Here is a 72,089-nt window from a genome sequence, read left to right as displayed (position 1 = left end):
TATAAATAAACATATATACATGTGTATATATATATGACACTGGCCTTTGCTAATGAGGAGTTGGGAGGGAGTTAACTTGAACTCAAAATGTAACAACAACAAAAATTTTTTTAAAAAAATCCTCAAAGGTTAGCCTTATACCCTGGAAATGGGAGAATGGGCAATATGATAGTGTGGCTTAATCTAGGTCCAATGGTTCAAGGGAATTACTTACATTTTGGAGAACTATTCTTACAATGGATACAAAATAATTAAGGCATAAAAGGAAATATGAAGAATAAAATAATTATGAATGACTGGCATAACAAACAAAAAAAAATACAGGCAATATTCCTTACTCACAATCTTTCATTAAATCTCTGCTTTCTAGAAGGAAAAAAAGATGCTCATCTGTAGGCTTTAATTCTCGCCTCTATCTTCCAGGGAAGGTAAATACCTATGTAGGCAGACCAGGAGAGAGCTTACAAATTCATTTGGTAAGATAGGGCTACGGCTTCAGGATAAAGCCACAGGAAAGAGGGTCCTGTTTGCAGCAGGATCAGTTATATATTAGCACAGCGTTTAATTATAAACTAGAGAGTACTGTGTCACCTTTGGGAAACAACAAGAGTTAAGGGTTAGTCACCAGACTACATGTGATCCTTGTGATTCAAAAGGAATCTGTGTGACATGGCAGAAAGAATATTATGTCAAAGTGGGGATTTCCATTCCCCTCCCAAGTAATGTCATCAAAAGAAAACTGGGTGTGACTTAAGTTTTTAATAACTATGTAAGGATAATAGGGATTTTGGATCTTGGATGAAAGCCATGAAGGAAATTTTTTGTAATTAACTGAAATACATCTCTGAGCCTATAATACAGCAAGCTGGGTTAGAATCACACATTCCATCAGTAAGTCAGTCAAGTGGTCAAATCCTGTGGTAAAGGACTCGTGGAAGAGAATTGCCCTTATTGTGGGGCGGGGAGAAATAATTTTCTCTCTCTTCCCTACAACTCCCTCCAATATTAAGTGAAGATCAGGTGACTTTCAAAAAGCCAGAGACAGTAAGACTAGGATTCAAATTCTGCCTTTGTCATCTGTTGGATGAGTGATTCTGAACATGTTGCTGCTTAACTTTTAAGTGTCCCAATTAGCTAAGACCATAGTCAAGTCAAATAAAAAATATTTATTAAGAACCTATTATGTGCCAAGGACTGTGGTCAATGATGGAAATATGAAGAAAAGCAAAAAGTCTCTGTTCTCTAGGCCTCTCAGTCTAATGGGGAAGATGGTATGGAAAAAACTATATACAAACAAGATATATATGGGATAAACTGCAGGCGTTCTCAGAGGAAAGGTGTTAGCAATGTGTATGTGTAAGGAGAACTGAAAAGGCTCCTTGTAAAAGGTGAGATTTCAGATGAAACTTGCAGGAAGCCAGATAAATCAACAGGTAGAGATCACCAGGGAGAAAATTCCAGGCTTGGAGAACAGTCAATGAAAACACAGAATTGGGAGGAGTGTCTATTTTGAGATGCAAGGAGGTAAATGTCAATAAACCATAGAATATATGAAAGGAATAAAGCATAAGAAGATTGGAAAGGTAGAAAGGGAGCAAATTATGAAAGGCTTTAGAAGTCAAATAGATAATTTTATTTTTAGTACTGAAAGTCCCTGGAGTTGATTCAAAGGGAATAGGTGAGCATGATGGGATAGGATCTGTACTTTAGGAAGATCACTTTGATAACTGAATAGAGACAGACTTCTGTGGGAGGTGGGGAGCAGGGAACTTAAGGCAGAAGACCAACCAGAAGGCTATTAAGGGCTTGAACAAAAGTAAAATCATTGTCAAGAGGGAGAAGAGGTCATAAATGAAAAAAATCAACAAGACTTGCAAGGTTAAATAAATATGGCGGAGAGGGAGAGATGAAAGAGGAAACAGGTGACTGGGAAGATGGTGGTAACCTTGATTGTAATAAGGAAATTGGGAAAAGGAGAGAGTTTGAGTGAAAAGATAATGAGCTCAGTTTTGGACTTGTGAAGTTTAAAATGTCCAGAATGTTCAGTTAGTGACTTCCAAGAGACTCTTGGAGATGCCAGAGTAGAAGCCAGCAGAGAAGTTAGGAATGGAAAAGTAATTTTCAGAATCATCAGCACAAAAGTGATAATCGAACTCATGGGAACTGATAAGATCATCAAGTGAGAGAGCGTAGAGGGAGAAGAGGAAAGGATCCAAAACAGAGCTTTGGGGGTCACCCATGATGAACAGGCATGAGTATGAAGAAGATTCAGCAAAGGAAGTGGGGAAACCAGGAAACATGGAAAATTCAGAGAGAAGAGAGAATTGAGGAGAGAAGGGTGATCCATAGGGTTAAAGGCTGAAGAGAGCTCAACAAGAATGAGGATTGGAAAAAGATCATTAGATTAGGCTATTAAAAGATCATTAGTAACTTTGAAGAGAATACTTTTCAGTTGAATGATGAGCTAGATTGCAGAGAAGAAGAAAGGAAGTTATTACACTTATTGGGTATGGAGTTGCCAAAGAATCCTGCTATTCTGTATTGGTGGAGAAAGTTTGCCAAAGAGAACTCCCTGTTATACATATATTTTTGTACTCAGATCGCCGATTTCATCAATGTGGGGAGCCACTGGTGTGGAAGACACTCCTAAACCTTCAAAGATTGTTTTGAGCTGAAAGGTTTGGTGACTTGTCCACAATCTTCCAGCTACTTGTGTCAGAAACAGGATTTCAACACAGGTTTTTCTGTGTCAGGGGCAGCTACGTGGTACAGTAGATGGAGCATTGATCCTGGAGTCAGGAGATCCAAGTTCAAATCCAGCTTCATATACTTATTAGCTGGGTGACTATGGAAAAATCGCTTAACCTCATTTGCCTCAGTGGCCTCATCTGTCAAATGAGCTGGAGAAGGAAACGGAGAACCATTCCAGTATCTTTACCAAGAAAACCCCAAATGGGATTACCCAGAGTTGGACATGACTATTACTGTCTCAAAGTCCCCTGTCTGATATCTACTCTGTCTTCCCATACTGTTTCTCTCTATAAAGAAATGTCTTTAGTCAGACTTTAAAACTAGGCTGGAAAGCTTTGAAAGGAGAAGGACAAGGGAATGGAAGAAGCTGTTGCTATGGAATCGGAACACAAGAATTTGATTATTGGCATAGGTTTAACTGCCTGGACCCTGGTTCCCGGAATACATGAGAGGATGTAGAGACAGCAAGGCCTTTTATTGCTGGTGTTGAGCGTTTGTTTGCACTGAGATTGGGCTTTTCTGCCTCAGGTTCTGGAGTTGCCCCAGCTGGGAGCATCTGCTCTTTTCCCAGGCCTTGGTAAAGTCTAAAATCCTGGGCAGATTATGGCCAGATAGTAGCCTCACCAACTGTCGCCTCGAATGCCTTTTTTACTGGACTGTATCAAAGATCTTTTTATAAACATATAATGTGCATGCGTATAAAAACCACAAAACAAAGTCATAACTTTATATGGCTCTAATATTTATAGTTAAAGATAGGTAGATAAACAGATAAATATATCTAATTCTAAGCATTGTAACCTAATAAAGCTATCACTGATAAGACATCTCAGTGACATACAATGCAACAAATCACCTTCAAAAGATCCCTTTTTCCTGTTTTTATGCTTTTATGGACTAAATAAAGTAGGGCGATGGATGATATATATGCATGTTCTGTTCTCTTTGTGTGTGTGTGTGTGTGTGTGTGTGTGTGTGTGTGTGTGTATGTGTGTGTTGAGGAGAAGAGGAAGAAAGTTTGAATTTCTGAGCCAAGATGGAAGTTACAAAGCCTGTCTTAAAACTTGGCTTCTGCCCAGACCTTTGCCCAAGCTCTGAAAGGAAATGCAGAGCGAGTGCATGAGATAACCTTCCAGTCTTTTACTCATGTGCTTAATACCTATCTGGTCCTAAATCTGTTTTCTCCAATGAAACTGTCCCACCCTGACTGTTGTCGATACTTTATCAGTGGTGGGTGATGAGAGAAAACTTGGAGTCAGTTATTTGCTGGGTTCAATTGATGTTTGCCAAATCTCCTGGACTTGCCAAGTGTTATTCGGATTCTGTCTTCCCAACACCCGTGTCTATTTAGTTCAAGAGCAGGATCGTTGAGTAGGAGATGCCAGGATATTAGGGAACTGAGAAACACCTTTCTGTTGCTTTCTTGTACACAAACCTACACCCAGGATTGAAACAGGAGCCACACACCTTCCTTACGGGAATTAAAATAGACAAGTATTGGCAAGAACTCTAGGGTGCCCCAGTAGGTATCTTTTTTTTAAAAAATGAAATTAAATAAGCATTTCTATAACACAGCTTTTTGGTACTTTGCCTTGGGTCAGCACTCCCCCCCCCCAAAAAAAAAAAAATTAGTGATCCACTATAGAAAGAGATAAGGGAGATCAACTGGGTTACAGAACCCAGTTGGAAGCTGAAGGGATGGGGAGGGGGAGTAGAGTAATAATTCTTCAATCTTTCCTGACATCCTAGAGAACCCTTCAGTCTGGCAGTCATGTTTGGATTGAAGATGCCCCTAGGACCCTCAGGTCTGGCAGCCATGTTTGAATCCAAGATGTCCCTGAGTGGTAGAGGCAGCTAAGGGGGAGAGTCTAGCCTTCCTTGCCCTTGCTTGTGCAGGGCGGGCCTGCATTGCATCACCCGCTGGAGCCTCTGCTCACAGCTCTGCAGCCAGCTGGGCCCCTGGAGGAGGGAGTCTCCCTGTTTTTCAGCAAGCCATTAACCATTTCATCCTCCTTTTATCCTCTGTCTATCCCGATTCAGCAGTCTGGAGGAGAGAGAGAGGCTGCCTGCATGCTCCCCGGATCTCTGCCTACCAGAGCCGACAGAATCTCCCCCCTTTGCCCCACTCTATGCCTGCTCCTCAGATCCCTGAGATTCTTTGACTTCCGTCTCTAGCAGGCCCCATCCGGATGCCAGCCCCAGTCATCCCCGGGGAAAGAGTTAAGTTTTTCATTCCCAGCATCTGTCCCATTCTGCAGCAGTGAGAGAAGAGTTCCTTAGTATCCAGTATGAGCTAATGCCTCTTTCAGACTACAAATAGAATCTGCTACAAGGGGTCAACACAGCCTTTCTGGTTCGAGAGAAAAGCAATCTAAGCAGGGTCTCCTGCAGATATCAACTGCCAGATACCTCCCTTCCCCTTCCAAATTCTTGGCAAAGTAATTTCCCTTTCTGGACCTTAGTTTCCCCTATATCTAAAAAGGGGGCTGGGAATCTTGAAGGCTTGTAAAGGGCCCGAGAGTCCTAAATGAAATGAGCTCTAAGTACATAGTGTTACTATTATCCAGAGACTCTTGAGGGTAAAAAACAGGGAGGAGTTACATGTGTGTAGGAGAAGGGGGAGCTAGAGGGGAAGGAACATTAGACAGAAAAATCATTGAAACCTGTAAAATCCTGACCGCCCATTTTAACTGCTTTCATCTCTTCAGATTTCTATACCTTTCATTCTAGTCTTGGCTCAGGGTCTTGAGATGCCTTCAGATGCCATTAAAGAAACTGAGGAGAGGTCTGCTCCTGTAATTGTATCAGACAGTATTTATGTTTGTGATTTCTCTGAATTTTTACATGCATCTGTTTAGTCTCCCTAAGTAGCCCGGGAGACTCCCTGAGGACAGTGAGCTAGCTCCTCCTTCCTTATTATTTCCAGGCTCTGCACCTGGAAGACTCTCAGTCTTTGGTGTTGGTTAGCTAGATGACCTAAAAGAGCCTGCTACTCTTAGGAGAGAACATTTAGAGCTAGGAGAGTCATTAAAGATCATCTCAGCAGCCCCATCTCAACCCCCATTTGCCTTACTTTATATACAAGGATCTGAGTCCCAAAGAGGTTAAATTATTTTTATACAGCCATACTTCCATTAAATCTCAAAGCCAGGATTTAAACTATGGTCTTCTGACTCCCAATCCATTATCCTTTGATTTTCTCCTGTACTGGAAAACAAGGTACTGGAAATATACAGCCAGACCCTAGCTTTCTTCCCAAGCCCTTCTAACTACCAGCCATTATCTCCTTTCATAGTGAGGCATTAGTGCTGTGTAAATATTTCCCCCTTTAAAGAAATATACCTCTACCAAAATAGTAAATACTCCAGAAAAAGACTCTCTAAATTAAGGGCTCTGTCTTACATAACTTGCAAGGTTCCCTTTAGCTATTATTGTTATAAATTCTGTCTACCTGACATTTGGTTGTCTTGGTGGGGAAAGGGGAAAATCTTCACAGAAAAAGACCTTAGTGATCACCTAATCTAATCCCCATTATTTAACAGATAGATGAGAAAACTGAGACCCAGTGAGAAGTAACTTCCCCAAAGTTATTTAAGAAGTTGCTAACAGAGTTGGGATAAGAACAGGGGTCTGCAGAAATTTGACTCATCATTTTCTATCTTCAAGCAAGGAACCTTTCATTTTATTAGCTGAAGAAGCTAGAAATAGGACTGAGCCCCTGGAAATGCTACACACAAGCCTGTCCTCAGGAGGCTTTTCCTAAGCCACACTTAGAACATGATCCAACTCTGGATGTTGCTGCAAATGAGGTAGGGAAATGGAGCAGGTTTGCTGGCAAAATTGTCAGAAAAATATCAGTGTGTGTTGCGTAATCGATCGCTGAAGCTCTTCCAGGAGCACAAGACCATTTTTCATCGGCTGGCACTAAAACAACCAGATCATTAAAGTTGATATGGCTGTAGCCAAAATGCATATCAACAACTATTGGTCTACCCTGGGAACAAAACATTAACAGGAAACAGTTGAAAGTGAAGACAGAGGCTCCAAATGACAGAGAATCCAAGTGAGGGGATTTTTTTCAGGGACCTAAAGTTTTCCTGTGGCTAATATCTTACTGACCCTTTTAAGTTGGCCTTCAGCGGGGAAGCCACCGGCAAAGAATGCAATGTCCTTGGCTTAATTATTTTTCAGACAAACAGGTTCTTTCATATCCTGCCCCAAAGTTGTAGAGAGCAGTTATTTATTTCAGGCAAAATATGCTGAGATATATCTACAGGTAGAGTGGATGAAGGACTAGACTCAGAATCAGGAAGATATGTGTTCAAGTTCTGTCTGTAATACATTGCTTACGTGATCATAAGCCAGTCACTTACCTTCAAAGTATCCCAAGCAACTCCCAGTGATTGTTTCAGAGCAAGTGCTAAATGAATGGTCAATCTGCACCAGCAAGGTAGTTTCTCCACTGAGAGAGTTTTACAACAAAGAAATAAGCCATCTCCAAAAAAAGAAAAATCAAGAACTTTATAACCCTCCCCAAATTGAAACATACAGTCCTTTGAGTTCTTCAAGCAGAGGCTACATATAATTATCAGGGACTTTGGGTTTTTTCTTTGTTTTCTTTTTTCTTTTATTAATTTGAAAATTTTGATATGTAAAAATACAAAAAGGGAAAATATATGTAAAATGATCTTATGCAGTCTATATATTTTTTTTCTATGATGAATACTCTTCTTATGGGTATGCTTAAAATTTAACACAGTAGTTCTAGCACTGCTCTGCTTGTCTGTGTCTCCATGGGAGCATCCTTTTGCACTTTTCTGTTTATTTCTTTTGGTTTTGTTTGTTTGTTTAAGCAATTGGGATTAAGTGACTTGCCCAGGGTCACCCAGCAAGGAAGTATTAAGTGTCTGAGACTAGATTTGAACTCAGATCCTCCTGACTTCAGGGCTGGCGCTCTATCCACCTAGCTGACTCTTTTTCCTTCTTCTCTTTCTCCTCCTCTTCCTCCTCCTCCTCCTTCTTCTGCTCCTCCTTCTCTTCTTCTTCTTCTTCTTTTTTGTAATAACAAAAGCACTTACTAGCTCTCTTCCCCAACAGAAAGAAAACCAAAAGTCCTTTCCTTATAAGTAAGCACAAGCATAAGCATACAAAAGAAACCCACATGTTGGTTATGAAAACATATGCTTCCTTCTGTATCTTTATCCACCCGCCTCTGTGTCAATATGGATGCATGAATGATCATAAGTCTTCTATTGTCATGGCATTCATTGTGTCAATCAGCTTTCTTAAGTTTTTCACAATTGCTGTAGTTGTCTAAATGGTTCTAATTCTGCTCATTTGACTAGTTAGTCCATCCCAGTCTTCTCCAATTCACCTAAATCTGTCCCTTTTATACCTACCTTAAATTGCAATCCTATTCCATTACACTCATCTACCATAATTTGTTAAGTCATTTCCCAGTCGATGGCACTAGAAACCTTTATAATTTTTCCTTTCAAGCTTTCCAGTCTTCTTACACTTTATTCTCCAAGAACTCTACACTATTTAGACTGACTTTTTGGTTGTTCCTCAAATATGACACTTCATCTCTCAATTTTACACTTTTTCATTGGCTGGAACGCTTTTCCTCCCTGCCATTGCCTTCTGGCTTCCTTCAAGTCTAAGCTAAAAGTCCACTTTCTGCCTGAAGCCTCTTCAAGAGCCCCTGTCCTTTCCTTTTGAGATTACTTTTCATCTATGTTCCATTGAGCTTGAATATAAATTAGAATGTGAAATTCTTGAGGGTAGGAACTATCTTACTGGTTTTCTTTAATCTTTTAATTAATCACACTAATTTTTAATATGTCTTAGCACATTCTCTAGTACATAGAAAATGCTTCGTATATACTTGTTCACTGACCCTCTTTTGGATCTTTGTTTCTGGCTCTTTGCTGCAACAAGAAGTAGCGCTATCTCTTTAAGATAAACATTGTGTTGATATTGTAGGATCAAAGGATTATCAATAAATCAATCCATAAACATTTATTAAGCACCTACTATGCCAGGCACTGTTCTAAGCACTAAGGGAAAAAGGCAAAAGACAATCAATCCCCACCCTCAAGGAAGTTACAATCTAATGGGAAAGACAACATGCAAATAAATATATTATGCAGAGCAAGTTATATACAGGATAAGTAGGAAATAATTAACAGAGGGAAGGCCCAGGAATTAAGAGGAGTTGGGAAAGGGAAGGCATCCAGTAAAGATAGAATTTTAATTGGGATTTAAAGGAAGCTGGGAAGGTCAGCAAGCAGAGTGGAAGAAATAGTTCCAAACTATTTTCCAGATTGGTTAGACCATTTCATAGCTTCAGCAGTAGTGTATTTATGTACTGTCATTTATGCCCTCCTACAAGAGCTCCGACAATTGTCATTTCCCCTTTTTACTGGATGGGAATGTTGTAGAGGGGATTAATGTTATCAGGAAAGACCTTAGAATAGATTTCCTTGGGTATTTACAGGATCATTTCCAACCTTCTGTTTGTGCTCCTAAATAGAATCATATGGACTCAAAGAACATTTATTCCAATCACGAATCCTATCTAGCACTCATTTAATCTTTGATTGAAAACTTCCAGTAATGAAAAACTTATTACTCCTCTAAGACAGTTTATTAAATTTTAAAATAAATTAAGTGTTAGGAAACTTTCAATTAGATTGAGATTAAAAAAAAAAAATCTTTTTAGTCACAGCTTCTTATCGTTGGTCCTAATTTTATTTGTGAAGTCAACTGAACAAGAAAGTCTTTCAAACCTTTGAAGCCTATCTCCTTTCCCTTATTCCTCCAAGTTTTCTCTTCTCCTTATCCTCATTTTGTTCAATTTGTTGTTGATTCATTTGAGTCATGTCTGACTCTCTGTAACCTCATTTGGGATTTTCTTGGCTAAGATCCCAGAGTGGTTTTTCACTTCCTTCTACAGCGCCTTTGATGGATGAAGAAGCTAAGGCAAATGGGGTTAATTGACTTACCCAGGATCACACAATTAATAAGAGTTTGAGGCCAGATTTCAGCTCCAGAAGATAAGGCTTTTTGACTTCAGACCTGACACTATCCACTAGTAGTGGCCAGGGGTCCTCAAACTTTTTAAATAGGGGGCCAGTTCACTGTCCCTCAGACTATTGGAGGGCCAGACTATAGTAAAAACAAAAACTTTTTTTTGTGGGCCTTTAAATAAAGAAACTTCATAGCCTTGGGTGAGGGGGATAATTGTCCTCAGCTGCCACATCTGGCTCACGGGCTGTAGTTTGAGGACCCCTGCATACCATCTAGCTGTCTCCTTTCATTCAACTATTCTTCATTAAAGTAAAGCCTCAGTACAATTGAGATTTCACCCCTTGGACACCTGTGTCTGCAATGGGGCAGCTAATTGGTATAGTGGATAGAGTACCAGCCCTGAAGTTAGGAGGATCTGAGTTCAAATCCTGTCTCAGGCACTTAACACTTCTAGCTGTGTGATCCTGGGCAAGTCAGTTAGCCTTGATTGCCTCAGCCAAAAAAAAAAAAAAAAAAAAAAAAAAAAAATTACAATTTAGGGAGTGGTATTCTTTGTTCTTGAAGAAGACTAGTGACAATCAGGTTACTGATGTCTTGATTTGAATATGAATTGGATTTAAGGGATGCACAGCTGGGCAAAGGCATCAGTCTCACTCTCTCATCCAGCCATATCAGAGTCCCAGAAGCAAGACATAAGTCAGGATGACTTTCTATGGCTCAGGTTACAGTGGGAGTCCTTGGCATTTTTGAGCTAAGGTTTTTTTCCTGGTCTCAATTTGTCTAAGATAATACTCATTCAGTAGTTAAAAGTTAAACATGGTCTACTTTGTCTTCACAAAAGAATCAAAGAGGGGAAGATCATCTGGTTAGAACAGAAATAATTGCAATTTACACTCAATCTGAATCATCAAAACCCAATGAGCAAATGAGGCTTGGGTTAGGACTTATTATTGGCCAATTGACCAACAGGTCCCAAATTCTGGAGTCACTGTTTAGACTTTGAGGAATTCAGATTAATAAAAGAGGGGATTGGGTTAGTAACTTTTAATCTTCTCCCTCCCTCTCCCTCCAATTCCTAATATCAGCACTAAGTTTTTGAGATTGTGAGTGATTTAGAAAACACAAAGCATGGTTCCTCCTGTCAAAGGGGAGGAAGATAATAGGAAAAAAAGGACAGGATTTAGTTGTAAGAGGCAAGATGTTTAACTCTGAACCTCATTTTCCTTAAATCAAAACACTATAAATATATAAATTCTCTATAAAACGAGTATCACATGGATACTATCTACCACTATTATCTGTAGTAAAAGAAGTGGTGATGGTGGTGGTGGATTTGAAGATGGGGTAAAGGGAGAAGGATATTGTTATTCTGAAAAGCAGCCTTTTTTGTAGCAAAACAGCATTAGGTTCCAAATCAGAAAATCTGGATTCTGATCCTGAAATTTGCTTTCTGTGTAATTTTTATTGTTGTTTAGCCTTCATTCTCAAAGAGGTCCATAACATCAGGGATGTGATGTCATGACATGCAAGTGAATTGATTTGAAATGAGAAAGGGCTGTCTGTGTAATGTGCACAAGTTAGCTAAGTACTCTGTGCCTCTAATTTCTCATCCAGAAAATCTAGAAATGTTTTTCTTTCAGGATTATTATGAAAAAGCATTTGTTTATATGTTTTTTATCATAATTACTGGAGGCAGTTAAATCTTAACAACCAGCTCTATGAATTAATAACAATATTAACAATACATGCAAAATGCACTTTTAAATTTAATCTGCATTTGAATGCAATTACAATCCAATGGGGTGACAAAATGCCAAAAATATGAAAAAAAACTACATACAAGATTAAATAGGAAATAATTAATATAGGAAAGGCACTAGAATTAAGAGGGATTGGGGACTACATTAATAAATGCAGTTAAATGCAGATTAATCTAATGTATCTGCATTACATTTCCTCTGACCCTTTCTTCATTCTAAATAATTAAGAAAACAATAAATAAAATCCCTGATTTGTAATGAACAAAATGCTCAGACTGAAAATTGGCTGGTTAGTAAGATTTAATCCTGGCTTCAGGTGACAATTAGAGAATAGTGGTTGACAACATGTGATTTTGGGTTAGATTTGGAAATTGTAAACTGGCGCTAATAAACAATGGAAAAAGGCAAAAAAAAATGTCAGAAGCCAGTTGAAGCAATGAACAAGAGGCTCCCTGCTCCTTATTTACTCTAATTGTCCTGTTGTCTTCAAGGAGCTGGGTGATTCTGCAAAAGCAAAACTAAGAAAAGGTAAAACAAGACAGAATTGTATCAGTGCAGGTTTAGACATGAACTGTAAGCCACCATCTCTCTAAGACCAGCCTTGTTGAGTCCTGAGAAACTCATCACCAATTTGAAAGAAGAGAAAGAAAACTACCTACCAAGCAATAGGAGGTCCCAGGACTTTCCTTAGTAAATCCTTGAAATAATGATCCATGAGAATTGGAGTGGCAAAACAAGACTAGGGCAGAAAGGAACAGTTCCCTTGCCAACAACCCCCAGGGCTGGCAAGAAGTTTGTTCATCCTTGCAGAGGTTGGTTTTCCCCTTCATTTCTATGGTCTATCTTTAGCACTACACATGCTCAGCCAGCTGTTTAAAATGTTTAAACAGCTGTCTAAACTATTCTACTATCATGTAAGGAAATGGGGTAACAAGCTAGACAATTTCAGACAAATTGTCCCATTGCTTCAGCTCGATTGAGACAAGCTCTTAATTAACTATATTCCTGTAGGATTGATTCCCAAGTTAGTAAGCTGGTGTTCTATAGCCTCAATTCTTACTTTCTTTCTTAGTGGCTTTCCATTTCTTTCTCCATTTGAAGTCAAAATTAGTCTCTTTTCACAGCCAACTGAATCTACATTTAGTGGTTCTATCAACTCAGTAACTATCAAATGCCTACTAGGTATTTGATTCTGGGGTGGGGGGGGGGAGGACTGACCACTGAAGGCCCCAATTCTGGGAAAATTCATGTTTAGTGTGGCTTGAGGCAATACTGATCCAAGTCACCTGTTGAAGAGAAATAGTTCAATGACGAGATACAATGTCAATGGGCAAGCCAGAAAGAGGATGCCAATGGTTTACTCTTTTTTACTGGGAGCCTGGCAAAAGTGCTTTTCTCTCTCTGCTGTGTCAATTCTTTCATGCTGCTAAGTAATGGTGTAATAGAGATGGAACAAATGAGGAAACAAACTTTTGAGCTTCAAAAAGATTGGAAGAATCACCAACCAGAGAGGTCCAGGAAGTGGGATCCACACTAGAGCTTGTTGAAAGATGTCTAGTACATTCACACATCCCTCAGGAGCAACCTACTTGACCCAGCCCAGCAAGGGAGTGATGTTAAGTGACTGTGTCTGGTAAATAAAGGAGCTACTTTGCCAATTGTCTGGCTCATATTCAGAAGAGAACTTCATGGTAAAAATGTTTTGTAGAAATCCCTTGAAGTTTGAGCTTCACTCTCCCTAAGGATTGAAGTGGTAAAGGGAAGAACATATTGCTGGTCCAGGAATGATGTATTTCTACTCTTACGATATCTTTTTAGTAAATATCTCTTGCATATTCATAATAATTAATTAACACCATACATCAAGTGGCTTTTATGATTAACATTTGGGGCAACACTGGATTGGATGCTTGAATGATTGCATTAGAAAATTATTTCTGATCCCTTAGGAATATTCCCTTGAACATTGAGGGAGGTTATGTAGCTAGTTGAGCTGTCAGGACTTGGCTGCCAGTATAAATGGGAGTTGAGGTAAGGACCCCAGAAGTTTCTATACATTCTTCAAAATCAAAAGAAAGTGTTCCTACCCTTAAAATGCTTACATCTTTCTCTGAATTTTTCTCAGTTCTCTTTATCAAATTTCTTTTCTTCCAGAACAAGAAAATTCCAAGTAAATGATCTCTAAGTTTCCTTTCAATCAACCAATCAGCAACTTCCTCCCCGCCCCCTTCACTGTTTACCACATACCAGATACTTTAACAGGATGGGGAAGGGAATGATTAGTCAATGAGCCCAGTCCTCAGGAGCATGAACATGTGTTCTGTTGATGCAATCCCTATGTGGATTTTAGAACATGGGCAGGTATTGCTTCCAGCCTTTTGACTAACTACTAAGCTAGAAGTAAAGCTTCACTGGAATGGAGACTTGAGCCAACGGCATTAGAAAGAACCCCATAAACACTCAGTGGTACTCCCTGAGCCCCTGGCATGCAGCCTTGCTCTGGGGGATTCAATTCATCATTGCAAATGGCAGTTAGGATTGGGACTCTCAGAGTCTATGGGAATACATTAAGAAAGTAGAAACACAGTTTTTATCTCAAAGATCATAAATTATAAAGGATAAAACATGCAAAAGCTGATGTAAACATATACATACATATACACATACACACATATATATGGAGAGAGAGAGAGGGGAGAGAGAGAGAGAGAGAGAGAGCAAACAAAAAGTCAGGGAGGAAATGCTAGAGAAAAGAAAAGAGACCACGAAAGTACTCTTTCCAAAAATGGTATTTGAGCAGAGTCTTGAAAGAAAATAGGAAAGCTGGAAGGAAAAGGTGAGAAGGAAAAATATTTCAATTCTGAAATTATTTGTTTTGATTCCAAATATTTTTCCTCCTGGAAAATGCAGTTTATGTGCTATTTTTTCTCTAGTATAGCAATTTTCTCAGACTTTTGCTAATTGCCTCTACCCTCAAGATATACCGTGATTTGACTTCTTCTCAACAGCTTCCTTTCTCTCATCTTCTCTGCCTAGCTGATAGCCTTGTCCTTCTAAAATAGCTTCCAGGATATTTAAGAATCCATAGCTACCCTCTTTTGGCATTCACTGGCTTGTATAAAACATCATTTTCTTTTCCTTTACATTTTGAGAGATTGTGTAGTGTTTTAGGGAAAGTGCTAGGTTTGGAGTTAGCAGGGAATGAGTTTGACAAGTATAAGCTGTATAATCATTCACAAGTCACTTTACTTCCCCATATTTAAGTTTAAGAGGAAGTATGATGCAGTGGAAAGAATGTGTGAAGCTGAAGACCTAGGTCAGTTGGAATTCTGGCTCTGATGAGACCTAGTTAGAGGCAGCTTAGATGGCAAAGTAGCAACACTGGATTTAAGAAGACCTGAATTCAAATCCAGCCTCAAATACTTACTAGCTAAATGAACCCCAATGATCTCCATATGCCTCAGATTCCTGTTCTTTAAAATTAAGATAATAATAGCATCTACCTCCCAAAATTGTTGTGAAAATAAAATGAGATAATTATTTGTAAAGTATTTTGAAAACTTTAAAGTCTATGTAAAGCTAGCTATCTATGTGCCCTAGAGTAAGTTAATAGGACAGAAATAGGACATGGTCCCATTCAAAAATAAAGGTCCTATTCAACAAAAAGTTTAAAACAGAAAAAGACCTGGAGGTCTTCTAATCTAGAGATCTCAAATAATGAGCCTCATGACACCAGCAAAATTCCAAGTGAAATCTGAACCAGATTAAATGGTAATTAGAAAATGTTTAACAAAATAAATAAAAATATTAACACAACATAAATAATGTTAATTTGTGGTTTTCTAAGTCAATATGGGATTTGCAAAGACCTGTCCTATTTTAGTTTGATACCACTGATGTAGAACACTGATCTATCTGCCTTTTACAGATAAAGAAACTAAAATCTAGAGAAGGTAAATGAATTACCTAAATTTCAGTTCAGTTCACACAGGTAAATAACAGAGTGAAGATCTGAACTCTGGTGTTCTGATGCTAAATCCAGCAGCTCCTTCTGCTTGTTATACCAAGTTAAATTCCCGGAGTCTCTATTTCCTCTCCTTCCAGTTGTGCTTCTGACTTTCTGGATCTCAATACCATATCTCATCTCTGAACCTTCCTCAATTCCTGGGGTCTTCTCACCTTGGAACATCTACCCACTGTGCCAGCCTACTTCTCTCACTGGTAAGTTCCTTCTGGGGCCTCCTTCATGGAAGGGGGGATGAATTGGTCAAGCTTCATTTCCTTTCTGGCTGGGTTTTTGACTTTCCCATTTTCCACACATGGAGGTACCTTCATCCCTTCTTTTTTCCTTATCCCTTTTATGTGTTTTCTTCCTTCATTTGAATGTAAGCTCCCTAAAGGTAGACATTACCTTTATTTTTGCTTAAATTTATGTCACTAGTACTTAGCACAGTGACTGGCACACAGTAAGCATTTATTAAATGAGTAGTACCTTGTTTTCTTCACAATATAAATCATTTTAACTGATGTCTTTGCCTCACCAAAGTGAAATAATATCCCTACAGCTTACCTCACAGTCATATCGTAAACCTTAAAGTGTTATATAAATGTTTTATTATTTTCTTCCCTTGTAAAATAAGAGGATGGAACAAGATGATATCTAATTCTCCTTCTATTTCTAGTATATTATTCCAGTACTTAGACAGACTAATTAAGATGCTATCTGATGATATTATGAAGAAAACTATTACATTTATAAATCAGATTGATGGCAGCATAATTAACATTAGTCTAATCAAATAAATATGTATATTTTGGGGAAAATATCTACAATCTATAGCAATCTAAAGGTCAAATACTGATCAAATATACATTCTAGATTGTTGCAGATGGTTTCAAATTAAATTACATTTCTCTGAAAATATCTATAGATTTTCAGGGTGTTGGAACTTCTGACAAAGGCAATCATTCAAATGGTTTGCATTTTGTTAAAAAAGGGGGAAAAGTCATATAGGTGGGGGTGTGGAGGTGGGAAAAGGATTTGGGAAACCTGATTATGAAAGATGCAGTGTCAAAAGGGAAAATTTCAGGCTATAAATTTTTAGTTTTAGTTATGTTTTTAAGACATAAAAGAGTTTCACAGGCTTTGGGAAGCATCTGTTCACTAAGATAAAAAAGGTCATATCATAAGCAAATTAGAGGAACTTGGAAGAAGCTACTTTTTACAACCATAGAGAGAGGGAGTTTTTTTTTTTTCAGTTTTTAAAAAGCTCCATTTATTCTTATGCTTTCCAACAGTTGGGTTCTCCCCCCTTCTTTTTTTAAATTAAACCTTTTAATTTTTTCTTTTTTTTTAAATTAAAGCTTTTTATTTACAAAACATAATGCATGGGTAATTTTTCAACATTGACTCTTGAAAAACTTTCTGTTCCAAATTTTTTCTTCCTTTCCCACCCCCCAGATGGCAGGCAGTCTAATACATGTTAAATATATGTTAAATCCAATATATGTACACATATTTATGCAGTTATCTTACTGCACAAGAAAAATCAGATCTAGAAAGAAAAAAACCTGAGAAGGAAAACAAAAATCAATAACAGAAAGCATGAAAATGCTATGTTATATAAACTTTTTTTATTTTCAAAACACATGCATGGATAATTCTTCAACATTAACCCTTGCAAAACCTTGTGTTCCAATTCCCCTCCTCACTTCCCCTAGATGGCGAGTAATCCAATATATATTAAACATGGTAGAAATGTATGTTAAATCCAATATATGCATACCTATTTATACAATTTTCTTGCTGCACAAGAAAAATCAAATCAAACCAGAAAAAAATGAGAAATAAAATAAAATCCAAGCAAACAACAATAACAACAACAAAGTGAAAATGCTATCTTGTGAATCATACTCAAATCCCACAGTCCTCTCTCTGGGCTTCATCACAAGATCATTGGAACTTGTCTGAATCATCTCAATCAGGTCCATCAGAATTGATCATAGTATAATCTTGTTGTTGCTGTGTATAATTATTTCCTGGTTCTGCTCATTTCACTTAACATCAGTTTATGTAACTGAAAGAAATAGTTCTTAACCAAACCAAGGACAAGGAGGATTCCAAGGAATAAAAATGGATAATTTTGATTATATAGTTTCCAATTAAATTTTGGTTTATTTTTCCATGACTCTGTAATACATGTAATGTTTATCGCATCATGATCTGAAAAGGATTCATTTAATATTTCTGCCTTTCTGCATTTGATTGTGAGATTTTTATGCCCTCAGATATGATCAATTTTTGTTTAGGTGTCAGGTACTGCTGAGAAAAAGATATATTCTTTTCTATCCCCATTCAATCTTCTCCAGAGCTCTATCATGCCTAACTTTTCTAAAATTCTATTCACTTCCTTAACTTCAATTTTGATTATATAAAATTGAAGGATTTGTACAAATAAAATCAATAGAGTATATCAAGTCTATCTTTCCTGTTACCTCATCTGATTTTGCTATTCATCATGATTGCTATTCCTGCTTTTTTCAGTCTAGCTAAAGCATACTAAATTTTGCTTCAGTCCCTTATTTAGCTCTACAGCATCTTTTAAGCTTCAGGTATGTTTCTTATAAACAAATTTTTGGATTCTGTTTGCTAATCCAGGGGCTTGCAAACTATGGCCAGCAGGCCAAATATAGCTTCCCATTTCTCTTCCAGTCCTTGTTTTCAAAGGGTCTGTGAATTAAGAAAGGTTTTTATATTTTTAGATACCATAAAACTTTATTTAAAAACATGAAAATTGTTCTTAAATTGGGAACCTAACTAAAGCAGGTGGTAGCATATATTTGGCTTTTGGGCCAGTTTGCCAACTCCAGTGCTAATTCATTTTTCTATCCTCTTCTATATTACCGGGTGAGTTCATCCCATTCCCATTCCCAGTTGTGATCATTAATTTTATATTTCCCGCTATATTATTATGTTATACCTTTCACCTCTTTTTGCTTCCTATGTCTTTTTATAGAGAAGATACTTGGGATGGTCAGAAGTATGCCCTCTGCCTGATGCCTGTGGTTTTTAAAGAGTCCAGATTCTTTCTGGGGATTTAGGAGGTCAGATTTATTTTCATAATAACACTTTGATTTCTAATATGGTAAATATCAATGGGTATAGTCAATATAAACAAAAACTCTTTGGGGTTCTCAATAATTTTTAAGGATATAAGGAGATCTTGAACCTCCAAATGTTTGATACTACTATTAGCTACAAACACATTTTGCTACCTTATCCTGATTTTTTTTTTTATCTCATTCAGACCTCAATCAAATATTCTTACTACTTTTTACTTTCCTTTTAAATCCTTTTCACAAGCCCCACTCTTTGAGTTGAGAATTTGTTTTGCTTATGAATAATCCCTCTTTAAATTTACCCTTCCTTTTTTCCCTTTTTTCACTCTTCTAGTTCTTTTATTTTTCCCTGTTGACTTGAAAGTATTTTTACATTAAATTCTCTCTCTCTCTCTCTCTCTCTCTCTCTCTCTCTCTCTCTCTCTCTCTCTCTCTCTGTATGTGTATTCTTCCTTTGTCTAATTTAGATGGAAGTAAGACTCAAGTGACGTCTTTTCTACAGATTCCTTCTAACATTTTTGTGTCATCATTTTCTCATGTATACTGATTATATAAAGTATTAAGCTTCACCCCTTTACTTTTCTTTATACTCTGGGGTATACTTCTTTTCTCCTCTCTTTCCTTTCTTCTCTTAAGATCATTAAAACATAACAAAAGCCTTCTGACTAATTTAAATCTCTCTTTTGACTCCCTGCTGACATTAAAGTCCCAAAGGGACACTTAATAGCTAATAATTATAGCTAACATTTATATAGCACTTTTTCTGTGCCAGGCATTTTGTAAATATCTTATTTAATCCTCATTACAACTCTAGGAAATAGGTACTATTATTATCCCCATTTTACAGTTGAGGAAAATAAAATAAAAAGAGTCTCATAGTTCTTAAATGTTTGAGGCTGGATTTTAGGTTAGATCTTTTTGACTCCAGAACCAGTGCTCTAACTACTGTATTACCTCTCTATCACATACATCATACTCCCACCACCATCACCATTAGAATTTAAACTCTTCATTTTTGTCACGTTCTTTCCAATTACTCACTTATATAAATTTTCTTTTTAATATTTCTCTTTACTCCTATATTTTTATATTTCAAAGTCTCTATTCAATTCTTAATCTTTTCATCGGAACTTTTTGAAATTCTCTATTAAATTTTCCCTCTGTAGGATTATAATCAATATTTCTGAGTAAATTATTCATAGTTGGAAGCCTTTATTTTTTGTCTTTTGGAATATCATATTCCATGCCTTCTATTCCTTTTTTAGTGGCAGCTGCTAAGTCTTGTGTTAATGTAGTTCCTTGGTACTTGAATTCTTTTGTTCTGGCAATTTGCAATATTTTTGCTTTGTTTTTTGGCTTGTTAGTAGTTCTGGCTTTTGTCTAGGATGTTTCTGGGAGTTCTAATTTTTGGATTCTTTCAAGAGATAATAGTGGATTCTATTTTCACTTTACCTTCTTATTCTAATATGTCTGAACAGTTTTTTTTTAATGATTTCTTGAAATATGATAACCAGGCTCTTTTTTTGGAGGAGGGGATGGTTATGGTTTTTAGTTAGTCTAGTCCAATTATTCTCACATATTCTCAAATGATCTCTTCACAAATTTAACATTTTTCTTACTTCTTTCCCTAATCTTTCAATTTTGTTTTGATGCTTCTTCTTGTCTCATGGAATCAATAACTTCTATTTGGCCATTTCTAATTTTTACAAAGTCTGTTTACTTGGGTAAAATTTTATATCTCTTTGCTAAGCTAATTCATTCTCTTTCCAGGTCTTTCTTGCATGGCTTTTATCCCTTTTCCAATTTTTTCTTCTATCACTCTCATCTCTCTTATAATGTTATTTGTAAAGATTTTGTTTATTGTAGGAATTCTCATTGATATTGTAACCAATTTGTATTTTTAGTTGACCGTTTTACTTGTGGGCATTTGGAGCTAGTCTCTTCTTAGTTTGTGGCCTACTAACTCTTTTTCTTATTATTCATTCTTCAAACAGTACTTCCCAGGTTGGGACTTTGTGTTACAATTAGTGTTTGTGTTAGATTCTATGTACTTCCGGCAGAGTTATTGTGGCTAATAATATCATTCTGACCTGTCTAATCCAGGATCCTACTACTATGTTCTTCAGGTATTGAGGATTACTTATTTTAAGAATCATAGCAATGAATCTGAGTCAAAGAACTACAGTATTTCAGCAGCCTCTATAAGCAGTGGTTCTTCAAGCATGGTCTGGAGAATCCTGGGGATCTCTGAAACCCTTTTAGAAGATCTACAAATTCAAAAATCGTTTTTATTTTCAATGTGGTAAATGTCTATAAATATAATCCAGATAAACAAAAAACGCTTTGGAGAGATCCTCAATAATTTTTAATAGGATAAAGATACTGAAAACAAAAGTTTGAGAACTACTGCTCTATAGGGTCAGACCAAGAGCACTGTTGAATTTCTGCCCTTCTAGACTTACTCTGCTATAGACCCTGATTTGTACTGAGGTAACACAGCTTCAGACTTGCCCCTGGGTGGCACTGTATAAGATCAGTCTAGTCTCATCTTATAAATATTGTTGGTCTCAGACTTTTTCTGCCAGTTGAAGGATTCAGCAGATTCAATGAGCTGGTTTTTCTTCAAAGCTTAGGGCAACTTATCCAATCTACAATGAGGATACTGCTGATCTAACCACATTCTGAGCCGGAGACTGAGTCCCTGATCTGCTCTGAGGGATGCTGGTCCAGTCCTGTGCAGAACCCTGGGGACTAAGTCCCTGATTTGGCCCTTCTAGAAGACTTCCTTGATTCTTATTAGCCTGAGGCAGGACTAAAGGAGCACTTCTTTCTGAGAGACTCATGCTAGGCAACCCTCACTGCTGATCTAATACTATTCTCTGGTTAAGTTGAGTTCCAGGTTTATTCTGGAAGACACATACTAGGTGACCCACACTCAGAGTGTATTGGAGACAGCTTTCGAGAGCCAATTGCTTTCACAATTTCAGCTCAGAAATCAGCTATAACTACAAATCAGGGCTTTTGTTAATCTAGATTTTAAAAAGTGTTAACAATGCATTAACAAAACATTGAAAGTGTCTGTGTACACTTTTTTTTTCTTCTGGTGATCCCAGCTGTTAAATATTTACTAGCTCATTCTTATATTGCTCTATAAACATGACTTGAGCTCTCTGGGAGTGCAGCAAAAATTTCAGTGAATGAAGTCATCCTCAGATTGGTGTGCTGTAAATTAACTACAACAGCAGCATCCACAGCAGCAACATCCAGAGCAACACCAGCAACAGCTGATATTTATGTAACACTTTAAGGTTTGCAATCTTATCTCATTTGAATCTCCCAACACTCTTGTCAAAGCTTTGGGTTTAGCTCAATTTTAATCTGGAAGCTAAAATTTTGATCCTTCTGGGAAACCCTGACCTACTGCCTGTTTGGAGCTCTGGGGGCTAAGTCTGGGATCCTGGCCTATACCTGCTTCATAGTTTCTGCTAAGGTATGAATTTATTGTCTTCAAAAGTGGGCCACTGTGATTTCTCTTCAGATTTCTTGATTACTATTTGGTGTGGTGGTGTTCTGAGAATTTTGTTTGTGGAGGAGAATTGGGTAATATTGCTCTTCCCTGGCCTTCTTGGCTTGTTTCTGCAGTTAGAATTAGAAGAGCAACAGTTAACTGGGAGGGAAAATCATTGCTATCATTTTCTCTGATTAAAGTTCTAATATTCAAGATATGTTTTTTTGACAAGCAAGAGCCAAGGAGGCACTAGTTGTTTGGGGATCACAGAGAAGGTGGAACCTAAACTGAGTTCTAAAGAGAACCAGAGATTCCAAGAGAAGGAAGTGAAGTAGTATTGCATTCCAGTCACAGACAACAGTCTAGGCAAGGGTCACAAATGTAAATGTAAATCTAAAAGAAAGCTAGATACAAGTCAGGTACAAGTCAAAAAGAGAAAGGGATTTTAGCTCTGTAAAAGCTGAGAACTAAAAATGCAATATATCAGGAGTAAAATTAGCCCAATCCAATCCATATCTGAAGCTTGAATGCCATGCAATGTGGTCATCTAGCATTTCTTTAAGCATTTCTAATAACAGAATTAACTATATCTGGAAACATTCTCTTTTGGACAGCTCAAATTGTCAGGAAGTTTTTCCTTATATTGAGCCAAAATCTGCCTTGCAAACAACTTCTTGTCCGTTGCTCCTACCACTGTCCTACAGAGCCAAATAAATCTAAATCTTCTTTCACATGCAATCCTTTAAATATTTGAAGACAACTATCATGTTCTACCCAAAGCTTCTCTTCTCTAGGCTAAATATCTGCAATACTTTTATGGCTCCTAATGGTGACTCACAATTATAGTTGCTCTCTTCTGGACATTTTTCAGCTTGTCATCATCCTTAAAATATCACACCCAGTACTGCACACAGTACTGCAGAGATCCCCCAAGGAAAATAGAGTCTTATTTCTGGACATTCTATGTAACTATTTAACTTTTCTTTATTACTATATAGCTTCTCTCTCTCTCTCTCTCTCTCTCTCTCTCTCTCTCTCTCTCTCTCTCTCTCTCTCTCTCTCTGTCTCACTCTGTCTCTGTTTCTCTTTATATTAAAGAAGATCAGTTCTATTACTATCTCCTTTTTACAGTTGCAGAAATTGCTCAGATATCTGAACAAGTCATTTATCATGTGATGTAGGGTTCAAACTCAAGTCTTCTGACTAAATCTATCAGAACATTATGGTTAAGTAGGAGGAGGCAAGGTGCCACAAATGAGTCTTCCAATTTTTCAAGCAGCCCATTAACTCTAGGTTTTTTGGATTCTTATAACAAGTCAGAGAAGGGTGGCTCAGTCTCTCCAGAGGAATGAAAGCTAACACTAGGAGACAAATACTTTGTATAGTTAGTTATATGAATGTGAAATCAACCCGGAACAGCATTCTGTACAAGTTGGTAAAATCCTGTAGTTCTTACTTGCTGGGAAGGTTGAAGCTGGTGGATTTCTTGAGTTAGGAGTTGTAAAGTCAGTCAGAATAGGGATGAAATCAATCAGATATTCCACTAAGTGTAGCACCAATATGATGAGTTCCTAAGAGTGGAAGGCTACCAGGATGTCTAAGGCAAACCATCCCAAGTTGGAAAGGCAGCATTTTGCACTGATCAGTATTCAGATGGAGTCTGTGACTGATCACTTTCCTTCCAATCTGGAGGAGATAGAAAGACCCAAGAAGAAAAAGATGTTGAAAGATTCAGAGAGATTAAAACTTGCTGATTGCTACAGAGCTAATTAGGGTAGCTTGGTGGTGTGGTGGGTGTGAGCATGGAAGCAGGAAGACTCAACTTTATGATTTGAAACCTGGCTTCAGGCTACTGTGTGACTCTGGGCAAATCACTTCGCCCTATTTGCCTCAGTTTCCTCAACTATAAAATGAACTAGAGAAGGATATGGCAGACCACTCCACTATATTTGCCAAGAAAACCCCGAATGGAGTCACCAAGAGTGGGACACAACTGAGGTGATTGAACAGCATAGCCAATTAGTGGCAGAGGCACAAATCTCCAAATCCAGTGCTCTTTTCATTAAAAGTGCTGACTCTCAAACCCTGAACTCAGGAATGGTCTCAACTGAGTGGTGGTGGTGATGATAATCCTTCCTTCTCAAAGAGGACCAGTGACATCAGCATGATGATGTCTTGACTTGCAGACTCATTCAGAATTTAGTGGCAAGACATAAGTAGGGACAACTGGCAATGTCCTGATTGCAGTGGGAAGTGAAAATCTCAGGTCTCAGTTTGCCTAAGGCAACACCCACACAGTGATGGAAGGCTGAGGAAAGATGATCTCTCAAATACTTAGGGTTTAGATAAAGGTACTCAGGCTAAAAGAACACTAAACTTTATGTCTCAAAGCCGTTTTTAGTGAGAGCTGCTAAACATGATTCTAGTCTGGTATTCCTTTCAATGCCCAGAGTTGACCTTTCTGCTCTCTCTCAGGGCCAAAATCAGTTGTGTGTGAGTGTGTGTGTGTGTGTGTGTGTGTGTGTGTGTGTGTGAGTGTGTATGTGTGTGTGTGTGTGTGTGTAGGGGCGGAGAGACAAAGAGAGAGGAGAAGAGAGAGAGAGAGAGAGAGACAGACAGACAGACAGACAGACACAGAGAGAGACACAGAGACAGAGACAGAGAAAGACAGAGAAACACACACACACACACACACAGAAAAAGAGAGAGATCTTCAATCTTCAATCACATCTTCAAATCACATCTACCCACATTTCCTTATGAGCTGTGTCTGCATTTAGAAAACCCATTTGGATATACATAGCTTACACACAACAGCATTTGTATAAGGATCAACCTTGTACATAATAGTTGCTTAATAAACTCTTGTTGAATTGCACATTGGCATATTTCGTTTTTTTTGAGCCTCAGAACAACTCTGTAAATTAAATAGCATATCATTCTCTTTATTTTTCAGTTGAGAAAATAAGTTGGTGAAGATTGGCCCAAATCACAGGCCAATAAATAATGAAGCAGATTTGAAGCTGGGCTGATTTCAAGTCTGGTGTTCTGGTGGAGGGGTGGGGGGTGGTACAGGGAATATAAAGGAGAAGTCCGTAGTCTAGAATAATGGGACCCAATTTAAACAGAAGCAAGGGCCACTATACATACATAAAGATCTCTACTGATTTAGTTTCAAAAGGTTTTATAGTATTTTAAAAATCAATTTTGTTAAATTATTTTAATTATATTTTAATTTGGTTGAGATGCACTTGGGAGTGATATAGGGGCTGTATGCAGAGATGAGGTGACTTCCAGCTATGGTCATAAAAATGACTCAAGATTGCTGGACATTTAGACTATGTTATACTATTTTCAGGATGTGGTTTTTTTTTTTGGGGGGGGGGGAAGCAAATTTAGCATTTCAACAGAAAAGCAGCATGATGCTTTAGAGAGTGGATTTGGAGTAAGAGAACCTGGACATTGACATCTATTTAAAAGAGTGATGGATTTGGAGACAGAGGTCCTGGATTCAAACCTTTTGCTTGCTTCCTGTGTGCAAGTCACTTAATTGTCCTGTGCCTCAGTTTCATCCTTTTTAAAATGATCTATAAAGTCCCATATCTAAATCTATAATTTTATGACTAAAATGTCCAGTCAACTTTAAACACACGCATAGAAAAAAATGAGAGAGAGTTGAAGGGGGGTAGGGAGATTACTCAGTTATCCAAGTAATCTTCCTAAAGCACAGAGTTAATCATATCACAGAAACAAAATTCTTAAAGCTATTAGCGGATAGAACAAGTATATCTATGTAAGTGTAGAATAGAAATATAGAATGAATGAAATGTAGGTAACAAGGAAGACTATTTAAATTATGTCCTGTAAAAATAACCTATTGAAACAGTGCAACCTAGAATCAATCTTCCAAAAATTATCTATACTCCAAATGATTATCATCCAAGCAGGAGTGTGTGGTAATTCTATATAACTAAACACTTACAAAATGTTTTCAAAAGAAAGGCTTTATTCAAAGTCTAACTGTCATTATCTTTGCATTAATTTCAAAGAAATACATATCATAGTGACTTCAATCATTCTCAATACAAGATCCTTATTAGGGTTCTCCTTTTGTATATTCATTGTCATTCACTTAAAGAAAAGTTTTCACCATGATCAGAAATTCTGCACATAAACATGAGTGAGAAGCATAGTAGAGATAATAAAAGAAAAGGGGGCAAGAGAGAGAATAAAAGAGAGGAAATGGGAGAGTAAGAGAGAGAGAATAAGAGAGGAGAGACAAAGAGGAGATAGAAAGAGAGAGAGAGAGAGAGAGAGAGAGAGAGAGAGAGAGAGAGAGAGAGAGAGAGAAAGAGAGAGAGAGAGAGACAGAGAGAGAGAGAGAATCCATTTATTCAAATAACCCATTAGTAACTAGCCCTTTCCGTGAAAACCAGCCAGCTGGCTTGAGTATTTAGCCCTGTCCTCAAAGAGCCTGCAAAAAACAAATAACATTTTTATAGATCTTTTATGATCTTCAAAAATAACCAAAGCTTGGCACTTATGTCCAAGATATTCTGGAGAAGTTATCTTATGTCAAATGAAGAAAGCAAATTTTGTTAGGAAGAATGTGACCTACATAGAGTAAACATAATAGACAAAGAAAGAAGGGTAGCACATAGGTACACATCTTGTATTTTGTGCCAGGCACTGTGCTCAACACTTTCCAAATATCTTTTGATCCCCACAATGATCCTGCCTTATCAATTATATGCATAAAATATGTAACAGACAATGAAGAAATAGATGAAGAAAAGAGATGACCATCCTAATATCAGTGGTATGATTCCTAGCACACAGTAGATGCTCAAAGTGTTGGTGAAATGGAATTCTGAGTAAATGTGGTATAGTGAAAAGAGAATCCACTCTGAAGTGAGAGGCTCATAGTCTTCTTCACCTCCATTTGCTTATCTATTTCTGAAATCTTTTCCAGCTCTGAGGCCATGACGTTGCACTGAGTTGATTCCACTTTTTGTATTCTTTTGTTCAGTATCATATCTTATTACAGATAGTGCTGGTGAGGAAATGAGAGCTGCAGTAATAGAGAGGAGAACCTAATTGAGATCCAAGAAGTCTTAAACGAGCCTACCAGGTGTGGCTGCCCTACTGGAAATTCAGGATCTCAAAGGCAAGCTGGGGCATTTTGCTTAAAAATGGATCATAAATTTAAGAAAAGCCTGGGAAGACTTATATGAACTGATGCTAAGCAAATTGAGTAGAACCAAAAGAACATTGTACACAGCAACAACAACATTATATGATGATCCACTATGATGGACTTGGCTTTTTTCAACAATGAGATGATTGAAGACAATTCCAATAGACTTGTGATGAAAAGAGCCATCCACATCCAGAGAGAGAACTATGGAGACTGAATGTGGACCAAAGCATAGTAGATTCATCTTTTCTTGATAGTGGTGGTAATGTTTGTTTGCTAGGTTTTTTTTTCCTTTCTCATGTTTTTTCTTCCTTTTGATCTGATTTTTTAATGTGCATCATGACAAATATAGAAATTTGTTTAGAAGAATTGCACATGTTAAACCTATAATGGATTATTTGTTGTCTAAGGGAGAGAGGAAGGTGGAAGGAAGAAGAATTTGTAATACAAGGTTTCGCAAAGGTGAATGTTGAAAACTACCTTTGCATGTATTTGGAAAAAAAAAACTATTATTTTTAAAATGAATCATAAAGAAGATGTCCCCTTCTTTCCCCAAGGAAATTAATTTCTGATTCCATCTGCCCTGGGGCTGAGCCACCCTGCCTAGTGGATGAGCTAGTGAAAACTTACTTCAATCCTCTTTATCAGGAATTCTTAACTTTTTTTGTGTCATGGATCCCTTTGAAAGCCTTCCCAGAGTATGTCTAAACATTTAAAATAGAATACATATTGATATTGAATCTAAAACCACCACAAGTTTATAGATACCAAATTAAGAATACCTGATCTGTAACTAGGCCAGCACGAACCCTCCCTCCCATCCTGTCTTCCTCTCTCTCCCTCCCTTCCTTCTCTCCCCACCGCTTTCCTTTTTCCCTCCCTCCCTCTCTTCCTTCCTCCCCTCTTCTCCCCTTCCTTCCTTTCCTTTCCTTCCTTCCTTTTCCTTCTTCCCCTTTCCTTCTTCCCTCCCTTCCTCCTTACTTCCTCCCTCCCTCCCTCCTGCCCCTTTGGTACTGAGAAAGTGTTATAAAGTCTATGACTCTGTTGTCCTTTGTCTTTATTTCTAGAAGAGGACCACAAATATCAAGGGTGTGATATCTTCACTTGAAGGTAAATTGGATTTAAATGAGGCAGAGCTAGCAAAGTCATCAGCCTCACTCTCTCACTGGAGTCCAGTGACAAGACAAAACTCAAGACAAAAAGTCAGTCACCCAAAATGCAGTGGGAGACCTCAGCCTCTGTGAATAAATCAAAGTCTTTCCCTGGTCTGTTTGTCTCTACTTCCAATCTCTCTGGTTCCTTAGACTAAACTCTCTTCTCTGCTTGCTTCTTTTCCAATGTGGCATATCCCCTCATTAGAATGCAAGCTCCTTGAAGATAAGGGATGTTTTTCTTTTATATTTATATTTTCAGTGGGCAGTTAGGTGGCACAGTACACAGAGTGCTGGGCCTGGAGCCAGGAAGAGCTGAGTTCAAATTTGGCTCCAAGCGCTAGATGCACAACCTTGGGCAAGTGGCTTCACTTCTGTCTCAGTTTTCTCTACTGAAAAATAGAAATCTTAATAGCACCAACCTCATGGGGTCATTGTGAGGATCAAGAGGTGATATTTGTAACATAGTGCTTGGTACAGAGTAGGTACTTAATAAATGTTTATTCCTTTCTCCATGCCATAAGTACTTAATAAATGCTTGTTGATTGATTGCCCCCAGAAAGTCACACAGAATGGAGAATAACTCAGAAAAGAAAAAACACCAGTGTTGTAGAGAAAATGCTATAATGGAAATATATAGTCTTTTCTCACTTTCAGCTCAGCAAGCTTACTTACTCTTGGTCAGGACCATATAAACACACTGAAATTTTGTGGGCTGTGGGATTACCACACCTTTGCCCTCCTTCAGTCTCAAGCTGTCAGATTTTGTAGAGAAGCAGGTTCAGGAGAGGTCTCTATTTCCCTTGTGGTATGACCCTTAGAAGCCCAGGAACATTTGGGACCCAAGGCTTATGACAATATTTACTGAGGTTGTAAGACCCTCCTAACTATAATTCAGGTCCATAATTATTTTCCAATTTTCTAGCAGAACAAGGCTTAGAAGTTTCAAAGAGTTTCATAATCCTCACCTTCATGGAGAATCAAGTTAAGAGGCAGCAAAGTGGCCCAGTGGGTAGAGTCTGGACCTGTAACCAGGAAGATATGAGTTCAGATTCTGCCTCAAACTGTTATTAGCTGTATAGACCTTGGTGAATTATTTAGCATTTCTCAGCTCAGTTTCTTCAATTGTAAAATGGGGATAATAGTAGCACCTACCTCATAGGATTGTTATGAGGATCAAATTTTATATATATGTATATGTATGTGTATGTATGGCTATAAAGATATAAGGTATATTTTAATATACATTAAATATTATATATAAGGTATATTATAATACATATAAATGGCTTTCTAAAATTTGAAATGCTATGTTAATATTAGCTGTAATTTTTATCAATTGTGTTATTCAGATCAGTTGTGATCTGTCCTTTGCATATGGATGCAAATGAAATCATAGAGGCTGTCATCAGGAGAAATAAATGCCTAGTCAGGCTGTTGACAGCTGAGGATCTTTGCCTTCCCAGAAACAAACTTCTGAAAGACAAATGAGCAGATTAGAGAGTTCTCTGTTATACTGTCTTTCAGATGCCTGCAATAAGAAAAAGGCATGGGGGTAGGGGTGGGAGTGATGAGACTTCTCCCGCAAATAAACCCACTAAAGATTCCCCTGTTAGACTTAGAACTCAACTACCTTCTCTGAGAAATGAAAATATTAAATCTGGATGCTCCATTTAAGAAGAGCATTGATAGGCCCTTCCAAGATCAGGAGTCCCCCACACCTACATCAAAATCATTCAAGATTACTTTCAAGATACAACAGAAGTAACCCTTGTAATGGACATTGTTGACTGAAGCCTATGCCCTGGTTAATTTAGGTTTGATGTATTTGTAAGTCATCCAGCAGTTAACAGAAGTAGATTTACTTGGTCATAGAACATAGAAAGGATATCCAACAAATATATTTTAGCACTTAGCTCGAGTAGACACAGTTTGCCTCACCTCCATATGGAAACACATCTGTTCAAACTGGGGAAGAATGTGATAATTTCCAAGGTCTGGAAACATCTTTGGAGCCTGAAGAGTCCCAGCTCCCTGTGGGTGGGCCTTTTTATGTGCTTATGTGATCTGAAAGCCACGTCAACATACCCTCTAGAAATCTGCATCAAGGAAAACATAGCCTAAGCCTTAGTTCCTGAAGCCAAATCTCTGGGACAGCTTTATTACTTTCCAAGGAAAAACTAGCTCTGTGTATATGTGTGTGTGAGAAACAGACAGAGATAGACGACAGGGAAAGAGAGAGACATAGACATAGAGAGACAGAAACAGAGACAAAGACAGAGAGACACAGAGAGGCAGAGACAGACAGAGACAAGGAGACAAAGACAAAGACAGAGAGACAGACAGAGACAGAGACAAAGAGACAGAGACAGATGGGAGGGAAAGACAGACAGACACACACACACACAGAGAGATAGAGACAGAGAGACAAACAGAGAGATACAGAGACAGAGACAGAGAAACAAAGACAGAGAGAGAGAGAGAGAAACAAAGAGAGACACAGAGGCAGAGAGACACAGGCAGAGAGAGACTAGTAAATAGTAACCTTTTCAACTTTATCAACATCAGATGAGATATAAAACAGGGAGAAGTATGATCCATACAGGTGTTAATCACCAAGATGGAGGACTTCCAGCATAGAAACCATGTTGAAGAGGAATTTCCTGTGAATGGTGAGGTTTTCATTATGTTCTGGTTTACACACAAAATTATGCCAATTGCATCAAGCCCTAGAACATTTCAGAGCCTCTTGGAAGAGAATAACAATCCCCTAAAAAGCATTGGATCTGACTGACTATGTATACAGGAAAGATCAAGTGGATAAAGAATGTCTACTAAGATTATGACATGCAGCAGAACAATCTATAAAGTTTGTCCATAAGTATACAAGCAAACACACATATATCTGAAATAGACAGTACAAATGAGCAAATTTGGCTTATAATTAAACAGGAACAAAGAGGATATAGTTGTATCACCTCCAAGAAATTCCAATGCTTCTTTAAATGATCCTAAATTTTTCCCAGAAATAAAAGCCTATCTTTTTTGAAAATTTATTTATTAGCTTTTGACATTTGTTTTTATAAGATCTTGATTTCCGTTTTTCTCCTTTCCTCTCTCCCCTTACCCTTCCCCAAGACAGCAATTAATATGATATAGGTTAAACATATATAACCATATTAGACATATTTTCACATTAACAATGTAGTGAAAAAAGAATCAGAACAAAAGAGAAAAACCACAAGAAAGAAAAAAACAAGAAAAAAATGAAAATAGTATGTTTCAATATGCATTCAGACTCCATAGATTTTCTCTGGATGTGGATAGCATTTTCGAAACATCATGAGTCTCTTGGAATTATCTTGGATCATTGCATTGTTGAGAAGAGATAAGTTTACATTGACCAGTGCACAATGTTGCACAATGTTGCACAATGTTGCTCAATGTTGTACAATGTTGTACAATGTTGCTGTTATTTTATACAACATTCTCTTGGTTCTGCTCACTTCACTCAGCATCAGTTCATTTAAGTCTTTCTGGGATTTTCTGAAATCTGTCTGTTCATCTTTCTTATATAACAATAGTATTTCATTACATTCATATACCACAATTCGTTCAACCATTCCTCAATTGATGGACATTCCCTTGTTTTCCAAATCTTTGCTATCACAAGAAGAACTGCTATAAACATTTTTGTACACATGGGTCTTTTACCATCTTTTAATGATCTCTTTGGGATATTAACCTAGTAGAGGTATTGAAAAACTCATCTTTTCATTGTTACATGGATATAAGTTATGGAGCATAACAAGCTCTAAAGAATTGAATGCACACAAATATATACACATATTATATATATATGGGAATTGAATCTATTATATGTTAAATATACATGCATATTTTCTATATGCAAATATTAAATTGAATATGCAGTACATTATATATGCATTTGTTCCTTATATGTGCACAATACATACACATATAAAACAGGAAAATGGAAAGACAAGTAGTGTTTTGTTTTGTTTTGTTTTGTTTTTGTTATTGTGGATATTGATTAAAAGGTTCTTCAATATTCCAGGGCTTGACAGGGTTAGCATAATCTCATCTATAAACAGTAGATGAGTAATTAACATAATTAATTAATAAATATATAATTAATGATGAATGGCAAAGAGCAAGAATCCAAGAAATGTATGATGCAAAGAAAAATGAATTGGACAAATGACAAAAGTTAGGGATGGCAGATGGACATTCAGAGTTGTCCACTGGTATGCTTATGATATCAAGAGAAAGTATGGAAGCTCTCCAGCATGTTTGGTGGGTCCTTTATACTGAACTCCTGGTGGGAGGGGAGAGGGGGGCAAGGCATGGAAGAATTGTAATCTAGGAAGATAGGCAATATGGATACCAAGTCATCTGAAGATAAGTCAAAGGAATCAGAAATGTTTAGCCCAAATAAGAAAAGGTTGATGAGAAATTTAATAGATGTTTTCAAGCATTTGAAGGTCTATCATATGGATGAGGGATTGCACTTGTTCTTAGTCTGAGGGCAAAATTCAGAGTGATAGGTTAGTCCCTAAAAAGATATAGACTTTGGCTTCATATAACTCTATCAGTTAGATGAATTCAAAAGCAAGGAAGAATGGGCTTCACTGAAAAGTAGTAGGTTTCCCTCTACTAAAGGTAATTAATTAGAAGCTAGATGACCATTTTGGGAGATAGAATATTGAAATTTTATGTCCAGTTAGGATCTGGCTAAGAATGGCTTCTGAGGTCGCTTCAACAATTTATATCTATCATGCTTTGATTCATGAAGTAAAGAAATGGACTGAATGTTAAGGCTATTAGGTTTATTTCTACCCTTTGAACTTACATGTTGTCCTAGCAACATGGTGGCAACATGAATGTGAAAAAAAGGAAAATTTACCTTATAAAATATCTCTTGTATCCAGCTTCATCTTCATACATTCCAAACATTGTCTAGGCTGTTCTGGAAATGAAAACTAAGGTAGAGAAGAGACATAATTTGGTTATATTACATCTAGGAAAGCATAAGAGTCACCAAATCTTTGTCCAAACTTGATCTTTTCATACTCTAACCTAAGACAACATTAAGATCTAGGGAAAGGGATATAAAGATTACTATCTAGATTACCTAAGATGGTTACCAATGATCAAATAACAGGAAACTTCAACAAGAGACACTTTTAATATGACTTTTTATAATAATAAAAATGCTTTTAGTGCTAGAAAATCTCTTTCCCATGGAATGTATGTTACTACATGTCAAGTGATTTGATTCTCAAGATATCTGAAAGAAGGGAAGATATGGAATATTTGAGGAAAACCATAGCAATCATTAACACAGGGATGGGGGGTGCAATCTAGAGGAAAAAAATCATTATCAACCTTTATTCCTATATTTTCTTATCTCTTCAAAAACTTTATGAGAATAATATACAAACATATAGAGGATATCCTAGAGATGTTTTGAGATGGGAATAGGAAGGCTTTCTTAATAAAACATATTCTACAATATACTACATCTTTATTATTATACAATTGTCTAAACAAGGTCTAGAGAATACAAGGTCTCACAATGCTTAATATTTGTTAATAACCCAAACCAAAAAATTGTAATTGAATAGAGCAAAATTTATGCAATATCCAACAAGATGACTCCTTTACAGGTTAAAGACCATGTATGTTATCTTGAAAGACGCAAAAACAGAAATAACTTTTTTGAGTGATCCTGTGATTATTAACATCAAAATTAGCATAAAACAACACATATTGACCAGAAGTATTTGGCACCATGATGGGGATGATGAGCAGAGAGTACAATTGGAATAGAGATTTCCCGTAGACAATAAGATGTTTCATATACTGTTTGTAGATGAGATTGTGCTAATTCCAACAAGCCCTAAATATTAATATTTTAATTAAGCTTTTAATCAAGATCCTCAATCACACACACAAAAATGTCTTCAGTAGAAAAAATCAAGTGGGTGAAGAATACCTATTGTCTTGCAATGCTGGTACTTTCCTTGTGTAATTATTTATATTTAATCTCATTATATATTTTATTTGTACATAATTGTCTGCATGTTTCCTCCTCTGTTAGACTATGAGTTCTCTGAGAGTAGGAGAAGTTTTAATTTGTTTTTGCCTTTCTTTGAGTTTCCAGTGCTGAGCATAATACTTGGCAAATAACAGTTGCTTAAGAAATACTTATTAACTTGACTTGTCCAAGCTATGACACATATGTTGGAAGGACAGTTTATTGAGCTGATCTGTCACTGCATAAATCATGATTAAGGATAGATAATAGGCTGGTTTTAGAACTGAATAGGAAGTTGAGTTCAGATTGGATTGTCTTTTAGAATTAAAGAATTCAATGAAGGGCCTCTGAAGAAATCATTACAAATTAATTGGAACCCTGAAGTAACCTCAAGCTTCTGAATGAAACAAAAGCCCATATTTTTAAAAATTGTATTTTAAATTTATATTTTGTTTTGATGTGGCCAACAAAAAAAAAAGGCAAGGACAACATCATCATTTCAGACAATGCAGTGGTAAAACTGATATGACTAAAAAAGATGAAAAGAAGAACCACATTATGCTTAATGGCACTATAGACAATGAATAAATATAATACTTAACATATATATATATATATATATATATATATATATATCAAATGACATAGAATTTAAATATTTATAGAAAATTAAACCGAATTGTAGGTATAGTAAAACTATGATAGTGGGAAAAATCTAAAAAAGATAAATAAGAAAAAATTTAAGGACCTGAATAGAATTTTAGAAAAGTTTGCTATGCTATATCTTTGATAACTATTGAATGGGAACAGAAATGAGTATACATATTTCTAAGCAGTACTAGCATTCTTACAAAATTATCCATGTATTGTGTTTGGATGTTAAAAACCTCACAAACAAATGTAGAAAAAGCAGCAATATTAAGCATATTTTTTGCCAATCTCAGCACAGTAAAATGCAACTCAATAAAAAGCCTTTGAAGAAAGGATTACAAATTGAAAACTAAATAATTTAGTCTAAAAAAATTGGTAGTTAAAATATAGAAATAATAGAACATATCATCAAAGAAAACAAAAGAAATGAGACAACATATCAAATTTTTTGAGGTGTATTTAAAGCTGTCCTTAGGAGGAAAGGTATTTATCCAAGTACTTTCATCAGTAAAAGAGAGAAATAGCAGGATGATGAATTAGACACAAAACTTAAAAAAATTTAGAAAAACAACAAATCAGAAATTCCAAACTAAATGCCAAATTTGAAATCCTGAAAATGAAGATATTAATAAGGTAAGGGGAAGGGAAAAAATTCATTGAGCTCATAAATAACTTGAGGAATTTTTTAAATTATTATTTATTTAACAGGAAAAAACAAGTTTAAGTCAAAGAAATTCAGTATTGTGTGCAATTCTTTTTTCTGTTCTACTTTGTAAATGTAAATACTTTGATGTTTAGAATAAAATTTTTTTAACAATATGAAAGAACAAAAAAGTAGTTTAACAAAACCATCTAAAACAACAACTGTGTCTGACACTTCATCTAATATCCCACATGTCTGGTCCCTCTGCTAAAAAGAGCAAGGTAGAAAGTATATTTTATTAACTCTCCTCTGGGGCCAAATTTGTTTTCATGCAAAATGTGGTGTTAGATCTTTGTTTTTTTTTTTGTTTTTTTTTCCTCCTTAAATTGTTGTAGTTAGTATGTAAATTATTTTTCTGTTTCTTGGATTTATTCTAAATTAATTCATATTAAATCTTTATGTTGATGGTTCATATGGTGCGATAATATTCCATTACATTCATGTACCACAGTTTATTTAACTATTCTACAATCAATGGAAAGTCCATCTTTTAAACTTCATCATTCTGGGGATAACATATCAAGGAAGCTTGGAATATCCTAGTCTCCAAAAAATTAAAGCTTAAGGTCACCCAGAGGACAATTGAGAGATCCATGGTAGGCATAAGAAGTCAATAGAGTATGAGTGATGATGATTTGTGTGCTGGAAATATCATAAAAAGAGTCATCAAAGTGGTGCTGCAAAGGTTTGCAAAGTTGATTTGTCTGTGTAGATTATATCCAGAAATGAGCTAGTAAATAATTTAACAACAGACATCAGGCTGTGGAAAACACACACACACACACACACACACACACACACACACACACTCACGTCCAATATACTTTTAAGTTTAATTTGCATTGCTAACATCTCCATAATTGTCTTAAGTCTAGGCAGTTAACAAAACAATAAATCAAGCTCTGATTTCTAGTTTTTGCTGATTTCTGAGATTTGTGCTTAAAGTTATTTTAACAATTGGATCTTGAGAGCTACTAAAAGTAACTCCATCCAACATGCACTATCTATCAATTAAAACAGATAGAATTTTAAAATATTTATTTATTAGTCATTTTAAAATAATTTATTAATCATTAAAAATACAATAATAAACCTATTGCATGATAGCATAAATGACATCTTTTGGGGGAAATAACTACATTTTCCAAAAAGAAAATTGAAATGGAAATTCTAATAAATTTTTTGCAGCTCTCTTGAATGTCTATATATAGAAGATTTTCATATCTGTTTCTGCATTCAATCTATCCTGCTATATTTTTTGGTTGAAATGTAAAGAAATTTTGGCCTCATAGAGATAAGTAGTTGAAAGAGGAAGTAGTTTTTTAATAGGTGAGTAAAACATAGTATCACTATAAGAATCCTTTTGACCTTGAAGATCTTTTGAAAAGATTTCAAAAATCAGATTTTTCCACTGGGGCTCTCTCGGACCATCATTTGACTAGAGGAAGACTTCTTGAAAGGTAGATCCTTTGTCAGGATTTACAGCATGTGAACAGGATGAGAAAGCACAGAGGTCTTGTGATCTGCCCCTTAATTGAAATCACAGATCCATTCAAGTTTTGAAGCTGTAGCATGTATTATAGTGGAGACTCAGACCTCTGATAGACTAACAAGACAAAGGGGAGACATTTTTAAATGCAGTTATAATACTGGAAGGGGTTCCTTATAGGTCATCTCCCCCAACTTTCCCATTTTATAGGTAGACTGAGAAAGGTTAGGGAATTGGTCCAAGCTCACACTAGTAATGAGTAGTAGAAGCAGTATTTGAACGAGGTCCTCTGATTTCAAATCCACGTGCTTTTCCTGCTCTACTATGTTGGGTCTGTGCTGTCCTGATTAGGGAGTCAGTTAGCTGAAATGCACATCAACATTTATAACCTTCTTTACAATCTAAAAAACACTTGATTTAAATGAACAATTGATGGAATGAAAAGTATTTAATATGTCTTAGCCTTATATCTAGCTAGCCCCACGTTCCAGACCATGTTTTCCATTCCATCCTACCATCCAGCCATCTCCCTGTCATCCCCTTTGCTGTCCCATATCCATCACTGCCAAACCACTGACTTTTTTCTATGACTTCTGGGATCAATAAACAAATCAAGTATGGAAAAGGCTTGTCAATAGACTCACCAACTCTTCTCACTCCCTAAAACATCCTTCCCAGGCCAGGCATATTGTACATGCCTTTTTCCCCAACTACAAGTTAAAATTCTTAAGGATAAGTAATGTCTTGTTTTTGTAGTTGTAATCCTAATATTTAGCACAGCACATGGCTTATGATACTCAATAATATCCTCTCCTTTCCTCTCCTTCCTCTTCTTCCTTCCTTCCTTCCTCTTCTTCCTTCCTTCCTTCCTTCCTTCCTTCCTTCCTTCCTTCCTTCCTTCCTTCCTTCCTTTCTTCCTTCTTTCCTTCCTTCCTTCCTTCCTTCTTTCCTTCCTTCCTCTTTTCTTCCATTATCGCTTTCTTATAATGCAGCATTCCCATTTGACTTGCTCAGGCTTGATACTCCTCCTCTTATGTATTAAAGTCTACTTCCCAGAGTTCTCATGCTCTCAAGCTCCTTGACCTCCTTCCTCAGAGTTACTGATATATTCTCCTGAGTCTGTTAATTTCTCATGGCCTACACTTAGCTAGGTGCTTTTCCTGTTCTTTTGAGCCTAAGTAGACTCCACTGGAACTCAGATTAGTTGCATGGGAAACATTCCCAATGGTTTCATCCAAGAAGCCAGGAAAAAGTCATCCAAGGTCAGGTAAAGTAAGGATGATGACAAAAAACCTTGCCAGCTTTGAGACACATGGGAGTAGAATTTTTACCCAGGCCAATACTCCGTGGATAAATGGGAGGAGTAGTGGGCTGCTAGAGCCTATTATACAGAAAAAATGAAAACAAAACAAACACACAAGAGACCACTTTAGATCTAACAATAAATAGGAAGAATGGTGAGGAACCAAAAGGAGACCAAAAAAATAGAAAAACAAAACTTCCAGAAAAGAAATTTCTATCCTTGATCAGAAACTGGAGCTGCCTTTTTTACATTCTCCATTGGCTGCATATCCTGAGATGTTTCTTTCTTATTTCCTGCTGAATTTAATATTGGTAACATGGAACGAGCAAACAGGAACCTGGCCCAGGAGAGCAAGGGTCAGCCTTTCCACTTAGCACACAGAGTTTTTCTGCTCTAGGACACCAGACCTCTAAGATGTATTCTTCCTTTGAGAGTTCTCCAATGAGATGGAGTCACATAATTCATAATGAATGAACTTTATTCAATTACCTACTAGGTCCAGAGCATTTTACTAGGTGCTGAAAGAGGTACAACAGAATACAGCCTATAACAGGCTCTATGCTTTGGAATGTTCTGATAATGCTTTTTGCATGAGATGAACCTTGAACTGGACCTTGAGGGACATGTTGGATCCAAATAAGTGAAAGAAAACTTAAACCAAAGATCAGACTGTATCCCAGTCCAGTTAGATCTAAGTTGTACTTTGGGTAGAGCACTGGGTCTGGAGCTAGAAGACAGGAGTTCAAATCCACTCTCAGACACTAAGCTGTGTGATCATGGGCAAGTCATTTAACCTCTATCTGCCTCCATTTTTCTCAACTATAAAATGCAGATGATATAGCATTTACTTCACAAAGACTTGGGTTTTTGGTTTTGATTTTTTTTGCAAGGCAATTGGGGTAAAGTGACTTTCCTAGGGTCACACAGTAAGAGTTAAGTGTCTGAGCTGCCCTCTTCACAAAGATTTTTGTGAGGATCAAATGAGATAATATTGACACAATGCTTGGCAGATAGTAAACACTTATCAAATGTTCTTCCTTTCTTCCTCCCGTCCTTCCTTCCTCCCTCCCTTTTTCCTTCCCTCCTTCTGTCCCTCCTTTCTTTCCTTCTTCCTTCTCTCTTTTTGTCCTTCCTTCCCTTCTGTACCCTTTCTTCCCTCTCCCTCTCAGGCTCCAGCAGTTTTTTGTTACTATCATTGTTCTCGATAATGTAAATAAAGGAATCTGTATGATATTGTAGAAAGTAAGTTGGATGAGCAATCAGAGGACCTGTATTCTTGATCTAGTCACTAACTAGCCTTGTGACCTTGGACAAGTCACTTTACTTTAGTGACTCTTATTGCCTTTATAAAATGCATAAAATGAGGGGATTGAACTAGAATGATTTCATGATCTTTAAGGTTCCTGGGAGTTCTGATTCTAATTTTTTTTTAAACACAGAACACATTACTATAATAATACTAAACTTGAAATCACAGAACTAAGCTTGAATCCTGGTCTTGTCAAAACCTGTGGGACTTTGGACATATCATAGAACCTTTCTGAGTTTCCATTTCCTCATTTTCATTCTCACACTCTAAGAGTCAGGTAAGTTATATTTCATCACTCCCTCCAGTATTCTCCAGTGCTCTTAAGGGTATTTGAGAGTGGCTATACTCTGACAATGGTTGAAATCCCCACTGATTGTGTTCTAGGGGGTCCCTTTTGCTCCAGTCCATTCAAGCACTTAGTAATCTGATTAACTTTTATAAAGAAATATTTGTTGTAAAGTTCAAATAAGAAACAAATAAGCATCCCCTCCCCCCCAAAAATGAAAGGAGCAGAATAACCCCCTCATATCTTAACTCAATACTTATATAATATGATCCCACTAAATTCCAATACCCTCTCAGCTTAAGTCATGGCACTCTGATTTCTTTTTATTTTTCGAATTTTTTTAAACATTTACTTTTTAGTTCCAGTTTCAAATTACTTTCTCCCCCACCCACTGAGAAACAATATGATCCCTATTGTACATATGAAATCATGTAAAATATGTTTCCATATTATCCATGTCACCAGAAAATATAAAAAGTAAAACAAAAAATAATAAAATGAAAAAAGTGCTTCTACACTTAGGAGTCATTGATTTTTCTCTCCATTGGAGATGGATAACATTTTCATGAGTCCTTTGGAATTGTTATGGATCAATATTTTAATCTGAGTATCTAAATCTTTTACAGTTGATTGTATCATTACTATTGTAATGATACAATTACTATCATTGTACTGTGTACAATGTTATATTGGTTCTACTCACTTTTCTTTAAATCAGTTCAAATATATTCCCAGGTTTTTCTGGAACCATTTCTTAGAATACAATAGTATCTCATTACAATCATATAACAAAACTTATTCAGCCTCAACTGATGAGCATCCTTTCAACTGCCAATTCTTTACCACCACAAAAAGAGCTACTATAAATATTTTTATGTAATTGGGTCCTTTTCCTTTTTCTTTGATTTCTTTGGGATACCTAGTAGTGGTATTTTTCAGTGTAATTCCAAATTGTTCTCCGGAATTTTTTGATCACTTAACTGCTCCACCAACATTGGCTATGCAAACAGTAGAAATGGGCTATTCCCACTCACGTATGCTACCATCTTAGGTGATTTGAGCATGTACCTCAGTTGTTTTAAAAAATAATGCAGTTGAACTAAATGACCTCTAAATTCTCATTCTGCTCTGGCTCTATGAACTTTGCCTCTCTATCTTAATCCCTTCATGCCATAACTGGCAGCCAGGCTCTCTAGCTCTCTTCTAAGAGTCTTGTATTCCTGATTGATGAGAGACTTCCATATCCAGCTTTACCCAGCCCTATCACTCTGACTGCTTCTCTCTGGCCACCTTTATGCTGAGTCTCCACCTGAATACCCTCTCTTCCTCCTGTCTTTCTATCATATTGCAATGGTAACCAAATCATCCCGGAGGCACATGCCAGTCAATTACCCTATGATTCCATTCATCATCACTGTAACTTCCTTCTTCAAAACACTTCTCTCTGGCCACCATTCCCTTGGATGTGTTGTCTTCCCTTATTAAAATGGAGGCTTCTTGAGGTCAGAAACTGTCTTTCTTTTGGTATTTATATCCCCTGCTCTTAGCATGGTAACTGGTAACTAGTAACTAGTAAGAGCTTAACAATTTTTAAAATTCATTTACATATCCTATAGTCTGTCCAAATACTTTCTCACTCCTCTGAAATGAAATAGAATATGGCACACACTATAATGGTAGCAGTCAAATGACAGTATTGGGGACATATAAAGCACAGTGAATGTGCCCAGGCTGCCTACCAGGCTGTAACCAAAGCCACATCTGTCCCTCTCTCACAATGACCTGGGAATATTGCCCTATTCCTTCTTGACTTTGCAAGTGTAGAATGAGAATTCTAGGCTGGGTCACCTGGCAAAGGTACTTTACTTCCTGTTATGAAAGACATAGGATACTGAATACTCAGAGCACCAAAGATCAGTTATTCCCACCTCCCAGAAACTTGGGAAGGAAAGAAGGAAGTCAAATTCTGTTCTTTCAAACAAACCCATGTTCTTCAAATGACTATTCATGAAAAGATATGATTTCTTTTTCAGGAATATTCCTGAGAATATGCTCACCCTCTATACTACCCTACCTTTGACAATCCTTTGAGGGCCCTAACTACCATTTTTGAGGGAGGAGGGGGTAGTTATACTGCTATGTTTTAGTATTCAAGAAGTAACAATCTTCTCAGCATATTTTCCAGTTCTCATCACCGTGTCTAGAACATAGTAGGTGCTTAATAAATGCTTTTTGATTGATTGCTTTCCCATTTCACCATCCCCACTCCCAAGTCCTGCTTTTTATTTCCCAATTATCTCATAATGCCAGGTCCAGATTCCAGCGTTCCTTGTCCCGGATGCCTTCCCTCCAGGGCACTCAGTCTGTGTGAGGTTAACCTCAGAATTCTCCCTGGCCCCCTCTGATTCACCATCCTCCTTCTGGCCGGATAGTGGTCTAGGGTTAGATTAACCTCTCAGCCTGTGGGCATGAAGCCAAGGACTCCCAAATACCCTTTGCCAACCAACAGCTCTTTTCAGAGTTCCTGACTAAGCTAAGCAAAAACTCCTTTCTCCCTTTGGTTTCCCTACTATGTCCTCCCCCCACTCTTTCTGTATCATCTCCAAATCCTTCACTGTCCTACAAATAATGTGTGACTTCTTTTCCCTTTTCCAAAAGAAATGTCTCTCCTGGGTCCTGCTCTTTTCCCAACTTGATTAACTCTACCCTGATCTATTTCCATATCCCAGACCAGACAGGAGTATTATAGTGTGCCCTTCTTTCTGCCCCAAATTTGGACATCCTCAGCCTTGATTGGCACTAGATACTGGGTTCATCTCCCATAACTCTGTAAAGTCCCCTTGTCATATCTCTATTAGGAGATGCTCACTGACCCTTCCCACTACCACTTGGTTAAGGCTTCCCTCAGAAGGAGAGCTCCTTTCAGGGTCTCAGCTCCATCTGGTGTTGGACTTTCAAAAGGTCCCACTGCCCCACTCCTTAAATATATTTCATCTTGTTTCCTATCCATGTCCCTAAATGTAGTTATTTTTTAAAATTCATGATTTTAGCAATATTCTTGGTAGTGGGGACATTAAATCAAGCTAGTCTTTAGATCTTAGGGTCAATAATCTGATCTGATTCTTGTCTGAGAGGAGATTTAGTAGGAGGAAATGAGAAGAATATAAGAGTACTGAAAAACTGGTAGGAACACATAGGAAGAAACATCACTCAGGAAAGGGAATAGATGTACAAAGAACAAATGTAATTGCTCTCAGTATTATCCTCTTCCTGAGGAACAGATTATCATCTCCTCAACCTTAAACCCACCTTCTCAGACTTAGCCCCCTTTCTTTCTCTCAGCAGTTCAATTTGATGTGTTTGGGCCTGTCCTGTGCTAGCTAAAACATCCTACCTAAGGCATTGCCTTTGGCTAGTGGCTTCCCTTCACCAAGAAGAATCAGTGTCCTTATAACTTAATCCTAATAACTTTAGCCTCCAGTGTGTTATATGCTCCTGGCTGTCCCAGTTGACACTGCCCACTTCTGGAATTTGCTCCAACTAGGGGGATCTTCAGGGGGCAGTGGCAATGATTTGCTCTCAGCTCCAGAACTAATCTTAGACTAATTTGTTCCAGTAATTCAACACATAGAGGCCCAGAGCCCTGCTTGGAATTGGCTGACTCTGTTCCTCTCAGAGGAAGACAGTTTCCAGAGGGTGAAAGAGGGCTCTGTTTTTAGAGTCCTCACAAAGATATTCAGGTGGAACATAACCAATCATTTTTCCAAGGTAAGCTAGCCCAAATGTATATGTGTGTGAATATGTATGTATGGTATATATGTATAGATAAAAAACTATATGTGTGTTTATTTCTTTTTATTTTCCTGAGGCAATTGGGATTAAGTGACTCGCCCAGACAGTTAAGTGTCTGAGACCAGATTTGAACTCAGGTCCTCCAGATTTCAGGGCTGGTGTTCTATCCACTGTGCCACCTAGCTGCCCCTGTGTATTTATTTCTACATGGGAAGAGTATATACACATAATTGCAGTATTTTAGGATTGGAAGAGACCTCACTGAGCAACTAGATTTAGATTTAAATTTGTTAAGGACCATTAGGGGCCATTGAGTTCAACCACCTCATTTTACAGATAAGGAAACAAAAGCATAAGAAAATTAAAATGATTTGTTCAGCATTACATGCACAGATGTGTATCCTGAAGTGTAACCAGATCTCACTGAGTTTAGCATTCTAACCATTATACCATCTGCCCCCTTGTCCACCCCCATGTGAAAGAGTCTGCTCTCCCAATACATCATAAATAGTGGTCATCTAGCACTGGGCTGAAGATTTCCAATGACCTTGTTATTGTCTAAGCATGTTGTAAAGACCCCGCTGATTTCTGTCCATTTTTTATGGATAGATGTGTTCAGAATGTGGGATATAGATGTGTTATGTTTGGCAATTACTAAGAGGATTTCAGTCCTGAAGAACCAATGCTCTCATCCTCCCTGACCCAAATTTATAAGTAATAGAGGAACCGTGCTATAGGGTATCTCTTTCTAGAAGTCATTGTTTGCCTCTTTTTATTCCCCAAAGCTTCATCAGGGTCTCAAATTCAATTCTCCACAGGACACATATATGGTTTTGTCTGCATTTATTATTAAATATACAAGCAGCTTCCTATTTCTTTTAAATAAATCTTTAAATGACTTTATATATAAAATAATTCACCATTTCCAAGTATAAAAACAACCACACAGTGCAAGGCCCCAGCTCCGCTTGCCTTCCCTAGGGAAGTGGGGTGGGGGTTTGGTCAGAGGAAGAAGAGAAAGGTGAAGGGACCTACTGAGGTCTGGGGAAGGAACCATTCATCTCACCTACCAATGGATGAAGAGCATCTGGAATGCTGGTCTTGCTATTTTGACCTCTTTTGCACAGTATACATTTAAAGGAAAACAAACATATTTTTCTATGTCTTCAAAGTTTTCATTGTAAATAGATATTATTTACTTAACATCAAAAAAAAAAATAATGCTGAGGCCAGGAAAATGAGGCCCAGGGGAAGATTTCTCCTTGTTGGAGGTCTGGCTCTGCCCTTAGCCAACCCTCTTCTCAAAGCTCCCTCTTAGGGCCAGAAAAGACCACACCCAGTGGGTGAATTTGGACGCGAGGAGGTCTCTGATGTAGTCTTGGACCCCAAGTAGCAGTTGGGGAATCCAGCTCCCCTTGCCCTAGGGGCCTGGGGCTTAAGGACGAATAATAAGGAAAGCATGAATGGGGAGACAGGACACTGGAGATTCCTATTTGACAAGGCTCAGGAAGACTTATGGGGGTGTATAAAACCTAGCAAAATGACAGACAGGATGGAAGTAAGGCAGTGGTAAGGGTGGGCAATAGAGGAAATAGAAGGCATAATAAACAGCAGCTCCCTCCACCCTCATCACTTCTCCAATATTTAATGGCTTCATACCTCCTCCCACACAGCAGTGGAAAAGGGTAAAGATTACTCCCCTTCTTTTGAAGATAGAAAAATAATTTCCAAGCCACCAAACCAGTGCCGGAGCTTTGGAGCAAGTTCCAAGAGAAGACCAAGCTAAGCTCTCTCCCCTGACTCTGGGGACTGTACCAGGGAAGGGAGAATCAGGTGAACCCAAAGTGAAAGGAATCCGGAGAAATTAGAGCTGGAAAGCAAAGGAGAAAGCAGAGGTTTTAGGGGGGAGTAGGGAAGGAAGGGCTAGAAAGAAAGTTAACAAGGGAGTGCAGGAAAGAAGGAAGATGAGCTGAGATCTGGAGGGAAGGATTGAGACGAAAACAAGATTGAGAAACTCATCGCACTGAGATCATCACGGAGAAGAAATCTAACCAGTCGGAAGACTGCTCTTCTGTTCTCCCAAAGGCTTGAGAGGAGATTGGTTGAATGGGAGAACAGTTCAGGGAAAAACAATCAAGCAAAGACACAGCTCCAATTCCCATCTCCAGAGTCATACAAACAGGTTCAAAGACATAGTGGTTTTCTCCACTCCAGTCATTAAAAAAAAAAAAAAAAGTTCTATTCTCTTTCTTTTTGTAATGTCAAAGTATGAGACCCAGAAGCCAAGGTCTTCCAGCAGACTCAGCTTGTAGCAGGTAGACTGATGGGTAATATTTACCCTCTCTCCAGGGAGCCAAGGTCCATGGAAACCAACCCATGGTACCCATTATATTTGGACACCAAAACATGGTAGTGGAGGAAAGGGCAGCGGAATCCCTTCATCATCATGAGACCAGCTCAGGAGTTTTATGTGCACAGGAGGCAAAGGGGCAGTAGAGAAGGGGGACTAACAGATGCTGCGTATGGGAAGAGGTCAGGACAGTACAGCAAGAAGATTCAATATTCACAGTGCAAAGGCTTCCTTCATCAGATGGCTGGTTCCTCCTACCCAGATGTTCTGGAGCAGCTCTAGAACCATGCTAACAATTGTGAGGGAAGATGGGAGCAGAGCCCAGGGCATGTTGGGGATGGGTTAGGACACAGTGATTGCTGTTCTCTCCTGCACACATCTTGGCTGTCAGGATTTGGGCAATAGGGCTTTTCCAAGGCTGAATCCCTAAAGGACCCTGACTCAAAGGGACAAGGAGCTATTCTGGGGTATGGCCCCCACGCTGTCACTCAGAGGGAGCTGAGAGCATGCACTGGTTCAGAGACACCTCCCCAGCTGTCTGTGTAGGCTAGTGACAATGTATAGGTGTCTTCTCTCATCTTGATAGCTGCACCCCTTTTTGGGAAATGAAGTCTAAGCTGCATTGCCCGGGGAGCTTTGAGGCACTCCTTCCTCTTGGGACATGCTCTTGCTTGCTGGGAAGCCTGGGTTTCTTGGTGCTTCATAAATAAGATGGGAGCATATTTCCCTGAAAAACTCTTGTCCTGGCAACAATGGGAACTCCAGCCCAATCTTTCCCAACAACACCTACCCAAAGGCTGTTTCCTACCCAACAGCCCTATTCTCCTTTGGTCCAGGCTCAGATTCTGGAAGGGACTGAGGGATGGGAGGGGACTGAAGGTCATCCTTCTTCCCCAGGCTGCCCTGTGGGTCAGTCTCTGAGGGCAGAAGGCTCTGAGCACACTTTTGCTGGCACTCCCTGAAGCACGGACGCTGGCCTCCAGGGCCAAAATAATCATAATAAATATCTGTAGCTTCTTGAGCATCCTCCCTCCCTCTCTCAGTCAATAAAGGAGTAAGAGGACAGAGAATGAGTGGTAGAGGGCTTTCCACCCTCGCCTGCTCCTGTCCTGTCCAGTCCAGGCCGAGGGCCTCCGTGGTGGGCGGGTTGAGATCCTGGGAGAACAGGCTTGGGGGGATGTCTGGAAGCCCCCACGGCTTCTCCTCCCATGGAGGGACTGTCCTGTGGGCCCAGCTACAGGGGAGAGAAAAAAGGCTGGTCAGCATGGAGCAGGGTGGAGGTATAGAAAGAGGAAGAGTCTCTAGGGACACCAGTGGAGAGAGGCTATGGGGAGGTATGGGGATGGGGGTTGCGTTCCTGTGGGACATTAATGGTTATTGCAGGAAAGAACTTCCTTCCACTCCCTCCCTCCCCCTCCAAGCCACCCTGGTCACCACAAAGGGCCCAGATTCTTTGGCAGGAGCCCAGACCACTGCCGATTTCCCAGAATGGCTTCATCTTCTGACTCCACCAAGAAAACCAGGGGCCATGGGAGAGAAAAAGGCAACAGACTGGCGCTGGCTGAGCTCCAGCCACAGGAGACAAAAGGGACAATGGGGGAGGGTTGCTTGTCAGTCAGAGGGAAGCTTCTAGGTGTCTAGGGAAGGGGCAACATGACTTTTCACTATCCTTACCACTAAGTTCCTTACTTTCCTTTTTTTCTATCACTAAATGTTTTCTCTGGGAGAAAAAGGGAATTTTGCTTTCTACCTCTTCCCTCAGACAGCCAGCACCCTAGAAAGTCATCTTAAAATATGAAGGAATATAGGAAATGTGTAGATAAAAAGGAGACCATGGCTTTGAATAGACAAAGTACAGCGGGAGGACCAAACATGGAAATTCTCATTTTCCCCTCTGGAATTAGAACCCAGAGGTCAAGGCTTGAAGGGATTTGGCACCCCCCCCCCAATATCATCCATGACATCCCCACCCTGCAACTCCCCTTGTCCAATAGCTAAGCCTAGCATTCTCAGAGCACTCTGTTCCCAGAACAGAAATCCCCTGGATTCTGACCAAAAGTTTGACTTTAGACTCAGCTTGTAGCCTCACCCTCAAACTGGTCCCAGACTCAGCTGACAAAGCTCTTGTATTTCAAGGGGATATTTTATAAAGAGGGGAGATCTGGGACCAGATCTGGGACCACAGTGTCTGTCCATTCCCTCTTCTTTCCCTATGGTGGGATCTGCACTAGAAACCAAATGGTACCATAAATTGGATAAGAGCTAGACTAACATCAGGTCAGGACCCCGACACTGCTAGGGATATGATACATTGAGTAAATCTCATTCCTTCATGCCAGGTCACCAGGTCCCTTATGGTTGGAATGCTTTGATGACAAGAAGTAAGACTGTGCAAAAAGATAATACAGTCATGTTGGGGCTAGCACTGAGTGTTCCTGAGGATGCTGGCATCAGACCCAGGGGTTATCTGAGGGAAAAATTCACTGGCCTGGGGATTTGTCTGGGCTTCCCAGGCTGCCCCTCACTTCACCCCAAATCTTATCTTGAGTCCATGGGGACAGAATCTTGTGAGTGATAGCTCTGGAAAAGGTAGGACTAGGGTGTGGGGAAAAACAAGCTGGTCAACCAAGGGAACAAGAAGGAGGTTTAAGGGGTTGTTTAAACAGGGTTTAGGGGCAAATGCTGAGAAATATTATTCCCCTCCCAGATCCCTGCCCATTCATATTATTACCACCTTGTTGTGGAGGGAAAGGGATGGGAAGGAAGGATCATAGGAACCCATAATTTGACTATGGACAAGGATGTCCTCACTGGCTATTTTTATTTTTATTCCCAATAGCTTTGAACATTTGCCATATTCCTAACATTTCTAGTGCTAGATTCCCTTGGGATATACCCTTGGGGATACCCTTGGACAGTCCACACTCAGATATTGACATGGGCACATGGATCAGTAAAATCAAAGGGTGCCCCCAGTCAATGAGTTAATGGGTCAGGCATAGAATCATAGGGCTTTAGAGCTGGGTGGGATCATTTAGTCCAACCTCCTTATTTTACAGATGAGGAAGTTTAAGTGACTTGTCCAAGGTCAGTCAGTCAATAACCTTTATTGAGTGTTCACTAGAGTCCTGTACTAGGCACTTGGGTCGGAAAGAGTACAAAAAAATAGAGAAAAGAGAGGCTCTGCCCTCAAGGAGCTTACAATCTACTTGAAGAGATAGAAAAATATTACATATAGAATATCCATTACAAAACATACACAAAGTTATATCCAAATGAGAGCAAATTGATACAGAATTCACCAAATACATAAGTTCTGAGGGGACATGAAATAAAAGAACAATTAGTCTCAAGGGGCTCAATGAGGAATGTTTTCTCGGAGAAAGGGTGTTTTGAATCTGGTTTTGAAGGAGGTGAGAGACAGGCTGGTAGTAGAAAGGGGAGCCATGTAGAAAGAATGAAAGTTTGGTATTTTTATCAAAGACTTGGATGAAGACATGGAGGATGAAGCTTATTGGGTCTGTGGATAACACAGAACTGGGAGGAATGGTTGACAGAATGGATAATAGAATCAAAATTCAAAATTCTAATAGATTGGAACTTTATGATGAAATTAATGAGATAAAACTGAATAAGCATAAAGGTAAAGTTCTGTATTTAGGTTTAAAAAAATGCCCAAATGTAGAATGAAGGAGGACTATCTTGACAATAATTCATGTAAAAAAAAGCCACAAGATTTTAGTTGACTAGTCATCCAGGAGGAGCCAAAAGTGTGGCATAGTTACTTAAAAAACTCTTTTTGTTGTTAAACATGGCCCGAGTGGAAGTATAATATCCAAATCAAAAAAAGTAATAGTCCCACTATATTTTGAGTGGGTCAGACTACATCTGTGAAGTTCTGAACGCCACTTTTTAAGATGTTGAAGACATTGATTATGTCTAGAGAAGAATAGACAAGATGGTGATGGATCTGGAAACCATATCAAATAAATCTGAGAAATCTGAGAAATCTGACAAAGTTGACAACATTTAACATTTGCATAGGGGAGGAGGAGACAGATACATTAACTGTCTTCAAATATTTGAAAGATTTATCCACTGGAAGACAGAAAAGATTTATTCATTACTGCTTTAAAGGGTGTAGAATTAGATCCAAAGGAAGAAAAGTTACAGGAGGTAGATTTTTGGCTTAATTTAAGAAAGAAAATAAACCTTTCTTTTGAGCTTTATAATAATTACAGCTGTTCAACAATGGAATGGTCTACCTTCCAAAGTAGTGAGTTCCCGGTCACTTGAAGTATTCAAGGAGAGACTGCATGACCATCTGTGAAGGGTATTGCAGAAAGGATTCCTGCATTGGGAAGGAGGTTGGACTATATATAGCCTATAAGATCCTTTCCAGTTTAAGTTGCTATGATTCTGAAGGCATGAAGTTGGGAATGAGCAAATGGGCAGAGACAAGCATATTAGTTTGGCTGGAGTAGAGGAATCTTGTAAGGTTGTAGAGAGGGAGAAGTTAAGTTGTTGAGATTTAGCTACAGAGGAAGGAAGGGAGGGGAGTCAAAGATCTCATATGAGTAGCAATATGAAGCTACTAGAAACTCCTAAGCAGGGGAGAGATGTGATGGAAGCAGTCCTCGAGGAATGTTATTTTAGCTGCTGTTTGAATATCAAGGAATAGAAAATGGGCAGTGGAAGTATCAGCCAAAAGATCAAAGAGAAATCTTTGGCAGTGGTTCATGCAAGAAGCAATGATTGAGCCTAGGATAATGGCTATGAGAAAAGGAAAGAGTTAACACATTGTAGAGAAAAACTCAGCAGAGCTTGGTGATAGACTGAAAACAAGACAAGGGAAGAGAAAGGAGAGTCAAAAATCTCGGGGAAGTTTGGGGGTGCCACTGATGTGTATGAGTGCTCAAATGGGGAGAGGGGCGGCGAGGATAGGATGAACTCAAAGCCAGGTCCTCACCTCATTACGACCTCTACACTGGCATCTCCACCTGTCTGTCCTCTTCCTGGTTCAGGGGGCTTCTGGCAGAAAAAAAGGAAGGTATGACATATCAGCACCCATGGTGGGGGGACAGCGATGCAACTGAATAAACCCCACCCATTAGTAATAAATTCAAAGGACCCAGAATCTTGGGAAATCCTGGGGGACAGTCTGCAAAAACAAAGCTGTAGACTTCTGGCCAAGAGAGTACAGCTCTTTGGGAAGATCACCCACCCCATCTCCCTCCCACCCCAATACACAAACCATGTCACATCACTGAACAGGAGGTGCCCAGAACCAAGGGAGTGAATCCTCTGAATAGCAGCAGGATTCAAGATAATGGGTCTTCCTCCAAATCTAGAGAAAGCACATCCAGGCAGACCCCAATTTCCCCATGCAGTCTTCCTAGGACTCTTCTAATCAACCAATCCCCAGCTTATAAAGATGTCCAAACTCACCTGATCTCTGGCTGTTCCAAAAGTATTTCTGCTGGCTGTAGCTCCTGTCGGTTCTAGGAAAAGGAAATAACAGGTTTAATTTAATTTAGGAATTAATTTAGTTTAAGGTAGAAGATAAGTAAAGTAAGTGAAAAAGAATCCCCTTCTTTTCCCATCTCCTAAGAAAACTGGATGAAAGGCTCCTAAATTTCCTTCCATCATCCACCCAGCACCTGCTCACTTATATAAGCCTGCATTGTCTCTCCCAGACTCCTTTTGCACAAGGATCACAAAGTTTTTGTCAGAACTCCAAATCCACCTACCTTGACCCTAAAGCTGTCTGCCTGCAAAGAAGTGTCTAGAAGTCATACAGATGCATGGTCCCACAGTAGTCCTTGTCCTCCATTCTCTGCTCCCAATTTTGCATTTTCCATCTGTTTTGCATCCCCACCTCCCACTTTATGTTGGTTTGCCTACCAGAGATCTCAACTCCAATTCCCATTCCATCTCTTTCTCTTGCATTTATCTTTCCCTTATGGGCCGGATCTTTCTCTACTGCCAGGGTATCAGTATGTCTGGATCACCTTACCCCCATTCATTCCCTCTAGACTGTCCTCTATTTCATATCAATCATTCTAACTCCTTTCAAATGAGCTGCCTCTTCAGGCTTTTGAATGCCCGCCCCTCATTGGGCAGTTAGGTAGCACAATAGGTAATATTGAACATAGAGTCAGGAAGACCTGAGTTCAAATCCATCATCAGAGACTTACTAGGTATATGATCCAGAGCAAGTCACTTAAACTGTGCCTCAGTTTTCTCCTCTGTAAAGTGGGGATAACAACAGCACCCAATTCCCAGGGTTGTTGTGAGGATAAAGTGAGATAATAATTGTAAAACACTTTGCAACTTTAAAGGGCTTTATAAATGTTAAGTGTTATTATTGTCCAGATTCTTCTCCCACCCTTCCACAAAATTGTACCCACTCAGATCACTAATGATCTTCATTTAAACCCAATTGTTTCTTCTCTATCTTCATTGTCATTGAGTTCCTTGCTCCATCTGAATCTTTTGACCACCCTCTTATCATTGGCATTTGGGATGACCTTTTTTTTTTTTTTTTGAGAAACTCTTCCCCTCTCTCTTCTATATGTACTTCTGTCTTCTCTGTTAGAATTTGGTTCAACATCATTCTCAAGTCTAACCTTGACCCCAATCCAAAAACGTACCCCATCCCCTCCCACCTTCTAAAAATGCCTTCCTCTCTCTTACCCGCTGCCTCTGCTTGTAGAACAGGAGGCCGCCCACTGCTAGGAGGACCAGGAGAATGCCGGCTATCAGGACCCAGAAGTCAGAACCCTGGAACTGAAGGACAGGGCTTCCCATATTCTGCCTCTCGGGGCCTGTGTCAGTCAAAGGAAGCGAGTTAAAGCCCTTGTGGGGCCCGCCTGGGCCCTCTTCTCTCTCCAAACCTTGACCTCCTCTTCCTCCTTCCAGCTTGGCAGGGCTTCTCCGGACCCTAGTGCTTCTCTTGCCCTCCAGCTCCTTTGGGGGTCGGGGGACACCCCAGGAGAGGCTTCTGGGGAAACGGGGCTGAGCAGGGAGGTTGGAGATGCCCTGGGTTTCCTCAGAGTGCAGCAGCTGGGTAGTGGGTGAGCTCAGGCCCTGGATACCTCCATCCATCTCCTCTGATGAATAATCTCTGGCCTGGCCAGCCAGTGGGGTACTGCCCTCATTCTGCAGGTGGTCATTCCTCACTTGGGCCAGCGGTCCCTGTGCAAGAACAGGCGTCGAGGGAGTGGCGAGGAGCTCGTCTGGATCTGTGGTCCCTGTCTGGATAGGTCCCCCTCCCAACAGGAAAAGGGGAGCCTCTGTTTCTTGAGAACCAGGGCTGACATCACCTGAGGCATCCCCTAGAGCTGAGTCAGTGTCGAGTGCAGAGTTGAGAAGGCCCTTTATCCTAGGGGAATCGGACAAGTCAGGGGGAGACTTGTTGCTCCCGGGCTCCATCTCAGATCCCACCAGGGACTGGGAAGCAGAGAGCGTGCCCGCAGTCTCCATTGCCTCCACGCTTCCACAGGTGCTCCGGGGGACTCGGCGCCTGGCACTGCCCTGGGCTGTTGTTTGAGGTGGCAGGTCACTGGGCACGAGGGGTTTGCCCTCTGTCCCCTCAGAGTCTCCCCAGGCCAAGTTGGCCACTGGGGCTGTGGAGGGAGAGAGGGAGCTATGGATGGGGACAGAGGCCAGCTTACTGCTAGGGGTGGTTCTGGGGGACAGGCAGTTGCAATCAGGCTTGGTCACCACATCTGAAAGAACCACAGGGAGAAAGGGGGAGAGAGAGGGGGGGGGGAGGGGAGATAGAGTCACCAGCCTATAGCACAGCTTTCCCAAAGGGTGCCAAGAAAGGGAGAATGAAGCTGGGGGTCCCCTTACCACCCCCCTACTCAGCATCTAGGTTACTGAGAAGGGAAAAGAGAAGAGGACACCAACTGGACATGACCCATCCAGGAAGAAAGATGGAAACAGTTAAGTCCAGTCACCAGAGAGCAAGTGAAGCAGGCCTTGGGGGAGACAGAGAAGATCATAAGAAAGCTAGAGTGGGTTAAAGAGGGTTAATATGGGAACAGCTAGCACAGGACCACAGCATTTCCTAGGAGCCGAATCAGATATTTAAGGCAACCGGGTGAGAGAGGCTGAGGAATGGTCTCCAAGGCAGGCACTCACACCCAGAGGCCAGAACACCACATGCAGATTAGAGAACAGAGAGATGGACTCATGGAACCCAGAGGGCAACATGAGAGGGGAAAGAAAGAGAGAGAGCGAGAGCAAGACCAAGAGAGTGAGAACAAGAGCAAGAAAGCGAGAACAAGAGCAAGAGAACAAGAGCAAGAGAGTGAGAGCAAGAACAAGAGCAAGAGAGAGAGAACAAGAACAAGAGAGTGAGAGCAAGAGCAAGAGTGAGAGCAAGAGCAAGAGAGCAGGAGCAAGAGCAAGAGAGCAGGAGCAAGAGCAAGAGAGTGAGAGCAAGAGCAAGAGAGTGAGAGCAAGAGCAAGAGAGTGAGAACAAGAGCAAGAGAGCGAGAGTGAGAGCAAGAACAAGAGAGTGAGAACAAGAGCAAGAGCAAGAGAGCATGAGCAAGAGCAAGAGCAAGAGAGTGAGAGCAAGAGCAAGAGAGTGAGAGCAAGAGCAAGAGAATGAGAGCAAGAGCAAGAGAGTGAGAACAAGAGCAAGAGCAAGAGAGCGAGAGCAAGAGCAAGAGAGTGAGAGCAAGAGCAAGAGAGTGAGAGCGAGAGCAAGAGAGTGAGAGCAAGAACAAGAGAGTGAGAGCAAGAACAAGAAAGTGAGAACAAAAGCAAGAGTAAGAGAGTGAGAGCAAGAGCAAGAGAGTGAGAACAAGAGCAAGAGAGCAAGAGCGAGAGCAAGAAAATGAGAGCAAGAGCAAGAGAATGAGAACAAGAGCAAGAGCAAGAGAGTGAGAGCAAGAGCAAGAGAGTGAAAAAAAGACCAAGATATGACAGCGAGAGCAAGAGAGCGAGAGCAAGAGAACAAGTGAGAGAGAGAGAGGTTGGGCCAGTGCCCAAGGGAGAAAGCCTGAGACCCGGACCCACTGGAGCAATGTGACATATGTGCTTAGCCATCGCCAGGGAGCATGAGGTCTTGGCCACTCCTAGGAAGGGGCCCTAGAATCTGGCAGAGTAGTAGGGGTCAGTGCTCATCTCTGACCAAGATCAGAGAGACACAGGCTGAGACAGGGCACAAGGACAGGCGTGACAAGCTGGCACGCATGACATCGGGGCGTGGAGACAAGGACAGAGAGGGCACATGTATGCTGGGCGTGGGGGCCAAAGTTCAAAGTGACCTCCCCCCTCAACTTGACCTCCCCCCTAGAGCTGACACCTGCACTTCAGGGAGACCGGGGAAAGGCTTCCCCAAGCAGAAGTGGGAGTGGAGGCCTCCCAGAGTCATCCACATCCCAGGGGATTTCTAGGGAGCTACTCGACATAAGGATCCTGATTCCTTGAGCCTGCTCTCAACTGAACCCCAAGTCTTAATCCAGGCACCTCTAACTATGATCTGTCCAAAACTGAGCACACACAGGTAGCCAGGTGTGCCCCTACCCCCTCCACACTTGGACTTCAAAATTCCACTCCCTAGGCCCTTCAGATCTGTAAATGCATAGACAAGCAAGCACATGTGCATGTGTGCACAGACTGGAAAGCACATTTGACTGTTAGTGCCCATGAGCACATAAGAACTACCCACACACATTCATGGAAATAGCTTTGCACACACATGAGCTCAGGCAGAATCACTGCCCCAGGTTTAGCTAAGTCATCCAAGTATTGCTCTGCCCTGCCCTCCCCCCTCCCTCATGGGAATCCCTAACCCCCTTGACCCTCTTCTCTTGCTCCCCCCCCCCAATCTCCATTTTTATCTCCCATCCCTCTCCTCTGGCATTCCCCTGTCCTCTCTTACCTGAACTGACACATTTGGCAAAGCTACTGGTGCAATCACGGTCAAAGATACGCCAATCATCCTTAAGGAGTCTATTGGTTTCTACAAAGATATTTTGGACCTTCTCCAATATCTGGACAGGGGTGTTGTTGAAAGTCCTAACACAGGCCTGGATTGGGGAGGGAAGTGGGAAAGAAGAGAAAGGAGACATCTTGATGAAGGTATTGTACAGAGATCTTTCCCTCTCCATCTGAACCATTTTATCTGCCTCTGTCTCTCCCCCTTCTTCTTGGACCATTAGCTGGATGAGGGAAATAAATCTTATTGGCTGTCCAGGGTGGGGATTACATATCAGGGGAAATGGAGGCATCACCCTACAGTTGCAAGCTGAGAAGCCCCAACACTTTAACAGTCTCTTTGCCCAAGTGCCCAAAGTAAGGAACTAGAGGGAAGAGAAAAGACCAGAGGATAGTGGTCTATCTGGAAGGAGGCTCTGAGAGAGGTTAGAATCCAGGTCAAGGACCTGCTTGCTTTCCTATTTTTTTTCTCTTTAATTTCCTCTTTTTTCTCCCAGCATCCTTTAGATAGAGGTGTACAGTATTAGGGAAGGGAGGGAGCATGGTCCTGGCAGGAGATTGGTGGATGAAAAGGAAGAATACTGGGGGAGGGAAAACCAGGTAGTACCTGCCCCCAAAGCTTTAGCTACTTCACTCTCAAAGAGCATGTCTCCAGAGCTAGACTGCCTAGCATTCAGAGAAGATCCATAACATTTCTCAGTCTTCAATAAGGTCAAGAACTGGACCTGGATCCCAGAGAGGGATCTCTTTCCAGGGGAGATGACCTGTCCTTGCAGATCCTTCCCAAGCCCCCATTTCTTCTTCTTAGGTTCCGTTTTACCTTCTTCACCCCCAGCCCTTCTCCCCTTCTCTCCTTCCTTCCCTCTTGCTTGTTCTATCACTTGGGGATAGGATGGAGGGGACAGGAGGGGACAGGAGGGGTGCCGATGGCAAGGAACAGGTTGCAGCTCCAACCTCATCTCTCTCCTCATGCTCCCTGGTGACACACCCAGCATCTCTCAGCCTCAGGTAGAGCTCATGCAGATCCCTGGAGGCATTGTAATTGGAAGAATTGTCCTTGAAGCGAATGATTTCCTCAAAAATGTCCTGGATCAGGGGAAATGCCTTCTTAAGGTAGCAGATGGAATCTTTCTGAAAAACATGAGCCTGAAAATTGTTTCTGGGATCAATAGAACCCCAAACCCAGCCCCTTCCCCAGCCCCATCCTTCTCTCCCTCTCCCCTTCCCTCTTCCTTTTCTGTCCTTTGCTCTCTCCTTCCTTCCCCCTCTCTTTGTCTCTCTCCTCCCTTTTTGTCTTTCCTTCCCATTTGCCTGCTCTATATCTCTCTGTCTCTCTCCCTCCTTCTCTCCTGCCCCTCTCCTCTTCCCTTCTCCATTTCCCTCTCTCTTTCTGTATTTCCCTTAAACCTCTATTTGTTTTTCCCTGTTTCTCTGATTTCTTCCCCTTCTTTTCTCCTCTTTCCCTTCTCTCTTTCCCATTTCTTCACCTTATATCTTTCTTCTTCCACCTTCTCTCCCTCCTTTTTCCCTTCTCTCTTTCCCATTTCTTCACCTTATATCTTTCTTCTTCCACCTTCTCTCCCTCCTTTTTTCCCATCACCATCTTTCCCCCTCTTTCTGTCACTTTGTGCTCCCTATTCCTCTTCTTTCAGCATCTCTATCTTTCCCTTCTTTCCTCCCTCTTTCTCTTTGCCTTTCCCTCCCTCCCTCCTTCCCTTCCTTCTTCCTTCCCTCTTTTCTTTCTTCCTACTTCTTACCTTCTTTCATTCCCTCCCTTCCTCCTTCCCTTCTTTTCTCTGTCTCTCTCTGTCTCAGTTTGTCTGCCTGTCTGTTTGTCTGTGTCTGTGTCTCTTCCCTGTCTCCCCCGACCCCTCTCTTTCTTTCTCTCTCCCCCACCTCTCTCTCCTGAGCTGCCATAAAAAGAGCAAGACCAAGGAGAATTAGCCTCTACAGAGATTCTAATTTGGCAATCAGGAGGCATTCCCCCTCAGACATCAGAGGCTCAAAATCCCCCAGCTCTGTTGAATCCTTGGCCAATTTTACTCCTCTAGGTATAGGTAAAATAGTTCTCAGAAAGCAATGCAGACCCAGTTTCATGGGCTAGAGAATAACCTGTTGGGTTTCTTTTTTGGGATATGAAGGGGTGAGAGAACAGCAGGGGTCTAATGCTAAGCCCTATAGTCCTGGACCCTGGAGATGTACTAAGCCTCCTGAATGGGAGGGATATCCTGTTCCAGGCTTCTCTGCTGGGCGGAGAGACCGACATGATTAGGCAGAGCTCTTCACAAGCTTTCAGCACACTGAGCCAAAAGTTGTCTCTTACCAGCTGGTCCCGGTCTGCAAATTTAAAGGTAATGTGGCAGGATGTTTCCATCTGGCTGTCAATCTGAAAGAGATGAGGGCAGTAGATCAGACTTCAATCTATCCCTGGGTAACTGGAGAAGATCCAGATCATAACTCCTGAATGTGGGATGGTAGAATACAAATTGCATTGGATTCTTCCGAGGTTCAGTTCAATTGCCAATTTTTGCCAAAGACATTTTCTGAACCCCTTCCTCCAACTGTTAGTGCCCCTCCCTCAATTCTCTGATTATATATAACTCTCCATCTCTCATCTCTGTCTTTTTGCATGTCATTTCTTCCTCTTTGAATCCCACGTTTCTTTTGAAGCTCATCTCACCACCACCTCTTCCATAAAACCCTTCTTGATCCCATACCTTTCCATCTCCCCCCCCAACAGCTGCTAATTCCTCCCTTCTAAAATTCCTTTTGCTTATTTTATAAATATTTGTTTTTTATTGTGTATATGGGAGTTCCCCCTATAGAATATAAGCTTCTTGAGGAGAGGGATAATTTGGTTTTTATCTTTGCATCCCCACAATGTCTGGCACACAGAATGTGCTTAATAAATGTTTGTTGTCATAGATTTGGATCAGAGCCCAAGTTCAAATCCTGCTTCTCCTTATTATTTGGGTGACCTTGAGTAGTACACTAAACCTTACTAAGTCTGGGTTTCTTTAACTATAAACATACATGCACACGTGTGTGCGCACACACACACACACATACACACACTGTAGTAGAGAGGAATGGGCTAAATAATTTATTTCCTTTCTGCTCTAAATCCTAATACATTTTAGTGTGTCTCCGGGTAATGAAAAAGAAGGTAGAAAAGAGAGAACTCCATCTTTTTGGGAAAAGAGCAGTGAGGGGAAAAGATACATAGTCTTCAATTGTAATTCCTCATCAATGTTTGGGGGATCCCGGGAGAAAGAATAGGACATTGGCTAAGTTAAGAGACTCAAACGCAGAGGAGAGAAGCTGAAGTCCTTCAGGTGATCTGCATTGGCAAATTTAAGGATTAAGATAAAGGTGGAAAGACATTATCATCTTTCCTTACCCTCTTCTCCATGGTATAGCATTTCCTCTTGAGGAAGCTAACACAAACCTAGCAATGAAATTTCATTGAAAGTACAGAAGGACCCATTGGGAATGGGGCCAAGGAAAAGAGAAGGTGATCTATTGTACCAGGAGGGAGCTTATTCCTGGTGAAGAAGAATAGGACATGGAACTCTTTCCTTTCTATTTCCTATATCCAGGTGTTCCTATATCCAGGAAGTTCAGGGAGTAAGTCTTTTTTGGTATCAACTCGGGAAGACTAAGTTAGTACTGTAGTTCTGAAATTCTGAGGAGGGGTTCTGAGGAGAGTTTGTGGGAGGTCAGAACCAAAATCGCCTATGGGATGGTAAAAATGAGACCAGCCTAATGGCCACTCTGCTCAGTGTCCTGGGGCCTGACTTCATAAACAGTGGCCCCACAACCCCTCTGGATTACTGCCAAACCCTGTAGGAGTCTTATTATGGTCACAGGGACAAGCTTGGCTGGACAACATCTGGCTGTCCCAATTCTTGTTCATCATCCACTGGTTGAATCAGATGATTTCTGATGGTCCTTTAAATGACAAGAATCAATGATGGTCTAGGACAATGGAAGAGCATTCTGGATGGTAGAGGGTAACTTAGTACCTAAAACCCAAGGAGAGAGCTGGGGAGTGAAGGGAAGGTTCTTGGATCATTTTGGAAGGGACTTTAGAAATTATTTAAGCCCTCAGAGTAGAGATGAGGAAACTGATGCTCCAAAAGGTGAAAAGCCTTCCCAAAGTCCCAGAGATAAGAAGCAAGAGAGCTAAGATTTGAACTCAGCTCCCCTGACTTTTAGATTTGATATGGTTCTAATATAACATATGGATTCTTCTAGAAGTATGATCTGAGAGCCTTCTTTCCTCTAGGGAAGGAATGCCAGCACCAGCCCAGCAGTACATTTAGATTCATTCTAGGGACAACATTTGCATGTACTAGTCAGTGTGAAGTAATTCCCTTTGGTGGCTCTGAGGAAGTTTCCTCCTAGAAGTCAGAGAAAGGAAGCAGAGAAAGGACCAGAAATGTTTGCTGAAATCCTGGGGTTTCTTTCCTGGGCAATTATTAACTCAGGCAATGGCAAAGGTCAGGAAATCCTCAGGACATTGTACACAGGGAAACGAGGAGTCAGGACTCAGGGTTCCCTTCTCCTCTCCATAGCCAAGGGAAAATCAAAGACCACAAATGATTGACATTTTAAAGTTATAACTGGAACTTTTTGCAACTTGGTCAAAAATCTCAAATAGGGTCCTCTCAGTTAGTGGGTTTAGGGGTAGGGACTGAGAATATAAGAGATGGAGGGAGATAGACTTCAGAAATAGTGGGGAAGGGTGACACAGGGAAACTCGTGGGAGATAACTTCACATTTTAACTAGTTATTCTCAATAACAAGGCACTATGCTTTTTGTTTCTGTGCAGCTGACAGATAGGTGCTATCAGCACTCCCTAAATTTGGAGCCCTGGGGCAAAGCCCAGTTTGTCCCTCCACCCAAATTATGGCTCCAGGACTTTTGCCTAAAAATACAGCCAAATTCTCTTCTCCCACCTCCTCCATCCCTGCCATCTACCACCTTCATATCCCGTCCCCTAAGCTCAAAACGTATAAGCCTCCTGTGCTATAGTTCTTTCTTATCTTTTTTCCACAGGATGAGGGGGAGGTGAAGATGTGTAAGGACTTGTCTACCCTTGCCTTTCTCTAACTTAGAGCTCCTCTTCCCTTGGACCTGCTCCCCTAACCCCAATTTCCCAAGGAAAAGGGTGGAGGAGGTTGGAGTGGGGCCAAGATTCTGGAATACACTCACCAGCTGCTGCAGCTTCATTAGGTGACCTTCCCCAATAAGATGGTCACAAGTTTCTGGCCCATAGGTGGGAAGACTCCAGACCAGGAGACAAGGCAGAAGAAGCCAACAGCCCAGCCATATCTGAAACAGAGAAGGCCAAGGGAAATTCAAAAAGGGTTCCCTTATCCTTCCTGGGAGCTAAGACCTGAGGTCTTCTACCCAAGCTAGACTCTGGGATCAGTCTGAGCTCTGCTCCTTAGTTACCCCTGAAATATTTTATTTTCCTCAGAAACTGAGTGACAATAGTCTTAATTTTATCAATTATAGGATCAGTTTCTTTCTATCCCCCAAAATATCCGGCTCCCACAAATTCAAGTTCCCCAAACCTTTATAACCTCCCTCTGCACAATTAATGTCACATGTGTCCCCCTTCCTTTAATTAAAGTTCCAAAGCCAATTAAATTATCCACATTAGCCCAGGTGGTACTTAATTCCATTCTGTTCTACCAATGTTCTATCTTATCTTTCTCATTACATTATTAGTTCCTTGAAGATAAGGACGGTGTCCATCCTTTATTTTGTTCTCAAACCACTTAGAAGAGTGCTAGGTACTTTGTGATATTAGAAACTGACAGATGTTCCTGTCTCTTGAGACCCAGGTTCTACTCTAGTTTCTGACCTTGAGAGCCTGCAATATTTTCCCATACCAATCATCCTCTCTTTTTCTCTACTTTACCCATTCCACACTAGCCTCTGGCACTTCCCCTAGAACAGATTATTGTCCAGATTTAGTTTCATTGTGGAGTCAGTCCCCTTGCCAGAGTCCCCGGGGCAATGGGTGTGCCATCAAACCCAACCCAACAGATTAATCACAACCAGAGATACCAGGCTCTCTGCGCCATTCTTTAGCTGGCATCTATCATATTGAACTTCCTTTCTTACCTGCCTGGCTCTTATCACTCGCAGATTTCTCCTTACCATGCTCCCTGAGGGTTCTCACCTGCCCTATTATTCCATCCTCTAAAGATACTCCATGAGAATTGGGTAGGAAAAGAAGGAACTTCTGGCATCCTTTTCCTCACAGGCTTCCCATCTCTCTGGATCTATGGCATCTTCTCTCCATACTTCCCTTCCTATCTTTGGGCTCCACTTTCCAAATAGGAATTGGGAGGAGAGACACAAAGGCTTTCCCTGGGATGTTTGATGTGCCTTCCTTACAACTATAGAGCTGACCATACCGTGTTCCACTCGCTACCCCTACCTCCACCTCAAGAATATAAAATGTTGGGGTCACACAGAGAACTTTCCTGGAACAGAGGAAAAGGTCTCTTCCCCCCTCCCCAGCTACTGTGTACAGCACAATGCATATACTTTAGGAGATACAAGAAATGCATAGGGCATGAGGGGAGAAGGGGACAGAGAACCAAAGTCAAATTTAGAGGAAAAGATAAGGGCGGAAGGGGATTGAAAGAAGAGATAAAAAAATGATAGAGAGAAAGAAAGAAGGGGCTAGAGATAAGACAGTGAAAATGCCAACAGAGTTAAAGAAAAGAGGAAGTAAAGAAGGGAAAGGAGAAAGAAAAAGCTAGTTTATAATGTAGGTGATAATCATCACAGAGTTTTTATATAGTCTTTAAAGTTTGCAACATTCTTTACAAAAGTTATCTCATTTAATCCTCACATCAGCTCCATGGAGAAAACAAAATTCAAGCATTTGAAACAATTAGAGAATGTCAGAAAAAAGGTGTAGAGAATTATGCAAACTTCTCTATATATCTTCTCCAAAATATAAAACTATATGATTCACTGCATGCTCTGGAAATTTTGGGGAGGGAAGAGTGGACTGCACTGAATTAACAAGAAGGCTTCATGGAGGAAGCGAAATGTGATCTGGTCTTTAAAGGGTACGTAGGAGTCAGATAAAGAAAAGGTGAAGATACAGTTATAGCATGACCAAAGCATGACCAAAAATGGTGGGGTGACAACCCAAGAACAAGTCTATCTAAAAGAGAGGGTACTCCTGGGGGGAAAAGGGTAATCACTTGATACACTGAGATTCCTTAAACATTTGGAGTAAAGTCACACATCCTATAGCTGATCCCAACTCTAGTGTTTACTGTGTAATCTTAGACAAGGCTCTCAACCTCTCTGCCTCAGTTTCTTCATCTGTGAAAAAGAGGGATTAGCTTTTTTTGACCTCTGAGGCCCCTTCCAATTTTAAATTTATCATCCTGCAGATAATGAGTAAAATAGGATTCAAGGACTGATCCAGAAAATCTTCTTTTATTCCCCTCTTCAGTTTTGGAAACAGCACCTTGGATCTGACATTCTGAAATCTCAGTGCTCACTTTAGTAAGACCATAAGCAGAAGGCATTGTCAATATGACCCTATCTCAGACTAAGGACCATTCTGTGGAGGAGTATGAATAGAAACTGGGATGTTTCTATCATTGTCATTAACTCCGTAAAGATTAAAGTGAGACCGAAAAGAAAAGAAATTATGGAATATGGTTCTGTATGGAAAGACTCAAGATACTGTTGGGTGACAAGGCAATCAGAACTCAGCTTTGAAAAACCCATGATTTTAAGGGAGAGACACCATCTCTACCACCACCTCGGCTCCTGAGAGCTTTAAACCTATATTTCATCTCCCAGAAAGAAATCATAGGATCAAATATTTAGGACCTTTGAGGTCAACAAGTCCAACCCCTTTATTTTTACATGATGAAGCTGGGACCCAGAGAAGTAGCTTGACTAGGGTGGCAGCTAGTTTCTGAGGTGAACTTTGAATTCAGGTCTTCTTGAATCTAAGTTCTGAGTTCTATCTGCCACAAAACACTCCCTCTCTGTCATATACCCTGTCCCACTGGCAGGCCAGACATTCATTCTCTATCTTTGGAGGAGTATTTTCTCTTTAGAAAAGGAACACAGGGATAGGATAAGGCTTAACTCAATGGAATGAACTGCTTCTAATGAAATTTATGCAATAGTGGAAATGAGTGGGCAATATATTGGACAGAGGAGCATCTCCCATATTTGCAGGCAACCAACTAACTCCTCTCTGCCAAGGCTGGCCCTGAGTGTAGCTGTGGTTTTGTTAACAAAGCCAGCAGTGAAAGTATCCAAAGGAGCCCCAGTGTTTTTCTATCCTCCAGCATTTGTCTTTTATTAAAATGTGAATGGACACCCAAGGGTTAACTTTCTAGCCGGCATCTGGCCTCTCTCTTCCCTCTCCCCTCCCAACCTCCCTTGCTCAGAAAGGAATCTTTGCTACTGGCAGGGCTAGTAGCTCAGATAGCTGTATCCTTACCCACCCTTTCAGAACAGCAACTTCCAGCAAAATGGAAAGGAGCCTTGAGCCCATCCTCTTTCAACTTTTTTTTTTTTTTTTCAAAATCTCTGACCTCCCAGTCTTCATTCAGGTTCTTTCCTCCCATTCCCCCTCCCCTTAATTCCGTTTCCCTTCTTTGCTTCTCTGCACGCTATCCCACCTCCAGTTCCTTCCTCTCCTTTCACCAGTATTATCCCAGGCCTCCTTTTTGCCCCTCACTTCTTCTAATCCCACCTCCATCTTTCCATCTTTCTCTTTCGGTCCTTGTTTTTCTCTCCCTGGCTCTCTGTCAGTCCCTTTCTCTCGCTTATTATCACATTTTTCTTCTTGTTCTTTTTCCTTCCACTTCTCCACTGGATCCCTTTTGTGTTCCCTGCTCCGGAGAGCTCCGTCAGAGGGAGGAGGGGAGAGAGTTTTCTCACTAGGCACCGGAAATCCATAAACATTTAAGCATCCTTATGCTCCTATCTGTGAGAAGCCTTGGCTTCTCATGATATTTCAGCTCAGGGATGCTGTGCTGCCAGTGCACGGCTTGCAGAGCTAAGCTAGCCTGCCTGTCTCCAGCCCCAACTCGCTACTGTGTGTGTATGGGGGAGAAGGGGAAAGGGGATGCTTCGGCTCTCTAGGGAAAAGTGCCAGAGCCTCTCTCTGGCGCACCCCTAAATCCGTGCCGCTCTAATCCTCCACTTTGTCTTGCCTCTTTGCCTTACTCTGCAGCCTAACTGAACCAACATTTCTCCCCCACCACTTTCTCCAGTCACTTCCAGCCCTAACTAATAATGAAAGGTGGGGGGGACCGCTAAGCTCCGTCCCAGGAAAGATCTGTTTTCTAAAAGACTTAGCAGCGGGGCAAGCTCTCAGGGTCACAACGAGCCCCACTCTCCCTGAACTAGCCAGCTGCTGGCGACAAGTCCCTGCCTGCCTGTTCCAAGTCCTCCGCGTGAGTTCTCCTTTCCTCTCTACAGTCAGGTTGCTTGGCACCGACCCGGGCATCCTAAGGAGCTAGGAAGCGCTTGCTTGCTGTTCACCGTTCCAGCTGCAAGCACCGTGCCCTTCCTCCCCTGACCCCCTTCTAACGGTCTGGTTTCTTTAGCGCTAAGATAAGACACGGGGCAGGAAGCCAGATAAAATAGAGATCGAGCTGGGCTTCGAAACCCCCCCTCCCCCAATAACAGTAGGATGGGTCTGGGGCAGAGTCCAAACCACGCGGAGGGGTTCCAAAGCCTAAGTCTATTAGCCAAAGGCCCTCCTTAGCCACTGCTCTGATGCCACAGTCTTTCCCTCAGGAGAATGGGAAGAACAGCATCTTTAGGATTCAGATTTCCCTGGGCAGCATTCCCTGCTCCTCTTAGATCTTATCTAAACTTTAAGCCGCCCCTGCAGCTAATTGACTACCAGGCAGCGTTAACCCAGCAAATGGCAGTGGCAGGAGGGGTCTGTGATGAAGGAAGGGATTGTAGAAGGACCCCTTAAAGGAGCGAAGCGCCTATGTTCCCTGCCAGTGGCTGCTCAGAATCGGGGGAAAATCAGGAAAGAGCAAAGGAAGAAAGAAGGGGAGGGAGAAGAAAGATGGTAGCAAGAGAACGAGCGAGCCTGTGGCTACTTGGGAGCTCTGCGGCCGGGGGTTTTGGGGAGAGGCGCGCGGAGCTGGCGCTTACCGTGAGTGGGCAGTTCCCGCCTGCGCCCCGTGGGGTCATCAGGACGGCTTGTCCCCCGGGCCGGAGTCGGAGCGAGCAGAACCTTGCTGAGTGAGCCGTGCAGAGTCCTTCTGAGTGGCCGGCGGCTGGGCGCAAGGGGGCTGCCTGCACGCGGCCTCTGGGCCAGCGGAGGAGAGGGCTAATAATCCAGTGGCGACGCTCGGCTCGGCTCTGACGGGCTGGGGGCTGCTGGAGTCCCGAGTCCAACTTTCACTTTCTGGAGCCGAGCTGAGCGCCACTGGCCCAGGCGGGCTCGGCCTTTTAAAGCGGCCTCTCAGAGCATGTGGTTTATGGGAAATCACCTTGGAAAGGGGCCAGTTAGTCAGACAGCGAGGCATAGGAGCACACAGCCACACACGCCTACCTCTCCCCCACCCCCAAACCCCGCTCTCTTTTTCCCTCCCCCTCCCCCTTCAGCCCTTAACTTTTTGTCTTCTTGTCTCGCGCTCCCTCTCGGGCTTCTGTTCTGAGATCCCTAGTTTTGGTAAAAATAACTCGGAGCTTTTTACGTCTCGGCCTCCCATCCCCCGCTCCTCATTCCCCTCTTCCCGACTCCTTATGCTTAGCTCTTCTACTCAATCGTCAACATAAAGGATATCTAGCACAACCGGTATTGTCACCCATGCTCAAGTTACGCTAAGGGAATTTCCCTTTGGACCTGAAAATTGCTGGAACTCAATGGTTGACAGCTGAAAGCATAGCCTTGACTAGGTAGGGCACTGAGGATTTGTATCATCACATTTCCAAACGAGAATTTATCTCTCTCCACCCACAACCGGTGAGATGTTTTTGATGAACATCACTTTCCCTCCACTCCCTTTCGAATCCAACCCATGGGGACGCCTGTCTCACCTTCTGGGACTTTTTGTTACCAAGAAGCCCTTCTGGCTTAGAAGTGTCATTCTCCCTGGCTGGGGGCCCTGCTTGAGAAGTAGAGAGATGTTCCACGTGCCCGCTGGGAGGATGGCTTTTCCAGGAGGCAGCCTGGCCACCTGACAGTGCATTATAGTAAACTCCCGCACTAATTCATGTCACTTGAATGTCCTCCCTCCAGGAGTCCCTCAGGGTAGAGATCCTCTTTCAATCTCCTCTGGGGATGTTGGTCCTGTGCTAAACAATAACCCTTTCCTATAGGATTTGGAACTGGAAAGGACCTGAACCTAGCCCAACACTCTATAGATGATGCTTCCCTTGCTCAAAGTCACAGGGAATATTAGGGACCGATTAGTCGAACTCCCTCACCTTCCAGAATTGAATTGACTGGACAAAGGCTACCCAGTCAGTAACAGAACTGAAATTCATCCTCTGAGTCTCCTAATCTGCTGCTCTTTCCACTGGATTAGAGTTAGGTCACTTGAAGGCTCTTCCATGCTCTTTGAAATATAAAGGCAAAATCCCAGTTATAATGATAATGAAAGACAATTTTCTACAGAGATGAAATAAAATAATACAACCCTACAAATTATGTCAGGGTCTTCAGCCACAGCTTTCTTCAATTTAAATCGGCAATAATGTTAAGCAGCCACCATGAAGCTGTTACTATAGTGGGCAGTTTTGGGGAGACCAGAGTAATATTTTTGACATAAAATGCTTTTCAGAGCTGATGGTTTAGTTTGCCAGTCAATATCTATATTTATATGCATACAAGGCAGAAAATAGGAAAATGCAAATTTAGGTATAATCAAGGGCCAATTCAAGAGACATGGTAGATTCTACAAGTTATCAGTTGTATTTAATATTTGATCTAAATGTGCACATTGAGGTATACCTCATAAGGGAGTCAATATATATATGAAGGTGTCCTGGATCTGTCATCAGATCCTTTGCTACTTAGTACTCTTAACTGACAAATTTGATAGCTTTTTCCGGGCTCCTTCGCATCATTTGACATTGCTGACCACCCTCTGCTCCCAGATAGCCTCTCTTCTTTGGGTTATTGCAACACTGCTCTCTTAGTTCATCTGTCTGACCATTCCGCCTCAGTCTCCTAACTAGATCTACCCCAAAGTTCTGTCCTGGGCCCCCTTTTCTTCTTTCTCTGCACACTCTCTCAATGATCTCATCAACCCTCATGGATCTAATTATCCCTTCTATGTAGATGATTCACAGATCCATATAAAAAGCCCCAACTTCTCCCCTGAGCTCCAATCTTGCATCAAGAACTGCCAATTGGACCTTTTGAACTGGATGTCCCTTTGACATCTCAAATTCAACATATCCTAAAAAGAGCTCCTCATCTTTCCCTTCTTCCATTTGGGAATACAAGTTCCCAAACTCTGTCATTCTCAGATATTCACTCTCCCTCCCCAGATCTAAACAGTTGGAAAATCTTATTGGTTCTACTTTCACAACATCTTTCTCATCCATCCCCTTATCTCTGCTCACACAGACACCACCACTCTGGTTCAGATCATCACTATTGCAATAGCTTCTAAATTGGTATCTCTACCATAAGTCTCTCTCCTCTCCAATCTATTCTCTACACAGCTATCAAAGTGATTTTCTTAATGCATTGGTCTGACTCTGCCATGTTCCTTCTCAATAAATTTTGGTGACTCTGGAACTGTTACCTATGTTACCTATAGTGTCAAATATATACTTCTCTGTAAGTAGACAACAAGTGTGTATACATATACCCACCTATCACTTTGTACCCTCCCTACCTCCAATCCCCTTCTCTCACTCTCTCTCTCTCTCTCTCTTTCTCTCTCTCTCTCTTTCTTTTGCTCTCTCTTTCTCTCTCTCCTCTCCTCTCTTCTCTCTCTTCTCTTCTATCTCCTCTCTTCTCTTCTTTTCTCTTTCTCTCTCTTCTCTTCTCTCTCCTCTCTCTCTTCTCTCTTCTCTTCTTTCTTTTCTCTCTCTTTCTCTCTCTCTCTCTCTCTCTCTCTCTCTCTCTCTCTCTCTCTCTGTCTCTCTCTCTCTCTGAAAGTGATTGGAGGTGAGGAAGGCCCAATGTTACACACACACACAAATATTGTTTACCCTGATTGAGGGTGAGGAACAAACATTTGTTAAGTGCCTACTGCCTACTCTATGCCAGGCACTGTGCTAAGCACTTTACAAATATTATTTCCTAAAGTACCTTGAAGGGTTGGGCATCTATTTCATGTCTGACTATCTACCTTTGTGGTTTTGGGCAAGTAACTTCACTAAACTGTGTCTCATTTTCCTTTTTTGTAAAATGAGGGGATTGGACTAGATGGATTTTAAGGTCCTTTCCAGTTCTAGATCTATGATCCTATGATACTGTGAGATATGAAGTCTTGTGGTCTCACCACCAATTTCGCCTGACTAGCCCTGTGATCAGTAGTAGGTTTGGGTAGCTCTTAACTGAGTAACTGAAAGTTTGTTTGGGTCTTGTGGTAGAGTGGGCTTTCATGAGTCATATATACATATGTTCTGGGGTTTCCATGTATGTATTTATATGTGTTTGTTGTGCTGCACTCACCAAAACATACATTGTCAAACATCTATTAAGCACTTACTATGTGTCAGGCACTGTGCCAAGTACTGGGAATACAAAAACAAAAATAAAAAAAAAATCATTCCTACCCTCAATGAGCTTACAATCTAGTGGGGTAACAATACACAAAGAGAAGCTGAAGTGGTCAGGGGGGAGTGTGTTCATATGGGGAATGAAGAAATTTAAAAATCATTGAATTTTAGAGCAGGAAGGGCTCCTCTAAGTCATGTGATTGGTTAGTCAGTCAAGAAGAATTTATAATGTGCTAAGTGCTGTGGGAGAAAGAAAGGTAAAAATATAGTAACCCAACCCTACTCACACAGATTTTTTTAAAAAAAGGGTCCCAGAAAAGCAAAAACATTTTTCAAAGGTCACATAGCTAACTAGTTTCAGGGCTGGGATTAAGAACCTAGGTGTCCTGATTTCCCAGCTCAGTCAACATTCTTTTCATTGTGTTATTTGTTCCCTGGCTTTCTGAATAATTGGGGGAAGGGGAAGTGAATTTCAGGGGGCTTACAAATGTGGTAAATGAGGTTCCAGATCTTCCCTGTGGCTGCCAGTTTAGGAGCCCTCCTTTTCAGACTTACAACTAGCTTTCAAAATTTCATACCTTATCATACCAGTGTCCTCGGAAAGAGAAATTTACAATTGGCAAGATATATGGGAGCAATTTTAAATTAACTTTTGGGTTTTTTTTTCCAAAGACAGCATCAATAGGAAAGGAATGGTTCAGTTGATTCAGGAGGAAGAAACATGTCATAGAAATGGAGAGACAGGGTAGGATAGAAAGATAAAGGAGAGAAAGAGCAATACAGAGAGACAGAGACAGAGGGATGAAGAAAGAGAGGGACAGAGGGAGGGAAGGAGAGAGAGAGAATGATAGAGAAAGACAGAGACAGAAGCAAAGACAGAGAGAGGGAAAGAGAAAGAGAGAGACAGAGAGAGAGAGAGAGAGAGAGAGAGAGAGAGAGAGAGACAGAGACCAGAGACAGAGACACAGAGAGACACAGAGAGATTCACAGAGATACACAGAGACACAGAGAGATTGAAATAGATGGCAGGAAGTGGGAAGAAAACCTCCTGTGACTGCTGTCGAAATGCCATTTCCTTGAAATAATTTGACAGGCAATTTCCCTAGAGTGGGCTCTCTTCTAGAGTCTTGGCTTCTGCTGCAAAAGAATGTTTTTAGAGAAGGGCATAGAACCTTGGTCATTTCTTCCTCCATTTGGAAAATAAGGTGGAGGCTGGGGTGAGGAACAGGACCTCTTAAGAGAACTTGGGGCCACATACAGATTTGTCCCCAAAGTAATGGAAATAAGATAATTGCCCTTAGCAACTCTGTGTGTGTGTGTGTGTGTGTGTGTGTGTGTGTGTGTGTGTGAGAGAGAGAGAGAGAGAGAGAGAGAGAGAGAGAGAACAGGGAGAGGGGGAGAGACAGGGAGAAGGAGAGGGAGAGAAGGGGTGGTGGTGCTCATATATGCACAGGCAAAGTTGGGGCTAACTGCCTGGAAACCACAACTGTTCCTCAACAAGTCCTCAGACAGCATGCTATCCTGTTGTAATATCTCTCCTTGTCCACTTTAAGAGAATGCTCTTTTTAACAGGATTTCAGCGAGATAAAAATGTTAAGGAGACTGGATGGAGGAGTGGGGATGGGTCATACAATATGATTGCCTAATACCCTTTTTAAACAGTCCTGGCAGCAAGTCTAGCCGGAGGGAGTCAGGAGGACCTAATGAAGCAATTCCCTCCCCAGCTTCGGGAAGCTGCACTGTCTGGGCCACTGTTCCTGGGAGGGTCACTCCCTTCTCCATGGTTCTTGTATGTTTAGGTAGCACAGAAGATAAAACACAGAATTTGGAATCAGAAAGGCCTGTGCTCAGACTAGTTGATTAACCATAAGCTAATCCCTTAACCTCTTCTAGTTTCCTGTAAAATGGGGATTAAAATGATATCTACCTCATAGGGTTGTTGTGAGGATC

General features: G+C 40.5%; 1 protein-coding gene across 3 annotated transcripts; it reads right to left on the bottom strand.

Moving 5' to 3' along the window:
- Nucleotides 1-45,279: 45,279 nt before the first annotated feature.
- Nucleotides 45,280-66,965, bottom strand: CSF1 (colony stimulating factor 1). 3 transcript variants are annotated; one of them, XM_031967234.1, is made up of 9 exons: nt 66,606-66,963; nt 61,638-61,757; nt 58,743-58,805; nt 57,374-57,565; nt 56,364-56,511; nt 53,159-54,192; nt 51,911-51,963; nt 51,432-51,493; nt 45,280-47,696 (listed from the first exon to the last, which is right to left on the bottom strand). In XM_031967234.1, the coding sequence occupies exons 1-8, from the start codon at nt 66,642-66,644 to the stop codon at nt 51,445-51,447; spliced, it is 1,698 nt and encodes a 565-aa protein (XP_031823094.1). In that variant the 5' UTR covers nt 66,645-66,963; the 3' UTR covers nt 45,280-47,696; nt 51,432-51,444. The 3 variants fall into 3 exon arrangements, with proteins under 3 accessions (XP_031823094.1, XP_012405027.1, XP_031823095.1); XM_012549573.3 differs by having other exon boundaries at nt 57,374-57,550; nt 66,606-66,949; XM_031967235.1 differs by lacking the exon at nt 45,280-47,696 and adding an exon at nt 47,704-50,813 and having other exon boundaries at nt 66,606-66,965.
- Between the last annotated feature and the right edge of the window lie 5,124 nt (nt 66,966-72,089).

This window comes from Sarcophilus harrisii, chromosome 4, assembly GCF_902635505.1.
Source record: "Sarcophilus harrisii chromosome 4, mSarHar1.11, whole genome shotgun sequence".
NCBI classification, from domain to species: Eukaryota; Metazoa; Chordata; class Mammalia; order Dasyuromorphia; family Dasyuridae; genus Sarcophilus; species Sarcophilus harrisii.
This window is presented reverse-complemented; position numbering and strand designations above follow the sequence as displayed.

Excerpts from the sequence above, each read along its gene's own strand:
- CSF1 (XM_031967235.1), bottom strand. The coding sequence starts at position 66,644 with ATGACCCCACGGGGCGCAGGCGGGAACTGCCCACTCACG. Across the intron at positions 61,758-66,605 it reads GCGGGAACTGCCCACTCACG|ATATGGCTGGGCTGTTGGCT; the intron begins GTAAGCGCCAGC and ends TCTCTGTTTCAG. Across the intron at positions 51,964-53,158 it reads TCTACAAGCAGAGGCAGCGG|AACCGACAGGAGCTACAGCC; the intron begins GTAAGAGAGAGG and ends TCCTTTTCCTAG.